The following is a 72089-nucleotide window of genomic DNA, read 5'->3' on the forward strand; positions in this document are numbered from 1 at the left end:
TAACACATTATACCTGGTGCGGTATGCTCCTCCGGAATGTGTGTCTTATGGTTTAAAAGCATTGTACTCTCATTACACTAACGCACTGTACACTAATGCACTGTACACTAACGCACTGTATACTAACACACTGTACACTAACACACTGTACACTAACGCACTGTACACTAACGCATTGTATACTAACGCACTGTACACTAACACACTGTACACTAACGCACTGTACACACACACTGTACACTAACGCACTGTACACACACACTGTACACTAACGCACTGTACACTAACGCACTGTACACTAACGCACTGTACACTAACGCACTGTACGCACTGTACTCTAACGCACTGTACACTAACGCACTGTACTCTATGCACTGTACACTAACGCACTGTACACTATCGCACTGTACACTAACGCACTGTACACTCTAATGCACTGTACACTAACGCATCATACCTGATGAGGTATGCACCTCCGGAATGTGAGTGCATTTCTTATGGTTTAAACGCATTGTACTTGTGACAGAAGTGTAGGCCGGACAGAACACGCAGAGAAGATGGGGAACCCACAAAGCTTTATTGAAACAACAAAATGACACATACTCAATGGGCAAATGGCAGGGAGGGTGATGTGTGCGCAAACTAGGGACAATTCCATGCACGGGGGGGTCTTCTCCAGCAGGGTGGCTTGTGCGGTCTTCCCCCCCTTTGGACTGGGGTCTTCGGCAGCAGGCAAACAATCTTCCCCCTAGGCTTGGGGGGTCCCAGGCAGAGCCTGATCACGAGGGTCCCACCTCAGCTAAGCTCCCTCCGTGACTGCACAGCGGATTGGAGTCTCGGGCAACAGGCGGGCAACCTACCCCTGGGCAGGGGTCTCGGGCAACAGGCAGGCAATCTCCCCCTTAGGCTTGGGGGGACCCAGGCAGAGCCTGGTCATGAGGGTCCCGCCTCAGCTGAGCTCCCTCCATGACTGCATAGCGGATTGGAAACTCAGGCAACAGGGGGGCAACCTTCCCCTGGGCAGGGGTCTCGGGGACTCAACGGGACTCTAGCTGTGGAGTCTGGCCTAGCACAGCTCCCACCCAGCTTTCTAGGGATATCGGGTTCATGGGGACTCAACGGGTAGCGATAGCTCAAGCACTCAGGGGCATCACAGGTAGCTATACTCTAGGCACGCCATGGGGTTGTTCAAGTAAGGGTAATCTAGGCGTGTAGTAGGGCAGTTCATAACCCGGGTGGTCTGTGCGCAGAACAGGGACAGCTCAGGACACGAGTAGTCAGTGCACACAGCAGGGACAGTTCAAAACACGGGTGGTCGGTGCACACAGCAGGGACGGTTCAGGACATGGATAGTCTGTGCGCACACAAGGGACAGTTAAGGACACGGGTAGTCTTTGCGCACAACAGGAACAGTTCAGGACACGGGGAAGTCGGTGCGCACAACAGGGACAGTTCAGGATACGGGTAGTCTGTGCGCACAACAGGACATGGGGGAGGTCGGTGCGCACAACAGGGACAGTCCAGGACACGGGTAGTCTGTGCGCACAACAGGGACAGTTCAGGACACGGGGGAGGTTGGTGCGCACAACAGGGACAGTTCAGGACACGGGTAGTCTGTGCGCACACCACGAGCAGTTCATGGATTCTAGGGACACTCACGGCAGACGCTCAGCAGCAGGCAGCTTCCAGGGAGGTGGGCGACTTGTGGATGCTCGGCAGCAGGCAGCTTCCAGGAACCCTCACAGCAGCCCGCTCCTCCAGGAGCCGGCAATCAGCAGGCAGAGGCCCTCACAGTGGCCAGGAGCAGCAGCGGGAGTAGCAGGGCCGCGGGGTCTGACCTTGGAAGAGGGGCTCATGCAGAGCTGCGGAGACTCCCACCCTGGGACATTCAGCGGAGGGAGCAAGATGATTCCAGCAGTGTGCACAGTAACAAAGAAAGAGGGCTGCTTCCTGTGCCAGTCTTTTTAAAGCCATGTGGGATGCTGCTAGGTTGCCTCGGCAACGGCCGGCCCAGCACTGTTCATGGAAGCTACAGGGACAGAGGAATGTGCAAGGGGGGAGGGAGGGGTGGAGGGATATGGCTGAGTTACAGCAGGCAAAGGGGGGTGGGGGAAGCATGGGCACTCTGTGACGGTACTCTAACTCATTACACTAATGCACTGAATACTCTAGTGCATTGTAACACTAACGCATTGTACACTAACGCACTCTACACTAACGTACTGTACACTAACGCAAACAAACACACTGTACACTAACACAAACACACTGTACACTAACGCACTGTACACTAACGCACTGTACACTAACACATTGTACACTAACACACTGTACACTAACGCATTGTACACTAACGGATTGTACACTAACACACTGTACACTAACGCACTGTACACTAACGCACTGTACACTAACGCACTGTACACTAACGCACTGAATACGCTAATGCACTGTACTCGTGCCCGCCCTAGAGTTTTGGTCTAACTGCACTTTTGGTCCCAAACGTATGGACTCTGAAGAAAAACTTGCTGAATAATATCTCCCAGGATGCCCCTCCAGATAACCACCTAAGGGTCAGCTGTAATTCCTCATAAACAAAATCTCAGCATAGTGCTTTATCCTGTAATTACTTTTATTGCACAATAAACCATAAGAAATGAAGTCACATTCCGGAGGTGCATACCGCACCATGTATGATGAACATCCAGTAATGTACTTCTTTAGGCACTAGATGGCAGTATCATCCCCAGCAGCATAGACCAGTCCAGGCTCCAAAACGTCCCCACACTGTGTAATGCAAGGCGAGGGCCCGTATCATTACTGCCATCTAGTGCCTAAAGAAGGTCATTACTGGATGTTCATCATACATGGTGCGGTATGCTCCTCCGGAATGTCAGTGCATTTCTTATGGTTTAAACGCATTGTACTCTAACTCATTACACTAACACACTGTACACTAACACACTGTACACTAACAACTGTACACTAACGCACTGTACACTAACACACTGCACACTAACACACTGTACACTAACACATTACACTAACACATTACACTAACGCACTGTACACTAACATAATGTACACTCTAAAGCATGGTACTCTAACGCACTGTACACTAACGCACTGAATACTCTAATGCATTGTTTACGAACGCAATGTACACAAATGCACTGAAAAGGGGGACACTGCACCGGCTGGACTTTCATATGGACTCTGCTCCCTGTCGGCTTTAGTCTCCTTATCTGCAGATGGAACAATATCAGAGACAATTCTTATTGTAATCCTGGAAGATGACACTAGATGTGTTCCTTTATACATGGATTGCTTTGTTTTTGTCTGTTACTTGTTGCAGCTCATAAACACACTCTATAGTGTAGCCTCAGCTGGCCTTATATAGCAGTTGTTGTTTTCCCAGAGAGGTCATTTATTATATGGGGGAGGGGAAGCCGGTACAGTAGGGGGTCACCCCACTGTCTAGCTGACCCACCCATTGGATGTGGCCACATCTGGACGTCTTTGAAGTCATGTGGGAAGACAACACTGTCTTGGGTTAATGGGGATAAATGTGTTTTTTATTTCTGTGGTTTTATATTTGAAAATATATTTTTTACACAAAAAAAATAATAAAAATGATTTTTATAACAAAAACATTCAGTATTTTTGCCACTTAGTCTCTGAAGGTAACCTCTGTCCTTGTGGTACGGAATCTCTTGTCCACCCATTGTTCCTTTATATGTTATGTAGAGCGCCCCCCCCACTGTCCGCACCTCACTGTCACCATGTGTTCAGTGTCTTCTTCTTGTGTAGGAGGAATCTTCATGTCATGAACAGGAATTTCCCAGCATGCTGGTCTCACGAATGGTGGCAGTTTTGGTGTGAAGATCTAAAAATCCCATTTTTATTTTGTAGTAATGAATACATTGAGGAGTAACAATACAATATAAAATGGAGGAATGGGAGGAAGGACAGATCCCCGCTCAGATCATTCCGGAATATCTGTCAGCAGATATCACTCAGAAGAATCATCATCATCTGAATGTGAAGAAAAGGAAAATGATGAATAATCAGTGCCATGAACAGGAGAATCTGATATAATTCCATGCTGGATATTCTCTTCATATCAGGATCCGTGTATTACCTGAGGGGGGGAGGACTTCCCACAGACCATTCTCTAATCTTCTTCTGTGTATAGATACAGCCCACTGTACTCCTTCCCACCATTCTCCATCCTCTCTATGAAGAATAAAATGAGAGTGTTAGAGGAGGAAATGTTGCTGTGATGATGGAAAAGGGGGAGCTGGTGCTGAGCTCTGGAAGAAATGATGGACATTTTTATACACACTAATGGGAAGTATTCTTCTGTCTTCCTGGAAATGTGTGCGATGTGTAATGTACAAATCTGCAGCCGTACAATGTACATCAGTGGTCTCCTATGCTGGGAGGAGATCTGACGTAGATTGGATGTAGATGGTGGGATGTGGGATCTCATCTCTTCATAACTGACCCCAGTATGCAAATACACCAAACCATCCCCTCTGTCCTCACACTTTAGGGGTTTGATAAGTGTCCCCCATTTATAGGGCCCCACCACCTTCTAAACTACCCACCTAATACTGAGGGGCCCTCACCATAGCAGGGGCCCACACACACATGGCCATCCAACCATTGGGATATCATACTGTACGCCTGGTGTGCTGGGCTGTCATGTGTACAGGCTGAGAACACATCTGATTGGCTCAGTTATACTGACACATTGGATAGACAGCGGGGGATGGGGGGATTTTTAATGAAAGTTCTTTTTCTTTAAAGGTAAAACCTTGTGGAAGATTGTAGGACCCGACTAAGATTATTAGTGGTGGATCTGATATTCCTCATCCACCCATCTGTAATGATACAACTTGGGATGAGGAAGACATTCTCCATCATCTGGGAAATCTGTGACTGGCACAGGAAATCTCAATCATCTCTCATTATCTGTATAACTCCAGAGACCTCCAATGGGTTCTACAGAAATGTGGGAACTGTTCTGGGCTCACAGAATGAAACAGGAAGGCCTGAACTCATCTCTACATGGACATGCTGGAAGCCATTTTGTTCTGTATATTCTATTTCATGGTTTCTGAACACAGATTCTAAGAACATTCCAAGGTGGTTACAGCTTATGTTCCCAGGTTATAAATCTGGGGGAGGTACGGTGGGATCAGACGGCTACGAGATAAAGACTGGACATGACACCAAGTGTTAAGGTGAATGGATGAGTCCATGTCTAGATTGAACAAAGGACAAAAGAACTGTTCACAATGATTTGTTTACATGAACCTCGGGAAGGAGAGTGAATATTAAACGTTACATTGTGTGTGGTGTTATCAGGGCCACTGTTAGACATCATGGGGCCCCGTGAGACCTACCGGAAGGGGGCCCCCAAGCCCCACCCCTGACCCCACCCACCCATCAGAGCTGCTTTGTTCAAAACCATTACACAGAACAGGTCAGTATAATGTATCTGTTATTTTAATTAACCACTTGCCCTCCTGAGTAATTTTTGTAAAAAAAATAATATTTCTGACTTTTTGCTATTAAACATGTCCAGTAAAAAATAAAAAAAAATCAAATTTTGGCCAAAATCTATTCTTCTCATTGTCTGTGCTAGAAAAAAATCCCAATACCTGTAAATTAATTGGTTTACGTGAACGTTATAGCGTTTACAAATGGCGGTAGAGATATTGGGATTTTTTTACAATTTTTTACTAGTAATGGCGGTGATCAGTGACTTATAGCAGGACTGAAGCAGGTATTCTAACACTTGGGGGGGGACTGACTTGGTGTCACTGACATCCCCAGTGACACCAATACAGTGATCAGTGCTACAAAAAAAAAAAAAAAAAGCCCCAACACTACTAATGGCTCTGCGCAATAAGGGGTTAACATGAGGGGCAATCAAAGGGTTAACTGTGTGCTGGGACTGTTTTACTAGGGGGCGGTGTGTGTTACTAGGGGGCGGTGTGTGTTACTAGGGGGCGGTGTGTGTGCTTCACTGTTCTCACACTGCTCTGGATGGCTGTGCTGTGCAGTGTGCCCGAGCTGACAGAGAGGATGACTGTTAGTAAACAAAACAATCGTCCTCCCTGTTGGAGATTCTTGGGAATCACTGGGCGCTGATGAGTAATTACTGGCTGGGACCCGGTGATTGACAGCCGTGGCCACGAATGACGGTGCGGGTAGGGCGGGCTGGAAGTGGTTAAAAAAAAAAAATCTTTCCAATGACTTTAAGACACTTCTTAGCTGTAAAGTCATTTTCCTTTTCTGTGGTTTTCTTCCCTAGACAAATATGACATTTCCCGGCTCCTGTAGCCTCCTGGGATGTAACCCGTCACATATCCCAGGAGACTGCGGCAGCAGGGACATACAGCGGTGTATCATCAGGTGCTGGCTGCAAAAAAGAGAAAAGAAGGCGGCAACCCAAGACCTGGCAAGTGGCAGTGGGGCAGCCAATCAGAACAATGCTGGAATTGCTGGGCATGTATGGTCATTGTAGATATATTATAAACTCTAGATATCCCTACGAAAAGTATCACTCTCACCCTTGAAAGTGTAAACAAAATACAAATAATATCTTTTCGATACTCCCTCAACCAACCCCACCAGTGCAAAACATATACCAGCAAATGTCCACATAAAAGTCCACAAAATAAAGTGCTTTTCAGTAAGTAGTGCTTTTCAAACGTTGAGGACTACTCCACTTTGCTGAATTTCAATCCAGGACCTCAAATCAGGATACCTCAAAAAAATATAAACTCAATATAGTGTATTATCATTATAACATAAAACACTCGTGAAAACTAAAAGTGATTCCTCCTGGACTCCCACCCGTGATAAAACGGCACTCCAAAATGTGATAAAGTGCAACACTCCACACCAGTGTTACCATCCAAATAAACTAAATACCATTACCCTCTCATAAAACCATGCATCCAAATGAGATAGTGCCATCTCTCTTGTGATATAAATACTATTACCCTCTTCCAATGCAGACCAAGCAAAACTCCTTCAAGGTAGTCCAAAGTTTTCCCCTCTTCAGAAGCCTCTATTTGCTTCCAATCCACCTTCCCCGTTCCTCAAAAAGGGGGCAGATAATACAAGACTCAATGAGGTAAATTTAAAAGGATTTCACAAATTTATTCGTTGCTTACATAGAAAACGCCAACGTCCATCCTCTCCCACAGTCCATATAGCTGAATTCCAGTGTTCAAGATGGCCGTGCCGCTCCTTCCGGTTTGAAATTGTATTGTACGTCCTTACGTCCTTGACGCGTTTCGTCACTTCCGACTTGTTCACAAGGGTTCCGGACGTCTTGTGTGCGGCTCCTCTTATCCTACTCTCAGCACTGGCAAAACGAGCGAGCCTCCATCTTAACTAATGGCAGCAACCACCACTTCCTATGCCTTCCAAATACGGCTTTAATAAACGGAAAGGCGGACTGCAATCACATTTAATACATCTAAAACCCATTCAATAAATAAAACATTCACCTATTAGGAATACTCTTAAAGATAATCATACTTTAGTTACCTAGAACGATATTATAACTACAGGGAACACACCCACCCTCCTGCTCCCCCTATTGTTCAAAATTTTAATAGCAACAAGTTATCACATCCTACTAACCACTCCTAATTTTCATTATGATGACATCAATATTCATATATATATATAAAACTCTCCCTATAATTACTAAAATTGCCACTCACTGGATCATATTAAATTCTATACTAAAATATTAGCGTCTCCTTCCTAAAGTGAACCCCTACATAAACTCTAAAAATTCGAAATAGAATATATATATATATATATATAATAAAATATATGATTCCCTCTCACCATATAAAATATGGACACGAAGCATATACACTAAATATAAAATATTAAATATTAAATATCAAATATTATCTCCTGCAGCTCCAATAAACAGCCAACCCCCCTTTTTTTTAAAGTATCAATATTAAAAATCAGAAATAAAACAATTAAGATCCAATTCAATATTCAAACCTCTAGGTTTTAAAGTGCGCAATTTATAGATCCAAAATGTTTCATTCCGAGAAAGCATCTGAATTCTATTCCCCCCTCTCCAATGAGATTCTACCATGTCAATCCCACAAAACTTTAATCCACTAGGGTCAGAATTAAGAAATTTTTTAAAATGTCTAGCCACATTATGATTACTTTTCCCTTTAGCAATATTTCCTACATGTTCTTTCAATCTTTCAGATAGGGCCCTTTTTGTCCTGCCTATATATTGCAATTTGCAAGGACATTCTAACAGGTAGGTAACATATTTAGTACTGCAAGTAATGAATTTTTCTACTTCATACCTTTCCCCCGTATTACATGACATAAAGTCAACAATCTTTCTGTCTTTAATGTTTGTAGTTTTGCATATCTTGCACTTTTTACATGGGAAAAATCCTGTCAAATTAAACAACCTCATTGTTTTCTTATTAGGAGGTGAGATAACCCCTTTCACTAAGCTATTCCTTAAATTATTATTTTTTCTGTAGATAAAAGGTGGTCTACTTGGAAGAAGGGAACCTAATGTGACATCTTTTTTTAAAATCGGCCAATACCTACTAAAAATCTTTTCTACCTCTCTATACTGGCAATTAAAACGAGAGATAAAAGCATATTCAACTTTTTTATTTTCCTCTTTTGCTTTATTTTCTTTTATAATCTTCCCCTCCCCCAAGTAATTTTTACTAATTTGGAACCTAATTTTCTCTAGTTTTATAGGATCATATCCTTTCTGTATGAAACGTTCTTTAATAATATTTGATTGTGTGATGTAATCCTCCAATCTCGAACAGTTCCTCATGATTCTCGAGAACTGACCTTTGGGGATTCCCTCAATCCATTGAGGGTGATGACAGCTATTAGAAGGGATGAACCCATTCCTATCTGTCTCTTTAAAAAAGGTTTTAAAATATATTCTATTATTATATTTAAAAATATTAAGATCTAAAAAATTGGCCGATTGTGCACAAATATTCTGAGTAAATCCCAATCCAAATTCATTTCTTCCAATAAAATCCAAAAATATTTCCAAATTTTCAACCGTTCCCTCCCAAACCACCAAGATATCGTCAATGAACCTTTTCCAAATCTTTAATCCCTCCCAATGTCTTCCATAAATTTCCTTCCATTCCCACCTAGCCAAAAAGACATTCGCCAGGCTAGGCGCGAACTTCGCGCCCATAGCAACGCCCTTTATCTGTTCATAGAAATCTCCTTGATGCCAAAAATAATTTCTTCCCATACTGAATTCTAAAAGCTGCAAGATCAATTTTCTTTGTTTTCTATGTAGATTCGTATATTTCTGTAGACCCCATTTTATAGCTGTGATTCCGTCATTATGCTTTATACTAGTGTATAATGAGTTTACATCAATAGTAATAAAGATGGTCTCCTCTGAGACCTCCATTCCTTCCAAAAGGTTAATTACATCCTGGCTATCTTTCAGGTATGAGGGCATATTTTTAACTATTGGCTGCAAGAAGAAATCAACATATTGCCCTATCCTTGAATGGATGGAGTCTATACCATTTATAATAGGTCTTCCTGGGGGTTTTTCAAGGCTCTTATGTATTTTAGGTAATATGTACATAAAAGGTGTTTTACAATATGTAGGGATGAGATATCTCGCTTCTTTTTCATTTAAAATCTTATCTTCCTTGGCTTTATTTATTATTTTATGGAGCTGCTTCTTGTATAAATTAATAGGATTTTTTGCTATTTTCTTATATGTTTCTGTATCACTTAAAATTTCCCTCATCTCCTCCTCATAACTGCTTCGATCCAGAATAACAACCCCTCCACCCTTATCCGCTGGTCTAATCACTATATTATTTTTCTTCTTTAGTGACATAAGGCCCTGATGGAACAATTCTTCCTCTCTAAATTTTCGAAAGCTCAATCCATATAGATCCTCAACTACCATCTGTTTGAAAACCTCCAAATTCTGATTTTTAGAATTCACAGGATTGAAGGTGGACTTATTCCTCAGATCACTATGTACAAATAATGATCTACTATTGTGATTAGCGGATAGGGATGGGCCTGGTAGTGACGCAAAATATTTCTTAATATTTAGTTTTCTAATAAATCTATTTACATCAATATATGTTTCAAACTTATTTAAATTTGCCTTTGGGGCGAACTTTAAACCATTATCCAGTACCTTAATTTCATTTTCTGTCAGCGGATGGGAACTTAAATTATAAATCCCTTCTCCTATGTGTCTTTCCTTTTCCTTTTGTTTTCGCTCTCTTTCACCTTTTCCACATTCCCTGGATTCCTCTCTCCCTCTTCCCAATTTTGGGGAGCATGACCCTCCCAATTGTCCCTGTAATTGTTTGGAGGATATCTTGGTCCTCCTTTTCCCCAATAGGGTGGACAGTTGAAAGGTCTCTGAGGGGGTGGAGGTGGGGGCGGGAAGTTGAGTGGTCTCTGAGGAGGTGGACCCCATGGTGGATGACCTCTGTACCCCCCTTGAAAATTTCCATTACCCATGTTCCTATTGTACCTAGGACTATAATACTCCCCATTCCATCCTTCAAAAGGTTGGAATCTATTGGAAACCGGGACATTATACATTTGCCTAGAAGGACTCCCACCTTTCTGGTTACTTCTTCCATAATTTTTCAATGGAGATCTATATTCTCTCTGTTTGCCTTTATACTGAGGGGGGCCTTTTTTGGGGACACCCCCTGATGGGCGGACATCCTTATTCCCTGCTTTATCCCCCATAGGTGAAGAAGCAGGAGAAGATTCAGTTGAGACACACTGTCCCATCTTTACATCCTGCCATTTATATACTTTCTGACATTGGAAATCTCCCATGTCTCTAACAAATTTCTTATGTTTTTTCCTTTTAATCTCACCATCTTTTTTATTTAATTGTTCATGCAGAGTTTTCATTAAATCATTGTATTCCTTTCTTTCTTTATATACTTCCACTTTTTTCTTTAGTTCCCCTAATTTAGATTCTACTGCCCCCAACTTTCTTTTCTTCCTCTCAATTAATAAATATATCAATTGTTTCTCACATGTGTGAAGAAAATCTTTCCACTCTGCCATAGAGGCCTCATCAAATAAACCATCATTAGGTCCTATCTCCCATCTCAACCTTCGGGGAACAATCCCCTCCAAAATATATTTTTCGAAGGTCACCATATCCCACCATAGTTGGAGTTTTTTTTCCATTACATGGCCTACTTTTTTCACCAATAATTCTAAATTTTCATCCGAAACAGATTGTGTAGTAGTAAACACTTCTTCCAAATTTACTTTCCTATTTTCCATAAAATTAAATATCTCCATTTTACTTTATAATTCCTCAAATCAAAATAAATATATCAAACCTTACCCTAGAGTGAACAACACCCCCTGGTGTGTAAAATGTAGATATATTATAAACTCTAGATATCCCTACGAAAAGTATCACTCTCACCCTTGAAAGTGTAAACAAAATACAAATAATATCTTTTCGATACTCCCTCAACCAACCCCACCAGTGCAAAACATATACCAGCAAATGTCCACATAAAAGTCCACAAAATAAAGTGCTTTTCAGTAAGTAGTGCTTTTCAAACGTTGAGGACTACTCCACTTTGCTGAATTTCAATCCAGGACCTCAAATCAGGATACCTCAAAAAAATATAAACTCAATATAGTGTATTATCATTATAACATAAAACACTCGTGAAAACTAAAAGTGATTCCTCCTGGACTCCCACCCGTGATAAAACGGCACTCCAAAATGTGATAAAGTGCAACACTCCACACCAGTGTTACCATCCAAATAAACTAAATACCATTACCCTCTCATAAAACCATGCATCCAAATGAGATAGTGCCATCTCTCTTGTGATATAAATACTATTACCCTCTTCCAATGCAGACCAAGCAAAACTCCTTCAAGGTAGTCCAAAGTTTTCCCCTCTTCAGAAGCCTCTATTTGCTTCCAATCCACCTTCCCCGTTCCTCAAAAAGGGGGCAGATAATACAAGACTCAATGAGGTAAATTTAAAAGGATTTCACAAATTTATTCGTTGCTTACATAGAAAACGCCAACGTCCATCCTCTCCCACAGTCCATATAGCTGAATTCCAGTGTTCAAGATGGCCGTGCCGCTCCTTCCGGTTTGAAATTGTATTGTACGTCCTTACGTCCTTGACGCGTTTCGTCACTTCCGACTTATTCACAAGGGTTCCGGACGTCTTGTGTGCGGCTCCTCTTATCCTACTCTCAGCACTGGCAAAACGAGTGAGCCTCCATCTTAACTAATGGCAGCAACCACCACTTCCTATGCCTTCCAAATACGGCTTTAATAAACGGAAAGGCGGACTGCAATCACATTTAATACATCTAAAACCCATTCAATAAATAAAACATTCACCTATTAGGAATACTCTTAAAGATAATCATACTTTAGTTACCTAGAACGATATTATAGTCTTGTATTATCTGCCCCCTTTTTGAGGAACGGGGAAGGTGGATTGGAAGCAAATAGAGGCTTCTGAAGAGGGGAAAACTTTGGACTACCTTGAAGGAGTTTTGCTTGGTCTGCATTGGAAGAGGGTAATAGTATTTATATCACAAGAGAGATGGCACTATCTCATTTGGATGCATGGTTTTATGAGAGGGTAATGGTATTTAGTTTATTTGGATGGTAACACTGGTGTGGAGTGTTGCACTTTATCACATTTTGGAGTGCCGTTTTATCACGGGTGGGAGTCCAGGAGGAATCACTTTTAGTTTTCACGAGTGTTTTATGTTATAATGATAATACACTATATTGAGTTTATATTTTTTTGAGGTATCCTGATTTGAGGTCCTGGATTGAAATTCAGCAAAGTGGAGTAGTCCTCAACGTTTGAAAAGCACTACTTACTGAAAAGCACTTTATTTTGTGGACTTTTATGTGGACATTTGCTGGTATATGTTTTGCACTGGTGGGGTTGGTTGAGGATGTATGGTCATTGTGGATCCACCAGCACAGTAAGAGGGGGGTGGGGGTTACACAAACATTTCCACGCGGAGGAAGAGGAGAATGGCAAAGCGTTTCTTTAACCACCTAAGCCCCCAGGCCTTTTCTCCATAAATCCCCTTGAGTAGCAGAATTGTATTTTTTCTGGCAATGTGTTGGTTTGAAATATTCTATGTTTAGCATTTGCAGTCTTCCCAGCAATAGTACAGCATATGATGTGTTCAGTAAATAGATACCAAACTTGCCAAGATGAAATATTGTGCACATCTGGTAAATGGTGACAAAGTACCGTACCTAACATTGTCCATAGGGGGCGCTTTAATAGCCTTTACAGGTTACCAGATTACAGTTAGGCAGGAGGTCTGGTGGCAGAATTATTGCTTTTTTACGGGAATTTTTTGTTCCATTTTATTGCTATGACAGGTGATGAATGACATCCCTTGTGATAGATGGGGCAGTGACAGGTCTTCTTTATGGAGAGATATGGGGTCTATTAGACCCCTGACCCCTCCCCTGCCCTCTAAGGCACCTGATCATACACAGATCGGTTTGATTGGCTGCATTCCTGGCCGGTACCAGCCAGGTAAACACATAATTAAACCCAGAAGTAACATAATCCTTGTACCTTCCGGCTTCATTCATCACGGGGGGGGGGGGGGGGGAGACATGGATGTTCCCCTCCCCCCACTCTGTATCCGGCCAACTCATCCGCGTACAGCAGGACAGCCTGGGAAAACAGGAGCGGGCTGAGTGTCAACAGAACAGCGGTGATAATAAATCATCAAGGCCATGGTGTATACTATTCCCCCTCCACTGCTTTGCAGTATATTCAGGAGCATTTGGGGGCGGTAAAAATTCACAGCTGAGCTGCACATTTCTACCATACCCCTAAACACAAGTGTAAATGAGGCCTAAGGCCCCTTTCACACGATCGGTCATATTGGGTCTGCTTGTCAGTTTTTCAGGTGGACCCTCCATTCACCTCTATGGAGTGGCAGATGTAGAGGGACTTGTGTCTGCTTACACCCGCTTACCTCCAATCTGGTCCAGTCAGCGAAAAAAAAAAAAGGAAAGCGGATCCGTCCTCCTCCATCAAATTGGAGGGCAGTCGGGTGTAATGACCAGCGGAGTCCATTTACACCCAACCGCCCATAGAGCAGAGCATGCTCTGTCTGTGTCTACCTGCTTGCCGAGCGACTGTATAACTTACGATGGTAAACATCTCGGGGGGAACCATCCCTGCCTGGACAACACAGTGATTACTGCTGGAGGCCATACTAGCTGCTAGCAATAATCGCATGTAAAATCCCACAGGCTGGAGTACGCAAGCCATTCAACCATTGACTTGGGTACAATCAGCCTGCCCATACATGGTTCAAATCTCAGCTGGTCCCCACTGAACTGGCCGAGATCTGAACCATCTGTGGCCAGCTTACATTTCACTGTCCTTCCTTCAATGATCATCATCATTATCACCATGATCATCATACAGTACAGTTGCTGGGGCTCCTGTGCCTGTCCTATGTGAGTGTGACTGCCATCATGATGATCACACAGTACAGTTGCTGGGGCTCCTGTGCCTGTCCTATGTGAGTGTGACTGCCATCATGATGATCACACAGTACAGTTGCTGGGGCTCCTGTACCTGTCCTGTGTGACTGCCATCATGATGATCATACAGAACAGTTGCTGGGGCTCCTGTTGCTGTCCTGTGTGAGTGTGACTGCCATCATGATGATCACACAGTACAGTTGCTGGGGCTCCTGTACCTGTCCTGTGTGACTGCCATCATGATGATCATACAGAACAGTTGCTGGGGCTCCTGTTGCTGTCCTGTGTGACTGCCATCATGATGATTCTACAGAACAGTTGCTGGGGATCCTGTACCTGTCCTGTGTGGGTGTGACTGCCATCATGATGATCATACAGTACAGTTGCTGGGGCTCCCGTACCTGTCCTGTGTGACTGCCATCATGATGATCATACAGAACAGTTGCTGGGGATCCTGTACCTGTCCTGTGTGGGTGTGACTGCCATCATGATGATCATACAGTACAGTTGCTGGGGCTCCCATACCTGTCCTGTGTGACTGCCATCATAATGATCATACAGAACAGTTGCTGGGGCTCCCGTTGCTGTCCTGTGTGACTGCCATCATGATGATCATACAGAACAGTTGCTGGGGATCCTGTACCTGTCCTGTGTGGGTGTGACTGCCATCATGATGATCATACAGTACAGTTGCTGGGGCTCCTGTACCTGTCCTGTGTGACTGCCATCATGATGATCATACAGTGCAGTTGCTGGGGCTCCTGTACCTGTCCTGTGTGACTGCCATCATGATGATCATACAGTACAGTTGCTGGGGCTCCTGTACCTGTCCTGTGTGACTGCCATCATCAGGCTTAGTGGGGTGTATTTACTAAAGCTGGATCCCTCAGAATCTCGTGCACTTCTGTGAGGGAACCAATCAGCTGACCGCTTTTATTGCTAAAGCTTCATTGGACAAGCTGAGGGGAGAAGCTGATTGGCTGCCATGCACAGCTGCACCAGATTCTGAGGGAACCAGCTTTAGTAAATCCCCCCAGTATGTGTGTTCCCCCCAATAGAACAGATCTTACCTTCTATCCACAGTGAAGCCGGCATTCCGGAGGACCTGACAACGACGATCCACTTCTGAGTCCGACATCTCACCATCCTGACCATCGTCCTCATCCTCCTCCTCCTCATTCTCCAGATCTTCCTCATCCTCCTCCTCATTCTCCAGATCTTGCTCATCCTCCTCATCATCCTCCTCATCATACAATGTCACCTCCAGTCTGGTCAGAGTTCGGTTTGTGGAGATCACGGAGCAGAGATCATCACAGCACCAGAATGTCACTTTACACCATAATATTCTGGTGGGAGAAGCAGGAAAGAGAGGTGAGATGTTCTCCAGTGACGGGCAGAAGTAGACACATTCCAATGGATAATCAGTGGGCGGGGTCTTAGAAGATGAAATGTTGGCCCATTTGGATGGATGATCTCATGGAATATTGGTTGGACCTCCCCTGTGAGATGGAGGGGAGTTGTCACCCACCTGAGAAGTCAAGAGTTGAGGGGAAAAGGCTCTTGTCCCGATCAATATGAGGACAAGCTGCTTTGAGAGGAAGCCCCCCTGTCCAAAAGCACCCCCCCAGTTGAGGTCATGTGGCCTGGTGTGGTTCGGGGGTGCTCACTCTTCCCCCTTCAGTGGGACCCTGCAGGGAATTGAACCCGAGCAGAGTCACTCATCCCTACTAGTCAGTACACATCTGATGTTCTAAGTTCTACAAACAAGAAACATTTGTCTGGTAGATGGATAGATCTGGACGTGTTTATTGGATAAGAAATGTCATCACTCAGTCTCTATGGGCCAAATAAACTTCATTGTGTTTTATATCATCCAAACAACAATCCACCTCGACAGACATGAAGTCTGATCTCTGATAGTCAGTGGAGGGTGGAATGGAGGAAAGACAATAACAGCCAGTGACCTGAAGGACTATGATGGCGTCTCCCAGTGTAACCTGCCAAGACGTCTGTCTTTGTATAACTGTCATCTAGGGAACGTGTCTGGATCCCTCACAAAGGATTTATCCCAAAATCCAGCAGAATATGAGATCATTTATAGTAGAGTTCCCCCCTCATCTCCTGGATCTCGGAGTCCCTCACATAGAAGATATATATCAGAGTCCTGCAGAATATGAGATCATTTATAGTAGAATTCCCTCCTCATCTCCTGGATCTCGGAGTCCCACACATAGAAGATATATATCAGAGTCCTGCAGAATATGAGATCATTTATAGTAGAATTCCCTCCTCATCTCCTGGATCTCGGAGTCCCACACATAGAAGATATAGATCAGAGTCCTGCAGAATATGAGATCATTTATAGTAGAATTCCCCCCTCATCTCCTGGATCTCGGAGTCCCTCACATAGAAGATATATATCAGAGTCCTGCAGAATATGAGATCATTTATAGTAGAATTCTCACCTCAGCTCCTGCAGAGTACAGCCAGGATGTCGGAGTCCCTCACACAGATGTCTCATTCCAGAGTCTTGGAGATTATTATATGATAAATCCAGTCTGGTGAGGGATGGGTTAGTGATAAGAATGGAGCGGAGATCATCACAGCAGGAGGAAGTCAGATCACATATCACCAACCTGCAGAGACAAATACAGACACATGAGAGTATATTAGGGAAAGAACCAACAACTCTTAGGGTATGGTCATCATAAAACTCATAGAAAAGAAGAAGGAAGAAGATAATGGGGTCCCATCATCAAGGTGAGAAAAGTCAGTAAATCCCCTTCTGATGATCCATGGAAGGGGGAGGGGTGTAAATCTCTCCAGCAGTCCATTCACTCTGTAGGAAGCTTGTCTCTGGAGTAGAATGTCTCCCATATCATTACTGAGATCACACAGAGAAATGATGAGCAGATACTGAACAGGAGCAGACAAGGCCTGACATAGGGGGACTCAGGGGGAACTTGGTCAGGAGATGATCCAGAAGTCTTTGGTGAAGTCACACATCTGCAGATAAAATTCATAGCACAGACAGACATGACACACAAAGTCCACTTTCTTGTTGATTTCACCCAGAAAAACGAATTCAAAAACCCTCCAGATGGAGAATATAAGGAGGACGATCCTCACCAGAGGAGAGCTCTACTCATTTTATGGAGACATAATTTGTAATGAGGAAACCAAACAGAAAGGAACAAAATACAAGAAGATGAAGCCGACTGCCCAGCTCTACATAGTATAATATGTGGTTGTGGAGGGACTCCGGAGGGGTTATGTCCATAGGATACCACCTTCATACCTGAACACAACCCCCACCAGGAGCAGAGGGGGGATGGGCACTCACTGCCCAGAGCCAGGACAGAGGAAGCCTGGGGACTTTGTATGGCAGACAAGGACTCATAAAGGGGATGGGAGTTAGGGATGTTCATCATTTCTTGTAGTGATGGGGGATGGGTAACTTTCCAGGATTGAACAATTACTATCCTGCAGAAGGGAGACAATGACAGATGATATTTCGGGAGTATGAGTTGTATTGGTGATGGGACGGCCTTTTGTACAGAAGTGAGAACTGTCTGATGTCTTTGCCTTCAGAGGAATGTATAGAGTTTTCTGTCTTTAGTATGGTCAGGACAAAACATTACATTCATAGATTTTTAAATACGAATATTGTATATAAATAATTTGTATTTACATTTCAAGCCAGCAGGTGGAGCTGAAATCACATTTCCACATGTTTGCCAGCTTGTCCCTCCTGGATCACTGTACAAACCATGTTATTTCCAGAGCTCAGTAGCTCAAGCTGTAATTTCCACTCACAACTGATTGACTCAGAGAAGTGAGAGGTGAGGAGGGAGCAGATTACTGAACCCACCTGAGGGATCTCACTGGATATTCTGTGAAAATTGATGATGAATTGATCCATGGTGCCTGTAGGTAGAGTTCAGCAAAGTCTCGGTCACATGTGTTTCAATACCCTGTGTTTATGCTGCATCTGTTGTATCACCTCAACACACCTCCATGAAGGTTATTGTTGTGGCTGGGGGGGGGGGGGGGGAGAGGGATTACACTTAAGACTCAATTGAGTTGGGGGGATGGGAGGCAACTGGAATTTCCTGTTTTTCTTTTAACTGAACTGGCCATTGCTCTGAAGCCCACCCATTTGAGGTGTGAATTTACTTGGGTGGGTGGATCTAGGGATGGTCTTTTGTAAAGTGTATAAAAGAGCAAATACAAAAGAGGAATTCCCTTTTTGTGCCATGTGCCTTCTGGAGCGAGACCTCACAACATCAGGATGGCTGTAATGTGTGTGTTTTATTTCTTCACAGGATGGAGGGTGTGGGTCCTCGGGCCTACCCTGACGTCTAGGGGGAGGATGTGTGGCCTTTTGGTTCCTTCCTCCCCTGTCCCTAGGGGGTTTTCTCTTCGGGAGAGCCCCCTGACCAAGTACTGTGCGGCTGGCTTCGGCTGGCCACAAGGAGCGGTGGTCCGCCAGGCCTTTTGGCTAGGTGGACCAACTGGGAACCTTGTCCCTGTCAGGAGCTCCGTGCCCCGGGGGATCAGGGTAGAGGTCCATCCCCTTCGGGGGAAGGACAAAGCACACACTTAAGTGCACTTTTTCGTGTGGTGTTTTGCACTTGCACTTTTTTGTGATTCACTTACGGGTTTTTAGTTTTTCGCACGTTTGCAGACTTTAAAAGAAAAGAAATCAGGATGGCTGTAATGTATCACCATTGCTCTGTCTTTTTCTTGTAACTATCTCTTTCTTGTAGTCTTTGTATTGGTAACAATCTGTATATCATAGTAATATTACTACTTTTTACGTTATACTGGCTACATTATATTTTGTTGTAATTGATTAACAGCCACTTTCTTTTTCTGTGTAAATAAATGAGATCTTTATTTGTGCACAGTTGTTATCCTTTAATATTAACACCATTGGCTAAATTCAGGTATAGACAAAAGGTTATAATCACTTATTGCATTTGTAATCTGTATAGAACCAAGTGAATAAGTGGGGTAAGGAAAACCGCCAAAACAGAACACACTCACCGAACGAATCTCAGGCTTTGTAGAAAATGTTTTAAAACTGTTAGTCAAGAATACTGCTAGTTTCCTGCAAGACACAACTGACTTTCTGAACAAGATCAGCAACATCCAGCAATTACCATCTAATACACTTCTAGTGACTATGGATGTAGTATCCCTGTATAGTAATATCCCTCACATGGATGGATGAGCTGCATGTCACAGATCCTTATCATCCTCACCAAACCACAAATACACTGCTGAGGATGTTACACAGCTCATTGAATTCATACTTACACACAACTACTGTGCTTTCAATAAAGACATCTATCTTCAATGTATGGGTACTGCGATGGGAAGTAAAATGGCCCCCAATATGCCAATTTATTTATGGCTGACCTGGAGGAACAATTCCTGACCAGCATGGAACAAAAACCATACAGATACTATCACTATATTGATGATATTTTCATCATATGGACAGAAGGTGAAGAAAACCTAAAACAATTTTACTCATTGATCAACACTTTTCATCCATCAATCTAAAAATGGAATACTCAAACACACACGTCACCTTCCTAGACACCACAGTATACATCAGGGATGATACGCTTCACACCTCAATATACAGGAAACCCACCGACAGATGCAACTACCTCCACAGTTCCAGCTTCCACCCCCAACACACGAAACGTGCCATCATACACAGTCAGGCCATTAGATACTGTAACAGAAGCGTAGGCAGGACAGAACACATGAAGAAGATTATTATTTTATTATACAGTATTTATAAAGCGCCAATAGTTCGCTCAGCGCTGTACATTACAGAGGGGGACAGAACATGTGACAGAACAATACCAATACAATGCAAAACATGAGGGGATTGAGGGCCCTGCTCTTTCGAGCTTACAATCTAGAAGATGGGGAACACACAAAGCTTTATTGAACTCTGAAAGACACTCAATCAGAACAGTTCACGGCACTCCGTGACATGCGGCTCGTAGGGACACCCACAGTAAGTGGTCTCACGGGGACTCAACGGGACTCCAGCTGTGGAGTCTGGTCTAGCACAGCTCCCACCCAGCTTCCCAGGGACATCAGTGTCACGGGGACAGTTCAGGACACGGGTAGTCTGTGCGCACAACAGCGCCAGCTCAGGACACAGGTGGTCAGTGCACAGAGCAGGGACAGTTCAAAACACAGGTGGTCGGTGCACACAGCGGGGACAGTTCAGAACACGGGTGGTCGGTGCACACAGTGGGGCAGTTCAGAACACGGGTGGTCGGTGCATACAGCATGGACAGTTCAGAACACGGGGGGGGGGGGTCGGTGCACACAGTGGGGACAGTTCAGAACACGGGGGGGTCGGTGCACACAGCGGGGACAGTTCAGAACACGGGTAGTCTGTGCGCACAACAGCGCCAGCTCAGGACACGGGTGGTCAGTGCACAGAGCAGGGACAGTTCAAAACACAGGTGGTCGGTGCACACAGCGGGGACAGTTCAGAACACGGGTGATCGGTGCACACAGTGGGGTGCAGTTCAGAACACGGGTGGTTGGTGCATACAGCATGGACAGTTCAGAACACGGGGGGGGGGGTCGGTGCACACAGTGGGGACAGTTCAGAACACGGGGGGGGGGGGGGTCGGTGCACACAGTGGGGACAGTTCAGAACATGGGGGGGGGGTCGGTGCACACAGCGGGGACAGTTCAGAACATGGGGGGTCAGTGCACACAGCGTGGACAGTTCAGGAAACTCACTGTAAGCAGCTTGCAGACCCTCAGCGGCAGGCGGCTCCAGACAGGGACGACCAGCGGTCAGCGTTCCAGGGACAACCAGCAATCAGCAGCAGCTCCCCGGGCACTCAGCAGTGGACGGCTTCCAGGGACACGCAGCCACGGACAGTGTGCAGGGTCCCTCAGCAGCAGCTCCCCGGCAACTCAGCAGCAGACAGCCTCCAGGGAACGCAGCCACAGACAGTGTGCAGAGTCCCTCAGCGGCAGCTCCCAGGGCACTCAGCAGCAGACAGCCTCTAGGGACACGCAGCCACGCACAGTGTGCAGGGTCCCTCAGCGGTAGCTCCCCGGGCACTCAGCAGTGGACGGCTTCTAGGGACACGCAGCCACGGACAGTGTGCAGGGTCCCTCAGCAGCAGCTCCCCGGGAACTCAGCAGCAGACAGCCTCCAGGGACATGCAGCCACAGACAGTGTGCAGGGTCCCTCAGCGGCAGCTCCCAGGGCACTCAGCAGCAGACAGCTTCCAGGGACACGCAGCCACGGACAACGTGCAGGGTCCCTCAGCAGCAGCTTTCAGGGTACTCAGCAGCGGACAGGGTGCAAGGGTGCTCAGTAGACAGGCTTGCAGGGTCTGGCAGGGTCTCAGCTGTGGGGTCTGAGCTTTGAGGAGAAGGCTCATGCAGAGCTGTGCAGACTCCCAACCCTGGGGTATTGAAGAGGGCTACAGTCCTGACCTTTTGGGGGTCTGCAGAGTGCACAGCGCGGATGGCTGGGGAGGCTCGGTCCCCCTCACCCGAGCCTCCCAGCGTCTTTCTGGGAGCAAGACGATTGCAGCAGCATGGACAGGAACAAAGAGGAGGGCTGCTTCCTGTGCAAGTCTATTTAAAAAACCATGTGGGATGCTGCCGGGTTGCCTCGGCAACGGACGGCCCACCACCATTCATGGAAGCTACATGGACATCGGAATGTGCAAGGGGAGAGGGAGGGGTGGAGGGATATGGCGGGGGATGGGAGAGGCACTGGCACTCCAAGACAGATACCACCAAATATGTTCTGACCCAAGAGACAGAGATACACATCTCGGGACACTAGCAGACTCCTTCCATAAGAAAGGTTACAAGGACAAAACTATCAACACCGGCATAAACACAGCCTTGAGAACCCGAAGAGAAAACCTACTTCAGTACAAAGAGAAAAAGAAAAAACAACCGTGTACCTCTAGTAACCACATACAGCCCAGCACTAGAAGGAAGAAGAAAAATAATCAAAGATTTACAACCCATCATAACAGAGGATGGAACTCTGAAAGAAATATTTCAGACAACCCCCCAATACTGGCTTTCAGACAACCCCCCAACCTCAGAAATAAACTAATCAGTAGGAAACTTCCTTCTGATTATGAGGTCACAAATAATGGAAGCAAACCCTGCAATAGAAAATGCTGCAAACTGTGCAATCAAATCAATCCCTCAAAAAGTGTCAGACACTCAAAAGGGATCTTCAGTATCTCCGGATCATACAGCTGCACCTCCAGTAATGTTGTGTACCTTATCCAGTGCAGAAAATGTGACAAAGGATCTTATGTTGGTGAAACAGGACAGAAGTTACAAACAAGGATGAATCTGCACAGACATACCATCAAGGAACATAAAGAAGATGACTTCTGCACACCTTTGGGACACCACTTCACCCAACCAGACCACACAATGGGAGACCTCAATGTTTTAGTTCTTAAAGGAAATTTAATTCAGGAAAGAAAAACTTTTGAACTAAGAATGATAATTCTATTTGACACAAGAGATAACGGCCTGAATTTGGACCTGGGATTCCTCAATCATTATCCAACAGTTTTATGACTATCAGCTCTAACTTAACTTCCTCTGTGTGAGTGCCCCCCCCCCTCCCTTTTGCTGTATCTTATCTTTAGCCTTTTTTTTTCTCATCTCTTCTAACATTCTGCTAAAACTTTGTGATTTGTATAGTACTACTCGGACCTTGAAGAAGGGGACATTCCCCGAAAGATTGTCCTCAAAATTGTATGTTAGTGCAAATAAAAAAAGTATCATGGACAGGACTCAATTGTTTCTGAGATAACTGCTTGAATGGTTAAGGAGATATCATTTTCTGCTCTCCTGTGTATGTCAGATTGGGGGTGTAATATACCAGGAGGCTGGGCTCAAAGTGAGCCGTCCGAATATGTGCTCCATGTTTGTGTAAGTCTTTCATAATCCAAGATATGTAATCATAGGGGAAAATGGATGTTGAATGTGGTGTCTGGTGTATGACTGATCGTGAATGTCTTTGAACTCAGTGAAGGACTTGGTTTATGGCTCTAAAAGCCCTCCTCCAGCAAGAGTTTCGTAGACAGGGGGGGGCACCTAGCTAGTGAGGTCTATAGCCATGATGCCCCCCCAATGAGTCTGTTGCCTGTGATCTCTGCACACACACACCGACCACATTCCTGAGGGAGTGGGGGAAATTGGAGGAGGAAGCCTGTTTTGGGAGAGAGATGTTATAACATGGAAGATTCTTAACAAGATGGATGACCGTGTCCATCGCGGTGTGCATGATTGCTACAGGCAGTAGTCTTTTTAATCATGTGGGACCAAATTGATATTTTTATTTAATTGTGAAAAAAACCTCTATTAGTATTCCTGTGTCTGTAGGTGATTGTAGGAATAAATCCTTTTCAGAGCCAGTTAAGAAAAAAACAGTGTGACTTTATTTGATCACACACAAAAGATACAAAGTCACTACAAAAGTAACAATTTCAAATACAAAAAGAAATGTAGCTTAAAATAAAAATAATGAATATAAGTTGTACAGGTGAGTGTCCTTTGTGTGCAGGTGAGTGTCCTTTGTGTGCAGGCGAGTGTCCTTTGTGGAAGTGTGAGTGTCCTTTGTGTGCAGGTGAGTGTCCTTTGTGGAAGTGTGAGTGTCCTTTGTGGAAGTGTGAGGGTCCTTTGTGTGCAGGTGAGTGTCCTTTGTGTGCAGGTAAGGGTCCTTTGTGTGCAGGTGAGTGTCCTTTGTGTGCAGGTGAGAGTCCTTTGTGTGCAGGTGAGAGTCCTTTGTGTGCAGGTGAGTGTCCTTTGTGTGCAGGTGAGAGTCCTTTGTGTGCAGGTGAGAGTCCTTTGTGTGCAGGTGAGTGTCCTTTGTGTGCAGGTGAGTGTCCTTTGTGGAAGTGGGAGTGTCCTTTGTGGAAGTGGGAGTGTCCTATGTGTAAGCATGTGCTAAAATGGCTCCAGAAGCCACGCCCTCACACAGACTTTTGTTTCAAATTTGGGGGCTCATTAACTCCTCCCCTTTTCACCTCCCACTGTAACTTAAGCTCCTGTAATGTGTTCTTGGTAGCTTCAACTAGACTAATTAACATGATTGACAAGTAACTCGGTAGGCAGTAAAACTGGAGTCATATGTTACATAGTAGAATACAGCTGTCTGAACAACTGTGACTTCTGGATTACAATGTAAACTCTCAGACTCATTAGATGAAATCATAACAAAGTATACATCACATAGGTCTGCTTTAAGAAAATGTAAACTTCAGTAAGCTAGACTTTGCCTTCTGTAATTACCCGACTCCAGACACAAATAATTCCCATCTGTTACTACTCAGCTCAAAACCTTCTCCCATTCACATCCAAGTAGAGGGAACACATATCCTGGCCAGACATATATCAGAACTTACTGGAGACTGAATTAAAATTTAGATATCAAAAATTAATATTACAGTATTATTACTCTGAACCCCATACTCAATCACATGGAGGGCGGGACCTGGGAGCCCCTTTGTTAAAGGACGTCAAGATTTCTATAGGCCCCCCACCTGCAGATCCCCACAACCAATGGGCAAGAGTTGTGGGGAAGAGGCCCTTGTCTCCATCAACATGAAGACAATGGCCTTTGGAGGGAAGCCCCCTTGCCAAAAAGCATCCCCTGGTTGAAGGCATGTGGCCTAGTATGGTTTGGGGGTGCTCACTCTTCCCCCTTCAATTGGACTTATCACGACCCTGCAGGGTATTGAACCCGAGCAGAGTCACTCATCCCTACTAGTCAGTACACATCTGATGTTCTAGGGAACGTGTCTGGATCCCCCACAAAAGGTTTTATCCCAAAATCCAGCAGAATATGAGATCATTTATAGTAGAATTCTCCCCTCATCTCCTGGATCTCGGAGTCCCTCACATAGAAGATATATATCAGAGTCCTGCAGAATATGAGATCATTTATAGTAGAATTCCCCCCTCATCTCCTGGATCTCGGAGTCCCTCACATAGAAGATTTATATCAGAGTCCTGCAGAATATTAGATCATTTATAGTAGAATTCTCACCTCATCTCCTGGATCTTGGAGTCCCTCACATAGAAGATATATATCAGAGTCCTGCAGAATATGAGATCATTTATAGTAGAATTCCCCCTTCATCTCCTGAATCTCGGAGTCCCTCACATGGAAGATATATATCAGAGTCCTGCAAAGTATGAGATCATTTATAGTAGAATTCTCACCTCAGGTACTGCAGAGTACAGCCAGGATGTCGGAGTCCCTCACACAGATGTCTCATTCCAGAGTCTTGGAGAAAATTATCTGATAAATCCAGGGTGGTGAGGGATGGGTTAGTGATAAGAATGGAGCGGAGATCATCACAGCAGGAGGAAGTCAGACGACATCTCTCCAACCTGCAGAGACAAATACAGACACATGAGAGTATATTAGGGAAAGAACCAACAACTCTTAGGGTATGGTCATCATAAAACTCATAGAAAAGAAAGAAGGAAGAAGATAATGGGGTCCCATCATCAAGGTGAGAAAAGTCAGTAAATCCCCTTCTGATGATCCATGGAAGGGGGAGGGGTGTAAATCTCTCCAGCAGTCCATTCACTCTGTAGGAAGCTTGTCTCTGGAGTAGAATGTCTCCCATATCATTACTGAGATCACACAGAGAAATGATGAGCAGATACTGAACAGGAGCAGACAAGGCCTGACATAGGGGGACTCAGGGGGAACTTGGTCAGGAGATGATCCAGAAGTCTTTGGTGAAGTCACACATCTGCAGATAGAATTCATAGCACAGACACACATGACACACATAGTCCACTTTCTTGTTGATATCACCCAGAAAACCTGGAATTCAAAAATCGTCCAAACCCTCCAGATGGAGAATATAAGGAGGACGATCCTCACCAGAGGAGAGCTCTACTCATTTTATGGAGAAATCATTTGTAATGAGGAAACCAAACAGAAAGGAACAAAATACTAGAAGATGAAGCCGACTGCCCAGCTCTACATAGTATAATATGTGGTTGTGGAGGGACTCCGGAGGGGTTATGTCCATAGGATACCACCTTCATACCTGAACAGAACCCCCACCAGGAGCAGAGAGGGGGGATGGGCACTCACTGCCCAGAGCCAGGACAGAGGAAGCCTGGGGACTTTGTATGGCAGACAAGGACTCATAAAGGGGATGGGAGTTAGGGATGTTCATCATTTCTTGTAGTGATGGGGGATGGGTAACTTTCCAGGATTGAACAATTACTATCCTGCAGAAGGGAGACAATGACAGATGATATTTCTGGAGTATGAGTTGTATTGGTGATGGGACGGCCTTTTGTAAATATGAAATATTGTATATTAATAATTTGTATTTACATTTCAAGCCAGCAGGTGGAGCTGAAATCACATTTCCACATGTTTGCCCGCCTGTCCTTCCTGGATCACTGTGCAAACCATGTTATTTCCAGAGCTCAGTAGCTCAAGCTGTAATTTCCACTCACAACTGATAGACTCAGAGGAGTGAGAGGTGAGGGGGGAGCAGATTACTGAAACCCACCTGAGGGACCTCACTGGATATTCTGTGAAAAATGAGGATGGATTGATCCATGGTGTCTGTAGCTACAGGGGTCAGCAAGGTCTCGTTCACATGTGTGTCAATACCCTGTGTTTATGTGCCATTTATTCAGAATTTCTAAATCCTCATAACTGCCCATCATTGCCTTCCATGAATATTACAATGGTACCACACAGAGCTGTTCACACAGGAGCAGTAGCATTGGGGCTTCACCCTCCCGTGGCACTTTCCTCCTCCCCATCCCCCCTCTGCATCGATATCAGATTTTGCTTGTTTGGTTACATATGGTCGGCCACCCCCCTCCCTGACTTCTGGAATAAGTCTAGGTGAATGGCGGTCTGCCCCGGTGCCTCCTGGGATATATGATGTGCAGTCCCATTCAGTAAGGGGGAGGGGCGGCCTAGCAGCACCTGGAAGAGCCGGGAGCTGTTAGAGGCAACATGGCGGTGCTGAACCCGTGCAGCGGCTGCAGAGAGGAGGATCCCAGCAGCTCAATGCTGGATCCACTGGCTAGGTGAGTATGGTTACTGGGCAGAACACAGTAACAGGTAAGCAGGGGGAATGGGGGGGAGGGGAAAGGGCAAAGTTCTTCTTTATCAGCCCCGAGGGCATTTATGGTGTGTTAGTAAAGCATTTATTACGTGTTACCCGGGTATTGGGTGAGACACAGCGGAGGCTCCAGTATCCCAGAATACACTGGGAAATCATAGAGAACGAGGACAGAGCAGCTCCAGACACTTCTACTTGTACAGAACAGCCGTGTGGGAACTCCATTCACTTCTGTGTGCCGGCAAAATCATCGAGCAGCCAGCAATACTGACAGTGCCAGGCAGGAAATGGCAACATTATAATGGCACTGAGCAGCCAAAAAAGAGTTCAAATGACATATATTAAGCAGCTGAACATAAAAGAATTAATCCACAAAAATCCTAACACCAAATAGATAGAAAGATAACTGTGCAGCGCTAGAAGTGAGACTCCTTATACCTAAAATATAAATGTTTTATGTTGTTATTCACTTGGTGACCGCCTCCTGTAGCTTTACTGCCCACCCGGCACAAAATCACATGTATACACGTGATCCGCGCTCCCTGCGTGTTCCCAGGCCGGCGGTGCTGTGATTAGGTACAGCATTGATCAGTCACCAGATCCAGGACAATGAGGTTTGGCCAATCAGATCTCATCCTGTGCCGGTGTCTACAGAACACAGACACAGGAACTAACCCAATCGTCTCTGCTGGAGACCTTTTCTGTTCCAGAGAGAGAAGAGAGCAGATCTGAGTCACAGCAGCACACTTTACACTCAGACACATAGTTAGGCACATTTTATCCCCATTATTCCCCCCCCCCCCCCAGGTAACCCTTTTACTGCTCTGTCACCGGAGTCATTATTACAGTGTACAGATTTTTCCTAATCACTGTATTAGTGTCACGGGTGACTACAGATAGCGTTAGCTCATGTCCTTCCCAGATAGCATCAGATTGCCCTCCACACTATCACTATCACATTTAACCTGTTGTTTACCTGGAGCACACAGACGCACTGTCACTTACATTACAAAAAACTGCAGCGTTAGCAAGATCAGGCCTGATCTCTACTAGCACTAGCAGGTAAATATTATTTGTAGTGGTTCAAGCAGTCCCTGACAGCCAGGTGCTCTTTTTCCCATGAGTCACACTAGGTACCTATAAGTTTAGTGGCCAAAATGTCCAAAGAAAGGTACTCTAGTGAATAGGCATACAGGATTCTGAGGATGTCAGGTGAGAGCGAAGGGGAAGTCTCACTGCCAGAATCCACCTCAGAATATGAACCTGTAGAAAGCAGCAGCACCCTGACAGCTCAGATGATGGAGTAGAGGTCCCTGCTAAGGTCAGGCATACCCGACCCGTTCCGAGGTTGCTGAGGTGTTAGAGTTGCACTCTCATATGCAGAAGAGAACAGGTACTAGTGCCACTCTACCTTTTGGTGGACTGGCGAGCACCAGCGGCCTAGTACATCCTGGTCTTTTACATACCAGCACTGCAGTATGACTTGGTGACGTGGCGTGTCCCATAAGTGCAGTACAAGCTGGTACGGTGACAAGTGCAAGTATTGTCCCGCAGACACCAAGAATTTGCACACAGGCCCGTAGAGCCCCTAGTGTCCTTCCAGATGTGCTTGCAAATCCTGACTAACAGCCCACAAATTCTGCAGCCCCCGTACTTCCCCCATTCACTGCCCAACCTGGAATTCAGGTAGAAACAGCAACTGTAACTTCTCCCCTTGATTTTTGGTGTTTTATTCCCAGAAGATCTGTATGGATGAATTGTGCACCAAAGAAATTTATATGCTGACCAGTACATCGCTGCCGACTCAGATTCAAACCTTGCCAGATGATTTGCATGAAAACTTATTACGGTTTCCAAGCTTACATTTATTTAGGCCTAACCCTCAAGATGGACATTACTAAAATAAATAAATAGCAGTCATGTTGGTCCACAGACCCGATTCATCATATGGCCGTGTTTGCTGCTTCCATGGCCAGGCATAGATATGAGAATATAATGTGATTTAGGCTTTTCAACAACAATACAGTCTGCCGTCCTCAGGGTGATCCTGAATATGATCACAAAATGTGGCCCCTCATGTAAGGAGATATGTCTTTAAACTGGCCTCCATGTTGTATAATGCCTCCATTTCAGATATGTAACAGCTTACATGTAGGCAGTAAGTCTCATTTCTCAGGAATGACTCTCATTTCTCTGTAAGCGGATGAACTTTATATGGAACCTCTCAGCCATTTGCAGTTTCTGTTCTTCACGTAACTATACTGAGAAGAGTAGAATGTTTCATTGGTTATCCTGATTTAGAAACGCCTGTTGAGTTTCTGTAGATCTTCTCTTGCTTTGTATTAATCTTTTAGAAATACTTATTTTACACTTCTGTGTGGAGAGCTTTATTTCCCCAGATCTGGTGGTAGGAGATAAACGAGGACAGGTTGGGCTACAGACAGACAGAAATTGATCGTATCCCCTCGTAAATCACCTTATGATGTCTATACTCCCCAACAAAACTTCTGTCTGGATGATTCCCTCATTAATTTTTTTGGCCTCCTTGCATTCAAACAGTATCTCCCCAGCAAGCGTGCCAGATCTGGGGTCAATATTAGAGATGAGCGAAGAAATGAAAAATTCGATTCGGCTGATTCGGCGAATTCCAGTGTGAAATTCGATTCGATGCGAATTTCTCCGCTACGAAGATGGCTTATTTAAAGGGTTTCTAGGCTTCAGAGAGCCTTTAAAATTAGTGCAGAACACTGTACCTTTAATTTAAATGCCCTTGGAGATGAGGAAGGAGAAGGAGAAGGAGAAGGATGAGAAGAAGGAGAAGGATGAGAAGAAGGAGAAGGATGAGAAGAAGAAGGATGAGAAGAAGGAGAAGAAGGAGAAGGATGAGAAGAAGGAGAAGGATGAGAAGAAGGAGAAGGATGAGAAGAAGGAGAAGGATGAGAAGAAGGAGAAGCAGAAGGAGAAGGATGAGAAGAAGAAGGATGAGAAGGAGAAGGATGAGAAGAAGAAGGATGAGAAGAAGGAGAAGGATGAGAAGAAGAAGGATGAGAAGAAGGAGAAGGATGAGAAGAAGGAGAATGATGAGAAGAAGGAGAAGGATGATAAGAAGGAGAAGGAAGAGAAGAAGGAGAAGGAGAAGGATGAGAAGAAGGAGAAGGATGAGAAGAAGGAGAAGGATGAGAAGAAGGAGAAGGAGAAGGATGAGAAGAAGGAGAAGGAGAAGGATGAGAAGAAGGAGAAGGAGAAGGATGAGAAGAAGGAGAAGGAGAAGGATGAGAAGAAGGAGAAGGAGAAGGATGAGAAGAAGGAGAAGGATGAGAAGAAGAAGGATGAGAAGAAGGAGAAGGAGAAGGATGAGAAGGAGAAGGATGAGAAGAAGAAGGATGAGAAGAAGGAGAAGGATGAGAAGAAGAAGAATGATGAGAAGAAGGAGAAGGATGAGAAGAAGGAGAAGGAGAAGGATGAGAAGAAGAAGAATGAGAAGAAGGAGAAGGAGAAGGATGAGAAGAAGAAGGATGAGAAGAAGGAGAAGGATGAGAAGAAGGAGAATGATGAGAAGAAGGAGAAGGATGAGAAGAAGGAGAATGATGAGAAGAAGGAGAAGGATGAGAAGAAGGAGAAGGATGAGAAGAAGGAGAAGGATGAGAAGAAGAAGGATGAGAAGAAGGAGAAGGAGAAGGATGAGAAGAAAAAGGATGAGAAGAAGGAGAAGGATGAGAAGAAGGAGAAGGATGAGAAGGAGAAGGAGAAGGATGAGAAGAAGGAGAAGGAGAAGGATGAGAAGAAGGAGAAGGATGAGAAGAAGGAGAAGGATGAGAAGAAGGAGAAGGAGAAGCAGAAGAAGAAGGATGAGAAGAAGGAGAAGGAGAAGGATGAGAAGAAGGAGAAGGATGAGAAGAAGGAGAAGGATGAGAAGAAGGATGAGCAGAAGGAGAAGGATGAGAAGAAGGAGAAGGATGAGAAGAAGGAGAAGGATGAGAAGAAGGATGAGAAGAAGGAGAAGGATGAGAAGAAGGACAGTTCTGTGACAGTTTCTGTCTATTTCTGACAGTTCTGGGACATTCACTCCATACAGCGGTTTCAACCGCTGTATGGAGGGAATGTCATAGAACTGTCAGAAATAGACTATTAATGACAGTTCAGGGACTGTCCTTCCATACAGCGGTTGAAACATTGTATGTATTTGTTTCCATAAATTGATCCATTTATGGAAACAAATACATACAATGTTTCAACCGCTGTATGGAAGGACAGTCCCTGAACTGTCATTAATAGTCTATTTCTGACAGTTCCATGACATTCCCTCCATACAGCGGTTAAAACAGCTGTATGGAGTGAATGTCCCAGATCTATCAGAAATAGACTATTTATGACAGTTCTGGGACATTCACTGCATACAGCTGTTTTAACCGCTGTATGGAGGGAATGTCATAGAACTGTCAGAAATAGACTATTAATGACAGTTCAGGGACTGTCCTTCCATACAGCGGTTGAAACATTGTATGTATTTGTTTCCATAAATGGATCCATTTATGGAAACAAATACATACAATGTTTCAACCGCTGTATGGAAGGACAGTCCCTGAACTGTCATTAATAGTCTATTTCTGACAGTTCCATGACATTCCCTCCATACAGCGGTTAAAACAGCTGTATGGAGTGAATGTCCCAGATCTGTCAGAAATAGACTATTTATGACAGTTCTGGGACATTCACTCCATACAGCTGTTTTAACCGCTGTATGGAGGGAATGTCATGGAACTGTCAGAAATAGACTATTAATGACAGTTCTGGGACTGTCCTTCAATGCAGCGGTTGAAACATTGTATGTATTTGTTTCCATAAATGGATCCATTTATGGAAACAAATACATACAATGTTTCAACCGCTGCATTGAAGGACAGTCCCAGAACTGTCATTAATAGTCTATTTCTGACAGTTCCATGACATTCCCTCCATACAGCGGTTAAAACAGCTGTATGGAGTGAATGTCCCAGAACTGTCATAAATAGTCTATTTCTGACAGTTCTGGGACATTCACTCCATACAGCGGTTTCCGGCAAGAAGTGTATGTGCAGAGTTCCTCTATTCTGCAGATACACTTAGAGGAGCTCTGCAGATACACTTAGAGGAGCTCTGCACATACACTTTTTTCCAGTTTGGAATTATTCTTATTTTCATCCTACTTCTTCTTCTTCATCCTCATCCTCATCCTCTTCTTCTTCTGAGGATGAGGATGAGGATGAAGAAGAAGAAGAAGAAGAAGAAGTAGGATGAAAATAAGATTAATTCCAAGCCGGCAAAAAGTGTATGTGCAGAGCTCCTCTAAGTGTATCTGCAGAGCTCCTCTAAGTGTATCTGCAGAATAGAGGAACTCTGCACATACACTTTTTGCCGGCTTGGAATTATTCTTCTTTTCATCCTTCTTCTTCTTCTTCTTCTTCTTCTTCTTCATCCTTATCCTCATCCTCTTCTTCTGAGGATGAGGATGAAGAAGAAGAAGAAGTAGGATGAAAAGAAGAATAATTCCAAGCCGGCAAAAAGTGTATGTGCAGAGTTCCTCTATTTCTGACAGTTCTCTCACAACTTCTTCACATGTACAGTGGTTGAAACATCTGTATCCTAAATGTAAACTAATAGATACAATGTTTCAACCGCTAAACATGTGTTCCTTCTGTCAGAAATAGCGGAGCTCACTGCAGGGACACTTTTGCCGGCTGACCGGGAAATGTTCGATTCGCGCACCCGAAGTAGGCAAAATTTCGGTTTCGACACGAATCGAATATTTCCTGAAATTCGACTCGAATTCTGGTTCGCCTAGTTCGATTCGCTCATCTCTAGTCAATATGTAGAAGACCTGTGAGATGGCAACAGGCTATACATGTCATTTGCAGAATTACGAGGGAAAAGATTGTCACATAGAGACCCCAGGATGCCCAGACTACATGGGGAGCAGTGGCAAGATAGTTTGTGACTTGGTGTCCAGGCAGCAGGCAGGAACATAGTCCAAAAAAAGTCCTGGGCCATTACAGGCAGCAGGCAGAGATATGGTCAGCACAGCCAAGTTACTGGTTCAGGTAGCAGGCAGGAACATGGTCTATAAAAAGTCCTGGGTCCATACAGGCAGCACAGTATTGGTCCAGGCAGCAGGAAGGAACATCATTCTTAAGGCCTCAGTCAGGTAAGACCTGGCCCCAGAGGTAGAGGCTTTATCACAACCAATCACTTCGAAGCCTCAGGACTAACAGACCCTGATGGGAATTACAAAGCCCGGTTATAAGGAGATGTATATTTAAACTGGCATCCATTCTATATAATGCCTCCATGTTAGATATGGAACAGCTTAAGTTTTGTTTCTCAGGAATTTGCTTTCATTTCTGTGTAAACGGAAATATCTTATATGAGGCCCCTCAGCTTCTGTAGTTTGTTTTCACGTAACTATACTGATAAGAGTGTAATGCTTTGTTGGTTATCCTGACTAAGAGACGTCTATTTTGTTTCTGTATATTACCCCGAACACATCGGATTACACTTCAGAAATACGGCTTACAACACTTCTGTGTCAATGGCTTTATCTCCCCGGATCCGGTGCTAAAGAGGAGCGAGGACAGGTTGGCTACAGACAGACATCAGTCCTATCACCGGTGACAACCAAAAACTGGTTCTCCCTACTCTGAAGCCCCTCACATATGTGAGACCCCGGTGTTATCTTGTACCCACTACTACAGTAGCAGGGCAAAAGATCAGTTCAAGTGGCAGGCAAAAAACATGGCCGATTAACAGGCCAAGGTCAGTGCAGGTGGAAGGCAGAAACGTGGTTTACAAACAATCCAGATGGCAGGCAGAGGCATAGTCAGTAAACAGGCCAGGGTCAGTCAACGTGGAAGGCAGAGGCATGGTCCATCAAGGCTGCAGACAAATGATCAGCATGGATTTTAGGAACTGGGCAATGGCAGGATGGTAAAAATAAGGGGAACTAATATTTTAGTGACGTGTGATAATGTCGGAAGCAATCTCCGATGTATAGGCCCGGATGGGAGGGACATTGGGGACAATGAACACTGGTGTCTACTAAATCCTCTTCTGTTGCATACCCAACTTTTGTTTGGCATCTTCTTCCTGATTCTGCGGCTGGAATGTTTTCTGGTAAATGTTGCTGGTGAAGTCTGCTCACACAATCAGAGCGAATGTTGTCTGGGGGGATCCTTGCTGGTAGATCAGGGCAGTGATCATTTCTTCTATATATATCTGAGGAAGGTGGTGGGTCTTTCCATTGACTTTTGGTAGATGACAAACGCATTGCAAATGGCCGAATGGGAAAAATAAACTGCAACTTTGTTATACCAGAAGAGGGACTTTCTTGCTGAAAAATAGGGCTGTAGAATCTGATCATTTAAATCCCCCCCCATGAACCCATTATAATCGTGGATGCATTCAGATTATTGGATGGGACCACATCTTTCCATGAATTTCCACCGAGGTGTCATTGTGGATGGTGGACAGGATGTAAACATTTCTCTTGTCCCTCCACTTCATGGCCAACACTTCCTCGTTTATTATAGCTCGGCCGGGTGTTTATTATAGCTTGGCCAAGTGTTTATTATAGCTCGGCCGGGTGTTTGTTATGTTTCACGTATCATTTGGGTTTAGTAGCTCAGACAGTTTTCTTATTTACTATTGACTGATTTGTTTCACAGATTCATTCATTTACACATTGGGTTTGATGCTCAGGGGGGTGTTTATTATTAGTTTATTTTTTGGTCACTAGGGGCAGCACAGCACAATTCTTATCTAGTAATATAATGTTCTTAATATATCAGTTAAGTGACAACTTTGTGTAAAAAGGAGAAAAAATGTAATTTTCCAAAAACCTGTGGAAAAAATGATATCTTCCAAGGACTCAACATGCCTCTCAGCAAATATCTTGGGGTGTCTACTTTCTGAAAAGGGGTCATTTGGGGGTGTTTGTACTGCCCGGCATTTTAGCACCTCAATAAATGTGATGGGCAGTCAGTAAGTAAAAGCTGTGTAAATTCCAGTATGTATACCACAGTCTGTAGACGCTATAACTTCACACAAACCAATTAATATACACTTACTGGGAGTTATTGTATCAAAGTCATGTAGCAGAGTATATTCTGGCCAAAATGTATGACAAATTTTAGTTTATTGGATTTTTTTAATAACATAAATTAGAAATTATATATATTTTTTAATTATCAGAATTTTTAAATCTATATCACAAAAAAATAAAAAACCCAGTGGAGATGAAATACCACCAAAAGAATGATCTATTTGTCTCAAAAAATGATATAAATTTCATTTGGGTACAGCATTACATGACCGTGGAATTACCAGGTAAAGTAGCACAGTGATGAATAGCAAAATATGGCCTGGTCAGGAAGGGGGTAAAAGCTTCCGGAGGTGGAGCGGTTAAACTATCAATGTGTGTTTAACACAAATATACAGGAATATTACAATGTTATAAAAACAATATAGACAAGATATCTTCAAAGTGATTGATATTGCTGCATGATGAGTGAGACCACCCAAACTTTAGCAACCTAGACACATGCAAAAAAACCTACCTTGTGGTCGGCTAGTTATGATTGGTGATGTGCAGTGACACCTTCCTTACAGGAAAGATGTAAAGATAGCTGTGCAGCGCTAGAAGTGAGACTCTCTAAACCTAAAGTGGTAATATTTACACATTTCAAACAAACAACATGTGTTTCATCACAAATAGACATGATGAAGCCCCGCCTAGGACGTAACGTGTAAGGTGGAGACGTCATCACGCCTGTCAGATACACAAGGAGAGCCGAGGGACGACGCGGCAATGGTGAGAGCAACGACACGGCAATGGTGAGAGCGTCGACGCGGCGATAGTGAGAGCGACGACGCGGCCATAGTGAGAGCGACGACGCGGCCATAGTGAGAGCGACGACGCGGCCATAGTGAGAGCGACGACGCGGCCATAGTGAGAGCGACGACACGGCAACGGTGAGAGCACGACACGGCAATGGTGAGAGCGACGACACGGCAATGGTGAGAGCGACGACACGGCAATGGTGAGAGCGACGACACGGCAATGGTGAGAGCGACGACACGGCAATGGTGAGAGCGACACCACGGCTATGGTGAGAGCGACGACACGGCAATGGTGAGAGCGACGATGCGGCGATAAAGAGAGTGAGCCCGGAGTATAGCTACCTGTGATGCCCCTAAGTGCTTGAGCCATCGCTACCCGTTGAGTCCCCGTGAGCCTGATGTTGTCCCAAGCACGATGTTGAGGCCAGACTCCACAGCCCAAGTTCCGTTGAGTCCCTGTGAGCCCGCTTACCGTGGGTATCCCTACAAGCCGCATGTCGCAGAGTGCCTTGAACTGTCCTGGTTGAGTATCTTTCATGGTTCAATAAAGCTTTGTGTGTTCCCCATGTTCTTTGCGTGTTCTGTCCTGCCTACGCTTCCGTCACAGGAGTGTTAGTGAGCATTGCTTCCTCCTTCAGAATCACACGTGAGAACGAGCCCTAAGGGTTTGTATTGGATCCCATTTCCTGCTTGTTATGGATAGGGATGTTCATTCCATATGTACAAAGCCTGCTCACAGGTCTACTTCAAGGAGAAGCCCAAATCCCATGGATGAGATCACAGAGAGAAAGATTCCCTCAGAGAGGAGAAGACATGAGAAGAGGAAGGTGATGGAAGATTCTACATCGGTGAGGATGGAGGACACCCAGAGATATCAGGAAACACCGAGAGACGGGAACAATCACAAGACGTCACATTTCCCGATCACTGCAGGATCACAGATCTCACTTACCGTAATGTCTGAATGTTACTCTCTGGCTTCATCAGAAAGGAAAGATCAGCAGGACCCGATTCATCTTCTTCTGCTCTGTCCTCTCCCGGACAATCTTTACTGGGAATATTACAACCCCAAAACCTAAACCCAACAATGAGACAATAATTACCACCAGGAATGTATGACCTCTGACAACACGACAACAATGTAACACCCAACATTTCCCTCCCACATGGCTGCCTTCCCTCCGGCTCTACACTCTCATGCTGGTCCTGATGTCATTGGTGGCTATGACCGGTCTTTGAAGTCACACTCTAGACATAACGTTCGATGCCCCTGATATATATATATATGTACTGTATATACAGGATCTCCGGACTACCTACACAAGAGGTTCCATTCATCAACACATTCTGGGAAATCCTGGAACACCACTTTGGTTAACATATACAATGCAGTCCAGACATTCCCATCTCCGCCCACTTCTGCAGACAATTGGTCCCTCCAATGTTGGGGTGATGATGTCACACCCCTGGAATCATTTCCCTCCCCCAGATCTCTGAACACTAAGCTTTCTCTCCATTGGCTGGACACACCCATTCCTGTCCACCAATGAAGGACTGGCAGCTCACACCTGACCCGGCAGGAGGAGGGCGATAGGTCAGTCGGCACCACTGCTGAACACTGGACAACCTCTAGGAGGTGCAGACACACTGGGGAGGTCATAGAATCTATTGATGGGACATAATATCCCAATACTGGGGGCTATGAAGTGAGATGGGAGGGATTGCAGTCATCATTCCCCTCCCCCACTCATCTCCCCCCATACAGGTTTAGGGGAACCCTCTATATGTGTCCTGATAATAACAAGACCCCCGCTATCATCCTTTCATGTTGGGGGGGTCTGTGCTGTATGATGGAAGATAGGAAAAGGGGGAATGAAGAGGGAACCTTCCGGCCGAGTTTCTCACCATTTCACAAGAGATCGATCTTTGGACAGATTTGTGATTTATTATCTCCACACAGCCTCGTCCTTTATACTGGATTTAATGGAGAGATTGGAGATTGGATGGTGTGTGTGCCCTAGAAATCATTGTCGGGGCGATTTATAGAAGTGCCCTGTGAATGGCTCAATATTCACACAAAAGTCACAAATCATCTCTGTGATGTGTGGAATCTGTGTGAAATGTTGCCTTTTATAGGGTGAATGTGACATTCCCTAACATTCGATCAGAAGAGAAAATCGTCCAAATTACATTCAACCTGAAGAGTTAGAGAAGATCTTATCTCCAGTCATAAGAAGAGAGTGAATCCGGAAAATACTGCATTATGGCCACTAGATGGAGCTGATGGTCAGAAGACATAAATATTAAGTGTACTGAATCGTCTACTACAGAGATCGATCTCCTATACAGAACATACAATGTACAGAGATCGATCTCCTATACAGGACATACAACGTACAGAGATCGATCTCCTATACAGAACATACAATGTACAGAGATCGATCTCCTATACAGGACATACAACGTACAGAGATCGATCTCCTATACAGAACATACAATGTACAGAGATCGATCTCCTATACAGGACATACAATGTACAGAGATCGATCTCCTATACAGGACATACAATGTACAGAGATCGATCTCCTATACAGAACATACAATGTACAGAGCTCGATCTCCTATACAGGACATACAATGTACAGAGATCGATCTCCTATACAGGACATACAATGTACAGAGATCGATCTCCTATACAGAACATACAATGTGCAGAGATCGATCTCCTATACAGAACATACATTGTACAGAGATCGATCTCCTATACAGAACATACATTGTACAGAGATCGATCTCCTACACAGAACATACAATGTGCAGAGATCGATCTCCTACACAGGACATACAATGTACAGAGAGCGATCTCCTATACAGAACATACAATTTACAGAGATCATTCTCCTATATAGAAAATACAATGTACAGAGATCGATCTCCTATTTAGAACGTACAATGTACAGAAATCGATCTATACAGAACATACATTGTACAGAGATAGATCTCCTATACAGGACATACAATTTACAGAGATCGATCTCCTATACAGGACGTACAATGTACAGAGATCGATCTCCTATACAGGACGTACAATGTACAGAGATCGATCTCCTATACAGGACGTACAATGTACAGAGATCGATCTCCTATACAGAACATACAACGTACAGAGATCGATCTCCTCTACAGAACATACAATGTACAGAGATCGATCTCCTATACAGAACATACAATGTACAGAGATCGATCTCCTATACGGAACATACAATGTACAGAGATCAATCTCCTATACAGAACATACAATGTACAGAGATCGATCTAATATACGGAACATACAATGTACAGAGATCGATCTCCTATACAGAACATACAATGTACAGAGATCGATCTCTTATACAGGACGTACAATGTACAGAGGTCAATCTACTATACAGAACATACATTGTACAGAGATCGATCTCCTATACAGAACATACAATGTACAGAGCTCGATCTCCTATACGGAACATACAATGTACAGAGATCGATCTCCTATACAGAACATACAATGTACAGAGCTCGATCTCTTATACAGGAAGTACAATGTACAGAGATCGATCTCCTATACAGAACATACAATGTACAGAGATCGATCTGCTATACAGGACATACAATGTACAGAGATCGATCTCCTATACAGGACATACAATGTACAGAGATCGATCTCCTATACAGGACATACAATGTACAGAGATCGATCTCCTATACAGGACATACAATGTACAGAGATTGATCTCCTATACAGAACATACAATGCACGGAGATCGATCTCCTATACAGGACACACAATGTACAGAGATCAATCTCCTATACAGAACATACAACGTACAGAGATCGATCTCCTATACAGGACATGCAATGTACAGAGATCGATCTCCTATACAGAACATACAATGTACAGAGATCGATCTCCTATACAGGACATACAATGTACAGAGATTGATCTCCTATACAGAACATGCAATATACAGAGATCGATCTCCTATACAGAACACACAATGTACAGAGATCGATCTCCTATACAGAACATACAATGTACAGAGATCGATCTCCTGGATTCGGTATGGCGGTCCCCTCTGCAGTATGGGATCCATGACACTGCCAGTGGGGAGCTCAGGAATCTCCATACACGGAGCTCAGCTCTTCCACACATTATTCGCTCTTCTGGTCGAATGTTCTTAGGGCGATGTTCTCTTAGGATGGAATGTCAGGGAATGTTACATTCACCCTGTGAAAGGCCACAGATGGAAGCTGACATCTCACACATATTACAAACATTGCCGGGAATTTTGGTGACTTCGGCACAAATTGTAAATCCTTCACACAAAGACCATCTTTGTATCCTCCAGATCCTCTGCTACAAGTACATGTAGAGTTTTGGGGGATGGGGTACATGTGGGTGACATGTGATCATGTGTGTGATGAATGGTATAATTGGGGGGGAGGGGCAGGGAAAGGGTTAATCCGATGTAAATGGTGGGATTCTCCCAGAAGTCCTGTATCAGGTGATATCTGTGGATCCACCATTTAGCTCTGGTTCTCACTCTCCTGACATGAAAGTCGCAGCGACTTCCAGCTCCTCTTTGCTCTCCAACTTCCCGGTGACCAGGGGCCACTTCAGGGCCACTTGACTGAGAAGAAGCCTTCCCAAGTGACTTTGATGGGTCAGGGTTGTTGTTGTTTATCCCTCACCTCTCCTCCCTGGTCATGCCGAATAACTTCCTCCCAAGCACATTCCATTCACAGCTGAGCATAGCAGACACACGTGTTCTCACTTGTATGTTTGTCATGTTTTCAAAAATAAACACGCATGGCCTTCACCTGAATGGGCCACCCTGTGTGCAACAAACGCCCCAAAGTCACTCTAGAACATTTCAGTCATGGGGTGTGGCATGTTTTTTCAGAATGTGAGTGTCCAATCCAAATGCACACGTTCCTGCGTTACAAATGATGTAACCCCCTAGTTACATCCCCCACCCCATAGCAATACACCCCACCCCCTAGTAACACCCCCAACTCCTAGTAAAACCCCACCCCCTAGTAACACACTTCCAGCACAGTTAGCCCTTTGATTGCCCCTCATGTTAACCCCTTCCTGCCCAGTGCCATTAGTACAGTGTTGGTGCTTTTTATTAGCACTGATCACTGTATTGGTGTCACTGGGGATGTCAGTGACACCAAGTCAGTCCCCCCCCAGTGTCAGAATGTCCTCCGCAGTCCCGCTATAAGTCGCTGATTGCCGCCATTACCAGTAAAAATATAATCTCCCCGTATCTATCCCGCCATTTGTAGGCGCTATAACTTTCACATAAACCAGTTAATTTACACATATCGGGATTTCTCAGCAAAGACACGGAGCGGGAGACACGGAGCGGGGGACACGGAGCGGGGAGACACGGAGCCGGGGGACACGGAGCAGGGAGACACGGAGCGGGGGACATTTTGGTGTAAATTTATGACACAATTTGATTTTTAAAATTTTTTTACTGGACATGTTTTATACCAAAATGTAAAAAATTATGTTTTTTTCTCTTAATGTTAATTTTTTTTGCTTATAGTGCAAAAAATAAAAACTGCACAGGGGATCAAATACCACCGAAATAAAGCTCAAATTGTGGGGAAAAAAGGAGAGAAATTTCATCTGGGTGCAGCGCTGCATGACCGCGCAATTGTCAGTTAAATTAAAGCAACACAAAAAATGGCCTGGTCAGGAAGGGGGGGGGGGATCCCCTGAAGGAGGTGGGGGGAATCCTCTAAAGAAGGAGATGGGGAATCATCTTGAGGTGGAGGGGGGATCCTCTGGAGGGGGGGGGAATCCTCTGGAGAGGGAGGGGGGATCCTCTGGTGGGGGAGGGGAATCCTCTGGAGGGGAGATCCTCTGGAGGGGGAGGGGTTAATCTGTGAAAATCAATCATGCATACAGCAATAATCAGATGACATCACCTGCATTCCCGGGATATAGACATTGTGGTCACATGATATCAGAGTCCTCCCTGGATTGGAGCAAAGTGTCAGCTGAAAGCAGCGCTGGATTATGGAAACAACGACCAGCAGCAGAAATGTTACCGACAGAAGCTGAAAGCTGTTGCTGAGAGATGTGGGGGGCGGGGTCTCCTATTGTCACGTGACCTGCGAGGAGGACACACCTACAGTGGTCCTATTGGTGCAGCCGCCGACAGTGTCATGGCAACGCATGTCACCTGCGCATGCACCATGCCAGTTTACTGCTCACGCATGCGCTCAAAGTCATTCCTACACCAGCCGCGATTACCATGGAAATGCATGATGTCAGCGCCGGGCAGGTTGAGGCAGAGGCAGGTCACCATTGTCATGGAAACGCATGACGTCAGCACCAGGCAGAACGAGGTGGAGGCAGGTCACCAGTGTCATGGAAACGCATGACACCGACGTCACACAGGCCAATGGGCAGGCAGGGTTGCAGAGATGAGCTGTGAAGAAAGAAGAACAGAAAGGAAGCAGATTGAGGGCCGGTTCACACTCCATGCGTTTCAGTTACTTTTCATCTCCATCCAAAACGCACAGAAAGTAGGTTACATGGTGGTCAATGTCATAGTTCACATCAGCGCTTGCAGTTCCAGTGCGTTCCAGCCACAGAAAAAAGCAGAACACGCTGCATCTCCTCCACACAGAACTGCACTAGAATGTGCAAAACGCATCAAAAATGCACAGGAACGCAACAAAAATGCATACTTTTTGATGTGTTCTGATGCTTTTTTTATACATTCCAGTTGGTTTTCCCTTCTCTCTTTTTCGTCAATTTAGAAGGGGACATGTGTGTTCCGGTGCGTTTTTGATGTGTTTTGCCACAATCGGCAGAAAAATGTGAGCGGGCACATGCGTTTCTGCTACGCTCAGGTGTGAATGGGATGTGCTTGGGAGGAAGTTTTTAGGCAACAAGGATGACCAGGGAGGAGAGGTGAGGGGTAAATAAAGCACTGCCTCTGAAGTCGCAGCAAAGTCACAAAGATGAAGACAAATGTATGACTTGCTGGTGATTTTACATTGAAGTCTATGGGAGGCGTGCAGCTCAAGAATCACCCAAAAGTAGAACAAGAAGTATTTTTGTTGTTGCAGCGACTCGAGGTGCAGCAATTAAGAGAGAACCCCATAAAATCTGCGTGTTTTCATTTCACCTGCGACTTTACATGTCACCAGAATGTCGCTGGAAAGATCCCACCAGTGTGACCCAGGGCAGAGGACTGAGGAAAGAATGAGTTCCCAGGACTTCTAACACGTGTGGTAGATGGAGAACATGTCTGATAATCCCCGTTATACTGTATGCAGGTTCCTGCCCATTCTCTACATTCAGTTAGGATATCCTCACACTCACTTACCCGACCTCCTGACACCTGTGTAGGAATGGAGACAGGAGTCTCTGCCCCTCCGGATCCACAATGAGCATTTCAAAAGATAAAGACTGAAAAGTTTCTCTCTTCAAAGCCTTCAAGCAATAGCTCAGCTGCTTGGAATAATTACTTTTCATCAACAAGTGATCAGTAAATGAGTCCTGCAGATTCAGACGTGAACAACCAGACATGACGCTCCTAATGAAGTCCTCATCCTGAGTCTCATACAGACAGAAGATGGTCCGAGGACAGAGATCCCGATCAATGTACTTCTTGGCCCATTCCATCATGGCAGGTCTGGCTCGGAGTGAGATGTTGATTCCTGTGATCCCTGAGAATATCTTCACCGGATCTTCATTTAGGAGACCAAACAGGAATTGTACAGCTAATGCTAAATGTGAGTAATATAAACTGAAGTAACGGAGTGATTCCCCTTTACAGATCTCCGGGAGGAAAGTACCTTCCATAGACCCAGACCCATCATCCAGCCCATAATACAGAGCAGCAAGGAACTCCTGTACACTCAGGTGGATGAAGCTGTAGCAGGTCTGGGTGCGGATGTCCCAATGAAAGATGTTCTCATTCAGAAATACAGACTCCACCTCAGACAGAGAAAGTCCATGTCTTTCTAGATCTTTCTTCTCAAATAAGATTTGTTTCTGCAGAACTCCCTGATTGGCCAGAGCACACAGCTTCTTCAGACAGGTTTGTTTCCTGCGTACAGACTGCTCCTTGCTGTGATGGGTTATTAGAACCTCCAGGTAGAGAAGGTAAATTGAAGTTGTCGTTTTACACTGAATTAAACCCAAATCTTTTCCTATTTCTTGTTTCATTACAGTGCAGACAATCCAGCATGTGATGGGGACGGCACACATGGTGTACAGAACTTCATTGTCTTTTATTATACTGAGAACCTTGTCTGCATCTTCCTTATTTCCAAAGAATTGATGGACATATTCCTCTCGATCGTCCCTTGTAAATCCCTGGATTTCCACATTGCAAGGATCATCAATGAATGTGTTAAGTTTCTCCATGGCCAGTGACCTCGTGGTGATGATCAGAGAAGAATGTGGGAGAACCTGTCTCCTGAGCAATCCTTGGAGAATTATTTCCTTGTGGTTTTCTTTTAAAACGTCATGACAAACCTCAGATTTCTCCTCCAGAGTCCAACTCAGCTCATCAAACCCATCAACTAGAAAGAGAAGTTTTCTTTGACTTTCAGGATCCTCTAGAAGAGACGCCAGGTCATATGAACTCTCTAGTCCGCAGGCTCTGGATAAAAGTCCCACAAGGCTTATGTTTCCAGGGATGGTGTTGATTTCTCTACAGCTCAGATAGAACAGAAAGTCAAACTTGTCTTGGTAGAGATTCCCAGAGGCCCAGTCCAGCATGATCTTCTTGGAGGTCATTGTTTTACCAATCCCAGCAGGTCCTTCTAACACCACAATCTTAGGGATACAACCAGCTTCATCAGGGTCAAAGAGGGCCTGGATTGTGGTTGGGGAGGATCCATCAGAAGGTCTTTTCTCCATGGTCTGTAGATGTCTTCTGCCTGAACTCCTTAGTTCTTGTTCTTTTCCCTCTTTTTTCTGGGGTCCTTTTCTCATTGGTAACTTGATGTATCTTTTCTGTAGATGAACAGTCTCCCCCCTACAGGAATTATATTCTTTAATCTTCTGGAATTCCTCTTTCATAGACACTTTGTGTTTCTTTTTGAAGTCTTTATGAGAGAAAGGAAAATATTTTATTCCTCATACACACATGAAATAGTATTTATAAGACAGAGTTGGAAATATTATATTCTAACTATAAACCCGAAGAATGGAACCCTAAAAGAAGATATCTCATGAAATACTGGAGGATTGTGGAAGCATCCAAACTATGGACTCACCATCCAGAGCAGAGGAGCAAAGAGAAACCATGAAGGGTCCCCCTGACCACTGGGGCCCTTTCCAAGGGTCCTGGGACCCTTTCCACTGGTCCTGGGGCCCTTCCCACTTACTTCCATTACGGGGCCTTTTATAAGCCCTGGTTCACACTACTTCCACTTATGTGATGTACGACACAAAGTCACATGACAAATCATAACACATTTATTTCAGGGGGTGCCATCCTAATCAATGCGGCTCAAGCGTCATGTACAATCTATGACCCTGGTAGTTCCACCACTGATCCAGACTACAACAGAACAAAATGTTCATCCAGAAGAGATTCCATATGAAAAGTTGATGTCCTACTAACCTGATAATCTGTTGTGTGTCATCTTCTTCAGTTTGGCTGGAAATAAGATGAGGGAAGTGATTAGTCCTGACAAACCTCTGAAAGTATAAAATAATAACTAAGAGAGTTATTAGTGTAGCAGATCCTCCCCGACACCATCATCCCACCAACCCTCTGTAGATTGGAGTCTCTCCTCCATGCAGGTGATGGTGAGTGTCTATGTCTGCCTGGTAACATCTCAGCACATTGCAGTGACATGTGACCATGGTGCGGGGACCAGAACCCCCCAATTCTCTATGCAGGGTTTACAGGCACACGCCTGGAATCTGAAGCTGTGACTCCTCTTTCTGATGGAGGTTCAGGTGGATGCCTTGGGCACAAGGCTCAGAACACCAAACAGTCATGAGGGTCTCCCCGTAATACAGCTATAAATATGGAGGGTCTGTATAATAGGCAAGTGGCTGCAATTGTATTGCTCTGCTCGGCAAGCTGAGTGATGTCATTGTGTTATGGGGACTGACTGCCAGCATCCTGGAGAATTGTTACACTGTGTCCCTTTCAGAATGTTCCTGAACTCCATACTCTTTCTTCATCCACAATTTTAATACCCAAATTTATTTTATTCTGTAAACCCCCTCAGTAAAGATCAGTTAACCCCTTAATGACTGAGGGTAAAACAAATGTTAACCTCCCTAGCGGTCTTATTATGTCAGTATTTCTGTGCTCAATTCGGTAATTTTTTTAGCATGGAAATATGTTATTTTATTGTAGGCCTGTAATTCTTAGGAATAACTCACTGAAATCTGTCCGAACAAGAGTCTAGTGTCAACACCTATGGTAGAACTCTATGGATCCATATCTTGGGGTTCCCCAGGGCATGGAGTCTAAGCCCCAGCCTGCTTGTTCACCAGGGCCCCTGGTGGTGGGGATGGACTTGCAGCAGGCTGGGACCAGGTCGCAGCTTCCAGGTACACCCAGCTGAGGTGGAGGAGACCGCTAGTGGGAGCAGAGTACAACGGGAGAAGACACAGGGAATCCAATGGGCAAGCCGAGATCAGGACAGGCGGAAAACAAGCAAGGAAGGAATGAAGCCGGGGTCGGTACACAGCTAGCCAATATAGGATTCACAGCAGAACCACAAGGGAACTCCAACAACACGAAGTTGCTCAGGCAGAGTGGTCTAGTCAGAGCACATCTTATATAGACAGGCAGACAAGGAGGCGGGACAGGAAGTGATGAAAGGGAAGGAAATAAAACCCAGGGAATAGCAGACAACGCCCATAGAAGCACAGACAAACACACATGAGAAGGGATCAGGAGCAGCAAGGAGGTAAGAATAAACAAGAGGCTGCAGGCTAACTTGTGACATCTAGTATACATCCCGGGTAGGATACAATTTGAAACACAAAATCATAAATTATAATAGAATAAATATTCATAAAAAATAATAATAATACATTTAATTCAATAATGTAATCAAACCAAAAACACTGAAATGTGAAATAGAGCGCCAAGTTCGCACATCGCTGAGCTCAGTCGCAGAATCGTTTTCAGTGTCTGATGAGGAATTTCCCCCACGAATCATTATCACTCAATTCTGCAAGTGGTTCTGATTTACTATCGCTGTTCTCTAGCCGTTCTAAAACCGCGTCTGACCTAAAGGGACGCTTTTTGGACGCCATGGACGTTTCTCAGTTTCCAGGCAGAAAGAACAGTAAAAATGCAGGCAGGGCGCAGGACAAAGCACTCGGGACACAATGTATGTGAAATGGTTTGATACAGGAATGTTATACGATGTGATTTTAGGGTATTTAGTGAATGTCACTTTTTAACATTTTTGAATTTCCCGCCAGTTCCGTCCCCCGTGCGTCCCGTATGTCCTGACGTCGCAGGGAACAGAACACAGAAGACGGATGCCGGCATCGGCCGGAGGACATTACAGGGGACACTGCAGGGGGGACATCACAGGTGTGCAGGACAAGGTACGTTTTGCAGGGATTGCTGGAGAAGCGCTGCAGGGTATTCCCGAGTGTAGCTCGAGGCTACTGCTTCTGGTACTGAAAGTTAACCCCGAGCTACACTCGGGAATACCACCAGGGGGGTAATGTCTGAACACAATTTTGCAACTCTGACCCGTGTTAGTAAATCTGTACAAATCATCTCAACTACATTGTGTATCCAGGTGGATTACACTGGATTGTTTTCAGGACACTGGGCTTCATTTAATGGGAAATGGTGACAATCTACTGATTTTTTTTATTGTCAAAGGAACACTGACCCCCGACCTTTCACCCTTAACTTCACCCTAACACTAACCTTGGAACAAATCTTCATTCACATATTATTATTTTAAACGTTTTTACATTTTGTTTTTTTACAAAATTTTGTTTTTTTCCAGCTTTCTCGCCTGCAAGGACACAAAGATACAATGTATGATATAATGGATCCTGTATGTATACACTGTGTTATATAATGGATCCTGTATGTATACAATGTGTGATATAAATGGATCCTGTATGTATACAATGTATTATATAATGTGTCCTGTATGTATACAATGTATGATATAATGTGTCCTGTATGTATACAATGTATTATATAATGGATCCTGTATGTATACAATGTATGATATAATGGATCCTGTATGTATAAAATGTGTGATATAATGTGTCCTGTATGTATACAATGTATGATATAATGTGTCCTGTATGTATACAATGTATGATATAATGGATCCTGTATGTATACAATGTATGATATAATGGATCCTGTATGTATACAATGTATGATATAATGGATCCTGTATGTATACAATGTATGATATAATGGATCCTGTATGTATACAATGTATGATATTGTCAGGGATCCTGTCGCCGTGTGACGGTGAAGGATCCCCTTGGGCCGTGGCGGTGTGCATGCATGGGAGTGTGCAGGCATTCATGCGCAGAAGTGCGCGCATGCGCAGTAGCATACACGTCACCGCAAGGCGGGCTATTTAAATCTGAAATACGGTGAAATCAATGCCTTCTGGTCTATATGTCCCTGCACTCTATTACCTGATCCTGTTGCCTGTATTCTGATCTGACCTGACTAAGAAAGAACTCCGTCTGCACCGACCCCGACTATCCCTGACTATCTGCCTGCCTGCTCCCTTGTACTTGATTTGCTCATTTAATACTGACCCGGCTTGTCTGACTCTGCTGCACCTACTTACCTGTACCTGGCTTGCATCCTAACGGCTGCCATAGTTACCTGCTGCTTCACCCACGGTCCTGCACCTGGCCTGCATCCTGGTCACCACCATACATACCTGCTCCTGTGTCCAGTCCAGTCTGCATCCTGATTGTCACCATATCTGCCTGCTGCTGCACCTACATTCCTGCATCTGCACCTGGCCTGCACCTGGATCTCCTGGGTCTTCACTTTCCTGCCGCCAGCTCGAGACCTACCCGGCACTCGTGCCACTCCTGGCTCTCCGTCCTCTGTTCCCACTATCAGGGGCTCCGAGCGGGAGTAGAAAGAGGATGCCTCCTCTCCACGTCAGGCTCCCCAACCAGGTACGTGATAGATATAATGGATCCTGTATGTATACAATGTATTATATAATGGATCCCGTATGTATACAATGTATGATATAATGGATCCCGTATGTATACAATGTATGATATAATGGATCCTGTATGTATACAATGTATGATATAATGTGTCCTGTATGTATACAATGTATGATATAATGGATCCTGTATGTATACAATGTATGATATAATGTGTCCTGTATGTATACAATGTATTATATAATGGGTCCTGTATGTATACAATGTATTATATAATGTATCCCGTATGAATACAATGTATGATATAATGGATCCTGTATGTATACAATGTATGATATAATGGATCCCGTATGTATACAATGTATGATATATGGGATCCCGTATGTATACAATGTATTACATAATGTGTCCCGTATGTATACAATGTATGATATAATGTGTCCCGTGTGTATACAATGTATGATATAATGGATCCTGTATGTATACAATGTATGATATAATGGATCCTGTATGTATACAATGTATGATATAATGTGTCCTGTATGTATACAATGTATTATATAATGGGTCCTGTATGTATACAATGTATGATATAATGGGTCCTGTATGTATACAATGTATGATATAATGTGTCCTGTATGTATACAATGTATGATATAATGTGTCCCGTATGTATACAATGTATGATATAATGTGTCCCGTATGTATACAATGTATGATATAATGGATCCTGTATGTATACAATGTATGATATAATGGATCCTGTATGTATACAATGTATTATATAATGGATCCTGTATGTATACAATGTATTATATAATGGATCCTGTATGTATACAATGTATGACATAATGTGTCCCGTATGTATACAATGTATTATATAATGGATCCTGTATGTATACAATGTATGATATAATGGATCCTGTATGTATACAATGTATTATATAATGTGTCCTGTATGTATACAATGTATGATATAATGGATCCCGTATGTATACAATGTATGATATAATGGATCCCGTATGTATACAATGTATGATATAATGGATCCTGTATGTATACAATGTATTATATAATGTGTCCCGTATGTATACAATATATGATATAATGGATCCTGTATGTATACAATGTGTTATATAATATTTCCTGTATGTATACAATGTATGATATAATGGATCCCGTATGTATACAATGTATGATATAATGGATCCCGTATGTATACAATGTATTATATGATGGATCCTGTATGTATACAATGTATCTTTCTCTCCATTCATAAAGAAATAACATGGGGCGGGCTGCAAATGACTGATCACTGTGGCTGCCAATCAGAAGCTTTCACAGTGATCAGGTGACTGGGAAGTGGGAGTCCCGGGCCCCGATCATTAGTACGATACCTGGGGCTCTTGGCGAGATCCTAGTCTCTGTGCAGCGCTCCCAGCACAAAGACAGGTACACAGATATAAGGCCCCCAGGATAAAGACCCACTTCTGTGAGGCCCCATATGTGCGCACTGTCAGCGGGAAGGGGTTCATCCAGTTGGAAGCTCCTGACTGGTCGCTGGCTTTCCCTGGATGACTTTCCTAGTTCTTCCTCACACAGATATTGATCAGAAATTGGTAGGAAATGGTCATTATAGATGGGAACTCACCATTCTGGGCTCTCCTCTCCTGGAGGTCATTTGCGGGTCCCATCAGACCGATCAGTGTAAAGACTTCAAAGGTGACATCCAGAGCCCCTTCTTCTCCATATGTGTCTATCAGGATGTTCTTGGTGGAGATGCAGTCGGCATTTTCTAGTTTTCCTCGGGGGATGGGAAGTTTACCTCCATAGTAGAAATCAGACAATTTGTCCCTAAATCTCTTGAAGTCACATCCTTTCAGATCCTCCAGAGAATATATGAGAAGATCCCCGGGGGTTTGTTTCCTCTTTTCTCCAACACCAGGAGCCGACCCTGCAGAGAGGACAATCAGCAACCATAAACATTCATCCTGATTGGATGATTTCTGACACATGACAGCTGATAAGTCTATACTGGCAGGTGGTAATGTTATAAAGAGCATATAGAAGAGGAAGGAAATCCCCCCCAATATGTATATACAGTATGTACATTATCCTATGGAGGGATTGGCTGTGATAATGTCACATGACCTCTTCCAGGATGGTGTGTTACCTCTCTGATGGATGAATATTGAACACAAATCCTAGGGGTCTATTTATAAAAAAGAAATCACCTCCATGAATAATCCCCATAATGTCAAATATGTTTATTTCCTTTTGTCGCAGGAAAGATGAATCCTATCTCATGGCTGTGATCTGCTGACTGGCCTCTCCTGTGTAACCTGACACTTGCCCTGACACAGACGAAGCAGTGAGGGATTTCAGCCCCCCTCCTCCTCTCAGACTGTAATAGAGAGAGCCAATCATAAGAGCCATTAAAGGAGCCAATGACAGGGACTTTCTCAAACAGGAAGTGCCGCTGCAAAGGATTGTGGAAGATGCAGTCTTGAACAGAAAGGGCCTTATAGGCTGATATGGAGATAGAATTACAAAAGAACTACGAAAGCCATCATGCTTGGAGAGAGCAGAGTGAAGTGGTCCATCTTGGGGTTCTCCTGAGGAGAGGAGATTGCATGTGGCAGGAGAGAGATGGGACCTGGCAAAGAAGTGCTTATGGGCAGTGCACTGCGTGCTTGGTGATCTGCATCAGCCAAGGGAACATCCAAACTGAGAGAAGTGGCCTACAGTACAATGCCCACCCTTGCAGTGTGAAGTGCTTATTGTGAGGTGACCACAGGAGCCGGTCATCTCCAGGACCATGGTTTGGACCTTAGCCACAGGATCTGGTGAGAGGGATTTTGCCCACTGGCAGATGACAGGAACACTGCACACATACAGAGATATTACACTTCTCCCATATGCACCAGGCACTGGGTTGTGTAGATGGACCTGCTGAGCAGACACAGTATTCGCTTTGCTATACAAATCCTGCCGCGGGATTACAATTATACTTTAAGTGTGTAAGGAGTTTAAGTGCACCAATGAAAGTGTCTCGCTGAAGATCCCAAGATTCATCCTGTTACCAAGAGACTGAAGTTACTGGTGCCATACGGGCACACGCATGCGTAGTCAGGCCTCTATATTGCATGGTGTGGGAGGGAATAGTTTACCTTGGAAAGTAGCTATTAAGCATCAGTTGGGCGCAGTGTTTGCCTATTGGGCTTGTGGTGTCGGGGGTTAGAAGGGAGAAGTCTGACACAACAGAGAGTCATTCTGCTCTCCTCCTGCTTGGACATCATAGAGCTGAGTTTATGTAGAGGAGGTAAATCCACTTTGAGGGCGCCATTTAAGTGTTGTCTCTGCTCTTGGGGTTATTCACGGTTGGAATCCCCTGAAAGCAGCCTGAGTGTAAAAGGTGAGTTATATTGCTTTTGGTCTCAGGATTTGCTGTTCTCTTGATTCACCGAACGTATACCTGTTGTTAATGTTTATTACTTCCCATAGAGGTCTTACAGTAAAGCTGATCTCTGTGTTTTATTATAAAGTGTGTGCTTTTCATTGGTCCTTGTACTTCACTATTGCCAGGTGTGTCAGTTGGGGCTGAGACAGTTCTTGGGGTTGGGAGGCAGAGTGGCCGAGTGAACAAACTTAAGCAGCCCCTTCGGGGGTATCGCTACACTTTCATCATCAGCTCCATCGAGTGGCCAAAATGTCATATCTTACTAGTTAAGGCATTTCTAGCAAATACTGTAATATGGCCACTAGATGGAGCTGATGATCATAGGAAGTAAACCTATTAGACACATTATGGGGATTATTAGTGATGGCTGTGCAAATGACACAAACTCAGTATACATATTTTATATATAGACCACCTAATGTACAGTATATGTAGGGGTGACCATTTAAAACATCACGTTTATTGATTTTTCTATAGTAAACAAAAAGAATGCATACATCCTTTAAAAAAATGCTACCACCATAAAAATGTTTCTGATCAGTGTGAACTAAGAACTCCGATTACCCCAAATCTCCCAGCATTATGTGCCATGAAACACGGGGCTGTGTCCTCCTTAGGATTATAGACAAAGAATTCCTCTTTGGGGAAAAACATTTGGGGTCATCCAGTCATTATGGATCACTGGGCCATCTCAGAAGATCATTTCCATCAATGATAAATAAAATCTGAAGACACAGGAATGTGATTGTGGAATTGATGAAAGTTTCTGAACTCTTCTAATGGGAGGACTGACCAGATGTCTACAGGAAATGTCCAGACTACAGAGACAGAACACATCCTATCATCTAATTCCAATCTCTGGAGATATGAGATGGAGGAAACCATTGGAAAGGATTGTCAGGATCAGCAGTCATACCTTGTGAGGAGGAGGAGGAGGAGGAGGAAGAGGTCGCCATGACATCAGGAGATGACCCGAGATGATATCACCTGGAAGGAGCATAAACAATCAAACTCATTTGTGGTGCGATGAACAGAACCAATAAGAAGGATTTTGTTCTCTTATGTGAGTAACGATTGGCTACCTGGTTGTCCAATCAGAGAAGATCCGAACTGGATGGACTTCTGTCATTTACAACCCATAACTCTGAAGGTCAATCAGAACCTCCATCCTAACATTATTATTATTATTATACAGTATTTATATAGCTCCAGAAAGGTTTGCTGAGCGCTGTACATTATAGTGGTGACAGAACATGAGACAATACAGTAACAATACAATACACGAGGGGTGCGAGGGCCCTGTTCTTTCGAGCTTACAATCTAGGAGGGAGGGGATAGTGGTACAGGAGGAAGTGGCTGTGGGGGATGGAGTGGAGGAGATCAGTTGTTAGGTGAGGGTGGGGTAGGCTTTCCTGAAGAGGTGGGTTTTCCGGGTGCGCCTAAAGGTGAGGAGGGTAGGTGACAGACTGATGGATTGGGGTAGTGAGTTCCAGTGGATGGAGGAAGTCCTGGAGAAGTCCTGCAGTCGGGCGTGGTAGGTGGAGACCAGGGAGCTAGAAAGTAGGAGGTCTTGTAAGGAGCGAAGATTACGGGTAGGGTGGTATTTGGGTATCAGGTCAGTGAGGTAGTTTGGGACAGCGTCATGAATGGCTTTGTATGTCAGTGTTAGTAGTTTGAATTTAATGCATTGGGCAATCGGGAGCCAGTGGAGGGAATGACAGAGGGGGGTGGAGGCCAGTGGAGGGAATGACAGAGGGGGGTGGAGGCCAGTGGAGGCATTGACAGAGGGGGGTGGCAGAAGCGGAGCGGTTGGTAAGGTGGATGAGTCTGGCCACTGAGTTCAGGATAGACTGAAGCGGGGATAGTCTGCGATGAGATAGGCCGGTGAGAAGGGAGTTGCAGTAGTCCAGATGTGAGATAAAAAGGGAGTGAAGGAGTTGTTGAGTAGTGTCTGGGGTTAGGAGCGAACGTATCTTGGAGATGTTGCGGAGGTGGAGCCTGCATGAGTTTGCCAGTGATTGGACATGGGGTTGGAAGGACAGGTCTGAGTCTAGAGTGACACCTAGGACTTTGGCTTGCGGGGTGGGACTGATGGTGGCATTGTTGGTCGTGATGGAGAGGGTGGGGGGAAAACTAGGAGCTCAGTAGGCATTCATCTGATTGGTATATCAGGGTCACAGAATTTTACCCTGTTTAAGGCCACAATTTATACAGACTCGTACTTTTAGGTGTCACAAATCTGTACCATTTATAACCAAGTGGATTCTTCAGGAAGGTCGGTATTTATTGATCGTAAAAACAGGTTAAGACATCATCATCATCATCATGTCTCTTGGCACTTCAGTGGCCACTTTTTCAGGAAAAGGTGTACAGTGCACTTTAGTGGGTGGGATCTGTGTGTATACCTGCAGCCCAGAGTATACGGTACAGTATACGGATATGTCAGGTTTTTCTGATATTAAATTATAATTATTCATATGAATTCTGAAGGAGATATACAGAATAACCTTCTGATGACACATGTTACACATATTAAATCTAAACAGACCCTGAGAGTCGGCTGTGAAAGGAAAGCAATTAGTTACAAGGACACATTGACTCCAGCACACAATGGCTTAGAATGGTCCTCCCATAACACCGGAGGTACAGTAACTGACACTGACATCACTAGTGACACTGAAACAGTGATCAGATACAGTACTGTACACTATCACTGTACTAATGTCACTGACTGGGAAGGGGTTAACAGCAAGGGCCAATCAAAGGGGTTTCCTGTGTGCCTACCAGGTGTAATGTGTGTCCTATGTGCTGCTTTCACTTACAGATCTGCCTGTAACAGCCACACTGCTGATCTGTACAGAGAGTTCTGTGCGTTTGTAACCACAGGACTCTGTGCTGTGATTGGCTACAGCCAGACCTGCTGACAGAATCCCATTGTAGCCACTGACAACCCAGAACAGGCTGGATGACATACATGTATGAAATCCAGCCTGCTGGTGCGGAGCTCCCCCAGTAAATGTACTGTAGGTAGGCAGAAACCAGTGAAGATGATAATACACGAGGGTTACCACCTCATCCCTGCACCCAACCCGGACACACCATTATTACACGGGATCTGAGGATCATTTCATTCAGATAAGGAGACAGGTGAGATTACCACCTTAATCAGCCACAGAACCCGTGTAATTCATATGTGTTCAGTACCACTTCCCCCCACCCTATAGCACAAATACTGCTACAGGGCGGCAGGGCTGTGCAAAATTCCATATATTTTGCATTTATGGGTAGGGGACACGTGCACTGCCCTACATGTGCTGCCATTGGTGGCTACGGCTGTCTATCACCGGATCCCAGCCAGAGATTCCCCACCGGCACCCAGTGATTGCCGGGGAACAGTGACAGGGGAGAGGGCTGTATGTAAACAACACAGATCTCTCCCCTGTCAGGTCCAGCATGCTGCTTTGTTTTGCTCTGCATAGAATGTCTCCCTAGTAAAACACTCCCAGCACACAGTTAACCCTTTGATGGCCCCAGATGTTAATCCCATCCTGCCCAGAGCTAATAGTACAGTGTTGGGGCTTTTTTTTTTAGCATTGATCACTGTATTGGTGTCACTGCGGATGTCAGCGACAGTCTGTTCCCCCCCAGTGTCAAAATGCTTACCGCAGTCCCGCTGTAAGTTGTTGATTGCCGTTATTACTAGTATAAAATTAAAAAGAAAATTCCAGTATATATACCGCCATTTGCAAACGCTATAACTTTCACGTAAACCAATTCATTTACATGTTCTGGGATTTTTCTTTAGCAAAGACACGGAGCAGAATACATTTTGGCCTAAATTTATGACATAATTTGATTTATAATTTTTTTTTACTGGACATGTTTTATAGCAAAAAGAAAAAAATATTGTGTTTTTTTTTAAATTGTCGGGTTTTTTTGTTTTGAGCGCAAAAAGTAAAAATGCACAGGCAATGGAATACCAACAAAAGAAAGCTCTATTTTTGGGAAAAAGGACATACCGTATTTTTCGCACCATAAGACGCACTTTTTTTCTCCCAAAAAAGGGGGGAAAATGTCAGTGCGTCTTATGGAGCGAATATAGAGCGGCCGGTCCGGTATTTTCACCGCCGCCGTGTCAGAATACCGGGCCGGCCGCTCAGCTCTGCAGTGGGACCTTACCTGTTCCTCTATCCAGCGGCGCGGTCTTCCCGGCTTCTGTAGTGTGCGTGACAGCCGGGTCCCAAGTGCGCATGCGCAAGAAGCGGTTCTCTTTGTGAATGGTAAGGCGGTACCTGAGACACATGACAGATCCCAGAAGCCGCCTGACCAATCACAAAGCGCAGCGCTTCTCGCGCATGCGCACTGGGCATCCGGCTGTCCGCCGAGCGCCATTACAGAAGCCGGGTAGACAGCGCGCGGCTGGATCGTGGAACAGGTAAGATGAAAGAACAACTCTGCAGAAGTAAGAGCGGGTACATGTCAAATTCAGGTACCCGCTCCCCACCTCCCCAAAGGTCAGCAGTCATCTCCTGTACTGTCCACAGTCTCTGGTCATCCTTGTGCTGTCCGCAGTCTCTGGTCATCCCTGTGCTGTCCGCAGTCTCTGGTCATCCCTGTGCTGTCCGCAGTCTCTGGTCATCCATGTGCTGTCCGCAGTCTCTGGTCATCCATGTGCTGTCCGCAGTCTCTGGTCATCCATGTGCTGTCCGCAGTCTCTGGTCATCCATGTGCTGTCCGCAGTCTCTGGTCATCCATGTGCTGTCCGCAGTCTCTGGTCATCCATGTGATGTCCGCAGTCTCTGGTCATCCCTGTGCTGTCCGCAGTCTCTGGTCATCCCTGTGCTGTCCGCAGTCTCTGGTCATCTCCTGTACTGTGTCCGCAGTCTCTGGTCATCCCCTGTACTGTCCGCAGTCTCTGGTCATCCCTGTACTGTGTCCGCAGTCTCTGGTCATCCCTGTGCTGTCCGCAGTCTCTGGTCATCCCCTGTACTGTGTCCGCAGTCTCTGGTCATCCCCTGTACTGTCCGCAGTCTCTGGTCATCTCCTGTGCTGTCCGCAGTCTCTGGTCATCCCCTGTACTGTCCGCAGTCTCTGGTCATCCCCTGTACTGTCCGCAGTCTCTGGTCACCCTGTGCTGTCCGCAGTCTCTGGTCATCTCCTGTACTATGTCTGCAGTCCATTAGTTCAGAATTTTTTTTTTCCTGTTTTCTGCCTCTAAAACCTAGGGTGCGTCTTATGGTCAGGTGCGTCTTATGGAGCGAAAAATACGGTACATTTTATTTGGGTGCAGCGTTCCATGACCGCGCAATTGTCAGTTAAAATAATGCAGCGCCGTATTGCAAAAAATGGCCTGGTCAGAAAGGGGGGGATCCTCTGGAGGGGGAGGGATTAAAGGGATGAGGTGACAACCCTATAATACACCAAAGATTAATATCATAAATAATGGCACACACACCCCAGGAATATAACTACTGTATATACCCTCTGGAAGGGCGAGGACATGCTGCTGTGTAAGATGGGAGTCTAGGCCGGGTTTTGCAGAAATCGGGCACACTGATGGCACCGGTGTGAGCTGGCTTCTTAGAGTCAGAATCAGAGGTCAGTGCTCCACCCAAGAGAGACAGGAGGTCTCCCGTCCAATCCTGATCCAATCCCTCTGCAGGAGTCAGAGAGGCTGCATGGGACAGCCGGAGCATGATGGTCTGCCAGAGACAAAGACCTGAAGACGAAGGCCCGAGGAGCCGTGTGCTGTAGAGTGAAGCCGTTTGCATTGGAGAACCTGCCGTCTGGGTCACCAGCTTCACCCTGTCTGTGCCAGAGCTGTTTTTGCCAATTTTGCACACGTTTCAAAAATCATGCTAGGCCTGAAGTCTAGATATAATCCCAAATATTATATATTTTCTGAAAGCAGACACCCTGGAGAATAAAATAGTGGTAGCTACAATTTTTTATGCCACACGATATTATCAGAAAGGTCTAGGAAACCAAAATTTCAGTAAAAAACACATTAAAGTGAATTTTAGGGCAAACGCAATAAATGACCCTGCATGTCTCCTCTGTGCCCCACATCATATTGTAATACATTCCTTCCCGGCTACGTAACTGGGGAAAGGGACAGGGGGAACCGGAAGTGACGTCATACACGCTGCTTTCCGGGTCAGCAACAAGGAGTTAAGGAGAGTGGATATGTTTACACTGCCCTCCCCTCTACCTGGCGACACCCTCTATGTGGGTCCAGGGTCCACAGATGGACAGAGCCTGGGACACATGGTGGGGGCCTGAGTGGGGGAAGCGCCATTACCAGAGATGTGTGGAAGCAATTGGATGGCAGTGCAGCCCCTGAATGCTTCCACATGAAAGGCAGGAGTCTGCTGGTCAGTTTTATACACAAGGTGGACTAGCATTTCTATTTGTATTGTTGCTGGAGAATAACCCTAGGATGGACTCTAGGTTGGACTGTAGGTTGGACTCTGGGTTGGACTCTGGGTTGGACTCTGGGTTGGACTTCTGTAATAAAAGTGTGCTGCCAGCCCCTCAACTATAGTTACTGTCTGCTGTGGACTCACTGTACAAGCGCATCTACCACGGGAGCTAACTACCCCCATGTCACAATCCTAAAAGGAAAATAACATTTAAGTTAATCTCAGGATAAAACTGAGGTATCTCCTATAGGATTGCATTGAATAAAATTTTTTTTTTTTTTTAATTTACACTTTTATTTATTTTCCATATATAATACATATTTCATCATTATTCTCATACAAAAAAAAACATTTTCATATCATTAATAACATTTCTGACTATCTTTATTCCCATTTACCACCCCCCCTCTATCTAATTTCCCCCCCTCCCTAATTAAAACCTCCCTCCCCCCATGTAAACCCACCCACTCTGCATTGTTCTATTAACTCTTTTCCATACGAGAATATAGGGTATGTAAATCCTTTCATCTTTCTCACATAGTTACTTCATATATTTCACCATAAATTCTTCCCATTTTCTCCACCTCTTAGAGAACAACCTCATCCTGTCTTCCTGCATATAACACAATCTCTCCATCTTACAAATTTGATTTGTTCTTTCTACCCAGTCCTCTATCTTCGGAACCTCTGGTCTATGCCAGAACTTAGGTATCAAACCCTTCGCCGCATTCAGGTAGCACCATATACCCAAATCCTTGTATTTATTTACTGATAACTCTGTACTATGTAGTAGACATACTGCTGGGTCCAGTCCTAGCTTTATCCCAGAGATATTCTCAATTAGTTGGACAGTTATTTCCCAGAAACCTTGGATCTTCGGGCACTCCCACCATATATGATATAACGTGCCTATTTTTCCACAACCCCTCCAGCACTCTTGTGAATTTTCCCCACATATCTTATACTCAACCTTCGGTGTAATGTGCCATCTCGCTAAACACTTATAATTTACCTCCACCTCTCTCATACTTATATTCTCGTGTATTAATCTATATATTTTCCTTTGTTTATCCTCATCTATCTCTATTCCCAAATCTCTTTCCCATTTAACTATATACATTGGCTTTGTGTAAGTGTCTAACTCAGTGAGGGTCTTATAAACTTTTGCCGTACCTCGCCTCCCATCCCCTTGTGTTTCTAACAACCTCTCAAACAGATTCCAATCCTTTCTCGATCTCAACAGTTTTGGAATGTTTCTGACAAAGTGTTTTAATTGGTGATATCTCCACTCATCTATTTCAATGAAGAGTTCCCTTTTGTCTTTTTTCAAATCCTTAAGTGTTCTCAGTTCCTGTCCTTCCATTATATCTCTCAATTGAATATCTTCTTTTTTAAACCATTTTCCTGTGCTCTCCTCCTTGCCTGGAGGAAAATAATCCGTATTCCTCAGTGATATTAATTGTGAATTAAAATCCCATTTCATAAGTTTATGCAATTTATCCCAAACCTTAAAAACATTTAATGTAAAAACACTCGTGGTATCTTTTAGCCCTCTATATTGTGCTGGTGCCCATATAATTCTACTCAAGGTAACTCCACTTAGTTCATTCTCAATCTGAACCCACCTTTTCCCCTCTGGGTTATGTGTCCAATCATAAATTCTCGCTAAGACTGCTGCTCTATAGTACCTCTTAATATCTGGCACTCCCAAACCTCCCTTCTCTTTTTTTCTATTTAACAAGTCATATGATATTGTAGGTTTTTTATTTTTCCATATGTATTTTGTTAACATCCTTTTTATTACTTTAAAAAAGACCTCCGGAATTTTGACTGGAATCATCTGGAATTTATAGAGGATTTTTGGTACAATTATCATTTTTATCAAATTTATACGGCCTATCCAAGACGGGTTACCTCCTTCCAATCTCCTTAATTCCTCCTTGATCTCATTTAAGAGTGGGATATAGTTTAATTTATACAGGTTTGTACATGAAGCAGAAAGTTTAACCCCCAAATACTTTATCTCTCTATTTTTCCATAAAAAGGGGAATTCTTTTTGTATTTTTTCTTTTTCACTATTTGGAAGGTTTACATTTAAGATCTCAGTTTTTGTTGGGTTGATTTTCAAGTTTGATAGCTCCCCATAATCTTTTAAGCTCTTCATTAGATTTGGGAGTGTTATCCTAGGATTTCCCACATAAAACAATAGGTCATCCGCATAGGCAGCTACTTTATGTTCGACTTCCCCTATCTGCACACCTTTTATATCTATATTCTTCCTAATAGTTGCCAATAAAGGTTCCAATGCCAATACATACAACAATGGGAATAATGGACATCCCTGTCTAGTTCCATTTGACATTCTAATAGGTTCCTACCTCTCTCCATTAACCATGACAATCGCTGAGGGCCCTCTATACAGCTTTCCTATCCACTCTCTCATTCTTACTCCTATTCCTAGAGTTTCCAGGGTATCCATCATAAAGCTCCAATCTACTCTATCGAATGCCTTTTCAGCATCGATCGAAAGTACTATTACCGGGGTTTTCCCCTTCCTAGCTTTTTGGATAAGCAACAGTGTTCTCAGGCCATTATCTCTACCCTCCCTCCCTGGGACAAATCCTACCTGGTCCCCCTGGATCCATTCTGACATAAGATCTTTTAGTCTATTTGCTAGGACCTTTGCATATAGCTTGGTGTCTATGTTCAAAAGTGATATCGGTCTATAGCTAGAGCACTGAGAGGCATCCTTCTCTTCCTTTTGTATCAGCACCACGTGGGCCTGTAAAGATTCCCGTCTCACCTCCATCTCTCCTCCCAGGGAATTCATATATTTCTTCAATTTGGGTATTAACAGGTCACTGTATTTTTTATAGTATCTCACTGTATAGCCATCTGGGCCCAGGCTTTTCCCCGTCGTAGTACTCTTTAATGCTCTTATTATTTCTTCCTGTGTAATTTCCAAATCAAGGGAATTCAGTTGGTCATAACTTAGCTTCGGTAGTCCTGCATTTTTTAGGTATTCCCTTCTTTTCTCTCTTCTCTCATTTCCGTTTATATTTACTGGGTCTTGGGAGGCAATATTATACAGCTTACTATAATATTCTTTAAACACCTTAATGATCTCTTTAGTAGAATAAACCATTTCCCCCTTGGGGTTTTTTATTTTCTCTATATAATTCCTATTTTTTTTTTTTCCTCAAGGCTCTCATTAAATATTTTCCTGGTTTATCTCCCCATCTATATCTCTCACTTGCAACTTTATTAAAGACTCTTCTCTTCCTCCATCAGTAGCTCTAGCTCTTCTTTCTTTTTTATTACCTTCTGTCTTATCTCTTCTGATCTTTTACTTTTATGTATCTGCTCCAAGTCAGCTATTTCTTTTAACAGCCCAGTAAATTTTTCTCTTCTTTCCCTTTTCTTTTTTTGTCCCGGACGCAATCAGTATACCTCCTATATAGGCCTTATGGGACTCCCACACTGTAGCCACCGACACCTCCCCTGTCTCATTCTCTTGAAAAAATCTTTCAATCTCTTCTCTGATTTTCTGATCCACCTCCTGATCCAGGAGAAGAGCCTCGTTCAACTTCCAACCTATCCCACCTGTCAATCGTCTTCTCCACCTCACTTTCAGTGTAACAGGGGCACGGGCTCGTTGCACAGAAGAGATCGTATCCATTTGTGGGTCCATACAAAAATTCAAATCCCCTGCCACTATCAAGCGTCCCTTCTTAAAGGCCATCAGTTTTCTCAAGACTCCCTTCAGATAAACTTCTGGTCTTTTATTTGGGCAGTAGATATTTACACTTGTACATTCCTGCTCTTGTAATTAGAGATGAGCGAATTTCTCAAAAATTCGATTCGGCTGATTCGGCGAATTCCAGTGTGAAATTCGATTCGATGCGAATTTCTTCGCTACGAAGATGACTTATAAAAAGGGTTTCTAGGCTTCAGAGAGCCTTTAAATTAGTGCAGAACACTGTACCTTTAATTTAAATGCCCTTGGAGATGAGGAAAGAGAAGGAGAAGGAGAAGGAGAAGGATGAGAAGAAGGAGAAGGATGAGAAGAAGGAGAAGGATGAGAAGAAGGAGAAGGAGAAGGATGAGAAGAAGGAGAAGGAGAAGGATGAGAAGAAGGAGAAGGAGAAGGATGAGAAGAAGGAGAAGGATGAGAAGAAGGAGAAGGAGAAGGATGAGAAGAAGGAGAAGGATGAGAAGAAGGAGAAGGAGAAGGATGAGAAGATGGAGAAGGAGAAGGATGAGAAGAAGGAGAAGGAGAAGGATGAGAAAAAGGAGAAGGAGAAGGATGAGAAGAAGGAGAAGGATGAGGAGAAGGAGAAGGATGAGAAGAAGGAGAAGGATGAGAAGAAGGAGAAGGATGAGAAGAAGGAGAAGGATGAGAAGAAGGAGAAGGAGAAGGATGAGAAGAAGGAGAAGGATGAGAAGAAGGAGAAGGATGAGAAGAAGGAGAAGGAGAAGGAGAAGCAGAAGGAGAAGGATGAGAAGAAGGAAAAGGAGAAGGATGAGAAGATGGAGAAGGAGAAGGATGAGAAGAAGGAGAAGGAGAAGGATGAGAAGAAGGAGAAGGAGAAGGATGAGGAGAAGGAGAAGGATGAGAAGAAGGAGAAGGAGAAGGATGAGAAGAAGGAGAAGGAGAAGGATGAGAAGAAGGAGAAGGAGAAGGATGAGAAGAAGGAGAAGGAGAAGGATGAGAAGAAGGAGAAGGAGAAGGATGAGAAGAAGGAGAAGGAGAAGGATGAGAAGAAGGAGAAGGATGAGAAGAAGGAGAAGGAGAAGGATGAGAAGAAGGAGAAGGAGAAGGATGAGAAGAAGGAGAAGGATGAGAAGAAGGAGAAGGATGAGAAGAAGGATGAGAAGAAGAAGGATGAGAAGAAGGACAGTTCTGTGACAGTTTCTGTCTATTTCTGACAGTTCTGGGACATTCACTCCATACAGCTGTTTCAACCGCTGTATGGAGGGAATGTCATGGAACTGTCAGAAATAGACTATTAATGACAGTTCTGGGACTGTCCTTCCATGCAGTGGTTGAAACATTGTATGTATTTGTTTCCATAAATGGATCCATTTATGGAAACAAATACATACAATGTTTCAACCGCTGTATGGAAGGACAGTCCCAGAACTGTCATTAATAGTCTATTTCTGACAGTTCTATGACATTCCCTCCATACAGCGGTTGAAACAGCTGTATGGAGTGAATGTCCCAGAACTGTCAGAAATAGACTATTTATGACAGTTCTGGGACTGTCCTTCCATACAGCGGTTGAAACATTGTATCTATTTTTTTCCATAAATGACATTCTGCAAATACACTTAGAGGAGCGCTGCAGATACACTTTTTGCCGGCTTGGAATTAATCTTATTTTCATCCTACTTCTTCTTCTTCATCCTCATCCTCATAAGAAGAAAAAGAAGAAGTAGGATGAAAATAAGAATAATTCCAAGCCGGCAAAAAGTGTATCTGCAGCGCTCCTCTAAGTGTATCTGCAGAATGTCATTTATGGAAAAAAATAGATACAATGTTTCAACCGCTGTATGGAGTGAATGTCCCAGAACTGTCATAAATAGTCTATTTCTGACAGTTCTGGGACATTCACTCCATACAGCTGTTTCAACCGCTGTATGGAGGGAATGTCATGGAACTGTCAGAAATAGACTATTAATGACAGTTCTGGGACTGTCCTTCCATACAGCGGTTGAAACATTGTATGTATTTGTTTCCATAAATGGATCCATTTATGGAAACAAATAGATACAATGTTTCAACCGCTCTATGGAAGGACAGTCCCAGAACTGTCATTAATAGTCTATTTCTGACAGTTCTATGACATTCCCTCCATACAGCGGTTGAAACAGCTGTATGGAGTGAATGTCCCAGAACTGTCAGAAATAGACTATTTCTGACAGTTCTGGGACTGTCCTTCCATACAGCGGTTGAAACATTGTATGTATTTGTTTCCATAAATGGATCCATTTATGGAAACAAATACATACAATGTTTCAACCGCTGTATGGAAGGACAGTCCCAGAACTGTCATTAATAGTCTATTTCTGACAGTTCCATGACATTCCCTCCATACAGCGGTTGAAACAGCTGTATGGAGTGATTGTCCCAGAACTGTCAGAAATAGTCTATTTCTGACAGTTCTGGGACATTCACTCCATACAGCTGTTTTAACCGCTGTATGGAGGGAATGTCATGGAACTGTCAGAAATAGACTATTAATAGTCTATTTCTGACAGTTCTATGACATTCCCTCCATACAGCGGTTGAAACAGCTGTATGGAGTGAATGTCCCAGAACTGTCGGAAATAGACTATTTATGACAGTTCTGGGACTGTCCTTCCATACAGCGGTTGAAACATTGTATCTATTTTTTTCCATAAATGACATTCTGCAAATACACTTAGAGGAGCGCTGCAGATACACTTTTTGCCGGCTTGGAATTAATCTTATTTTCATCCTACTTCTTCTTCTTCATCCTCATCCTCATAAGAAGAAAAAGAAGAAGTAGGATGAAAATAAGAATAATTCCAAGCCGGCAAAAAGTGTATCTGCAGCGCTCCTCTAAGTGTATCTGCAGAATGTCATTTATGGAAAAAAATAGATACAATGTTTCAACCGCTGTATGGAGTGAATGTCCCAGAACTGTCATAAATAGTCTATTTCTGACAGTTCTGGGACATTCACTCCATACAGCTGTTTCAACCGCTGTATGGAGGGAATGTCATGGAACTGTCAGAAATAGACTATTAATGACAGTTCTGGGACTGTCCTTCCATACAGCGGTTGAAACATTGTATGTATTTGTTTCCATAAATGGATCCATTTATGGAAACAAATACATACAATGTTTCAACCGCTGTATGGAAGGACAGTCCCAGAACTGTCAGAAATAGTCTATTTCTGACAGTTCTATGACATTCCCTCCATACAGCGGTTGAAACAGCTGTATGGAGTGAATGTCCCAGAACTGTCGGAAATAGACTATTTATGACATTTCTGGGACTGTCCTTCCATACAGCGGTTGAAACATTGTATCTATTTTTTTCCATAAATGACATTCTGCAAATACACTTAGAGGAGCGCTGCAGATACACTTTTTGCCGGCTTGGAATTAATCTTATTTTCATCCTACTTCTTCTTCTTCATCCTCATCCTCATAAGAAGAAAAAGAAGAAGTAGGATGAAAATAAGAATAATTCCAAGCCGGCAAAAAGTGTATCTGCAGCGCTCCTCTAAGTGTATCTGCAGAATGTCATTTATGGAAAAAAATAGATACAATGTTTCAACCGCTGTATGGAGTGAATGTCCCAGAACTGTCATAAATAGTCTATTTCTGACAGTTCTGGGACATTCACTCCATACAGCTGTTTCAACCGCTGTATGGAGGGAATGTCATAGAACTGTCAGAAATAGACTATTTATGACAGTTCTGGGACTGTCCTTCCATACAGCGGTTGAAACATTGTATGTATTTGTTTCCATAAATGGATCCATTTATGGAAACAAATACATACAATGTTTCAACCGCTGTATGGAAGGACAGTCCCAGAACTGTCATTAATAGTCTATTTCTGACAGTTCCATGACATTCCCTCCATACAGCGGTTTCCGGCAAAAAGTGTATGTGCAGAGTTCCTCTATTCTGCAGATACACTTAGAGGAGCTCTGCAGATACACTTAGAGGAGCTCTGCACATACACTTTTTGCCGGCTTGGAATTATTCTTATTTTCATCCTACTTCTTCTTCTTCTTCTTCTTCATCCTCATCCTCATCCTCTTCTTCTTCTTCTGAGGATGAGGATGAGGATGAAGAAGAAGAAGAAGAAGTAGGATGAAAATAAAATTAATTCCAAGCCGGCAAAAAGTGTATGTGCAGAGCTCCTCTAAGTGTATCTGCAAAATAGAGGAACTCTGCACATACACTTTTTGCCGGCTTGCAATTATTCTTATTTTCATCCTACTTCTTCTTCTTCTTCTTCATCCTCTTCTTCTTCTTCTGAGGATGAGGATAAAGAAGAAGAAGAAGAAGTAGGATGAAAATAAGATTAATTCCAAACAGGCAAAAAGTGTATGTGCAGAGCTCCTCTAAGTGTATCTGCAGAATAGAGGAACTCTGCACATACACTTTTTGCCGGCTTGGAATTATTCTTATTTTCATCCTACTGCTTCTTCTTCTTCTTCATCCTCATCCTCATCCTCAGAAGAAGAGGATGAGGATGAGGATGAAGAAGAAGAAGAAGAAGAAGTAGGATGAAAAGAAGAATAATTCCAAGCCGGCAAAAAGTGTATGTGCAGAGTTCCTCTATTTCTGACAGTTCTCTCACAGCTTCTTCACATGTACAGCGGTTGAAACATCTGTATCCTAAATGGAAACTAATAGATACAATGTTTCAACCGCTAAACATGTGTTCCTTCTGTCAGAGAACTGTCAGAAATAGCGGAGCTCACTGCAGGGACACTTTTGCCGGCTGATCGGGAAATGTTCGATTCGCGCACCCGAAGTAGGCAAAATTTCGGTTTCGCCGCAAATCGAATATTTCCTGAAATTCGACTCGAATTCCGGTTCGCCTGGTTCGATTCGCTCATCTCTACTTGTAATCTACCCTTCAAGAACACAAATCTCCCCTCAGGATCTATCTCTCTCTCTTCTATCTCCAACATTACATTTTTTGCAAACCCTATTGCTACTCCCTTAGCTCTCTTGATTGGGGAATCCGCATAAAACCATGTTGGGTAATTTTTAGAGTACAACTTTATATTTGACTTGATCTCTAGGTGTGTCTCCTGCAAAAATACCACTGAAGCCTCTCTATGCTGTAGCTCCTTGAATAATTTAAATCTCTTCCCAGGACAGTTCAATCCCTTTACGTTATATGTTATAAATCGGAGATCTTCCATCTGTCTTATCTCTCTGTTTTCCTTTTTTTTATTTATTTCTCTTCCATCATGCAGAGTGTTGTCCCTAAAGCTCCACCCTCCCTAGCCCTCCCCCCCTGACATCTCCCCCCCCCCCACCCTCCCACCTCCCTACCCCCCCCAGGCCTCCTATGCCTTCGGATCATATTCCACCTCTGATCCCTCTATAGGGGTTCGACTCTGCCCATGACCGCTCACCTTCCCCCCCTCCTCCCCGATGACCCCTTATCTATTGATTCTCTATTTCCTCTTTTAACCAGCTGCCACTTTCCTGACCCACAGATGTCCAGCTCTCCCTCCTCCACTTCCCAGCCAGGTATCACTTGTCTCTGCAGTCCAAGTTTATCACAAAAATCTTCCATATCTTCCGGAAATCTTAAGATAGCTGTAATTCCATCCCTCCACCCAATTAAGCTTGTGGCACGACCCCATCTGTATTTCACATTATGTTTTTTCATCACTTCTAGTAGGGGTTTCAGTGATCTCTTCCTTCTCAGAGTCTCTGCTGTCAAATCTGCAAAAATTTGAATACTTTTCCCTCCATATGTAATATTTGTTCTTCCTTTAATCTTTTTACATATCTCTTCTCTATCTCCGTAGTTATGGAATTTAACAATTATATCTCTTGGTTTTTCTACCCCTTTTTCTTGTTGATACTTCCTAATCCTGTATACTTCGTCCAATTTAAACATCTCCTCATCCGATTTATCCATTATGGAGTTCAAAATTTTGCCAGTTAGTTCTTTTAAATCTTCCCCCTGTGTCAGTTCTGGAACTCCTCTTATTCTGAGATTATTTCTCCTTTCTCTATTTTCTTGTTCTTCCATCATATAAAGCAATCTCTTTTCTTCTTTTCTATCTTCTATTATCCATTTCTCTAATTTTGGGATGGTTTGGGTATGAGTATGAACTTTTTCCTCCATTTCCTCCACCCTAGTTAACCTTTCTCCCAGATCTTCCCGGATCATCCCCATCTCTTGCTTTATTGATTTTTCCAAGCCTTTAAACATCTCCGCCATTTCTTTTTTATTATGTATTTGCATATCTCTTTCAAGATCTCTCGGTTCAATGCCTTCCATTTGACTATTATATACTGGGCCCAGGGAAAGTCTCGGGCTGTTATCCAAACTTATTTCCAATTCACTTTTTTCACTTATTCCCTGAGTTCTTTCTGGGGTAACATTTCCTTGTGACACATACTTCTTAATCGTACCAGTTTGGGTGTTCTTAGGCCCACTCCCTTTGATATTTTTACCTTTCATGTTGTTTTTGAAACTTTTACTCTTATTTCAAGAAACTCCTGTTCTCTTACTCCTCCCGATCTTCAGACCCGCCCTAGGAATCCCCCATTTCTTTTATTTTCAGATTGAATATTTAATGCAATGTCTTATTATAGGCACCTGGAGATCTAATACGAGAACTCGATGTATATAAAAGTCTAATATACAAATCCAATGTATATAGAGTGTAAAAGAGGACCTGCAGGAAAACCCACGGTCATCACTCACCCTCCACGTTGGAACCTCACTCCAGAAGCAGTCCTCCTCTGTAGTTGTATCCTCTTGTATCCTCTTAATGGGATTCCTGGGGGTCTCATATAGCTCATATAGCTTGTCTTCCCATCACATGCCTCCTTAGATTGGAGGTAGTATACAGGTTAATAGTAGAATAGAGATCGGGAGTAATGTGGAAGTTGGGGGGTTAGCTGTATTGTGGGAGTGGTAATGTAAGGCTGTAAAGCTGTAAATATTGTATGATATGGAGATGGTGTGGAGGTAGGGTGGTTAGAGGAAACAGGGAGATGGTATGAAGATGGAATATTGTGGTATATTGTGGGGGCAGTATGTCGTTTACTCTCCACCACTTCACCCACTTGCTCAGATGCCGGGCAGTCTCTCCCACACCCAGAGCTCCCAGAGCTCCTCCGCGGCTGCCCATGTGTCGGCGCCGCTTCAATGCCTCAACCGTCTCACTGGCGTCTCCCTGGCAACCCTACTCCTCCTCCGAAGCCGCCACAAGACACCAGAGGAAACCATGAGGCGTCCTTCTCCTGGCTCTCTCCTGGCTCCAGGCAGTTCGACCGTCTCCCTGGCAACCCCACTCCTCCTCCGTAGCTGCCACAGGGCGTCAGGGGAAACCCCGAGGCGTCCTTCTCCCGGCTCTCTCCTAGCTCTCTCCTGGATCCAGGCAGTCCGACCGTCTCCGAGATTCCGAGAGCCCTCTGCGGCTGGGTGAGTTTCCGGTACAGCCGGTCTCTCTAATGGGACCTCATGGGGAGGATAGACGAGGGGAGGCTAACGGAGAGTGCTTACCACACACTCTTCCGTGCCGCCATATTCAGGCTCCACCCTTCGAATAAAAGTATTTTATTCCCAGAAGACCTAACATAAGGACATCTAGTCTTAGAGTAACATCTGGTGGGCCGGTTGGTCCATTGGCTGTGCAAACAGTTTCAGTTGTGCTCAAAAGTTTACATACCTTGACAGAAATTGTGAAATTTTGGCATTGATATTGAAAATATGACTGATCATGCCAAAAAATGTTCTTTTACTGAAGGATGATAATCATATAAAGCCATTTATTATCAAATAGTTTGGCTCCTTTTTAAATCATAATGATAACAGAGATCACCGAAATGGCCCAGATCAGAAGTCCCCGCCCCGGATCAGAAGTTTCCCTCCCCTGTAATGTTCGGCCTTGGTACAAACACACAAGGTGACACACACGGGTTAAAATGCCAATTAGAGGTTAATGTCCCACATTTGTGGCTTTTTAAATTGCAATTAGTGTCAGTGTATAAATAGTCAATGAGTGTGTTAGCTCTTACGTGGAAGCACTGACTAGGCTAGATACTGAGCCATGGGGAGCAGAAAATAACTGTCAAAAGTCCTGTGTAACAAGGTAATAGAACTTTATAAAAATGGGAAAGGACATATAAAGATGTCCAAAGCCTTGAATATGCCAATCAGTACTGTTCAATCGCCTATTAAGAAGTGAAATGTTCGGGGATCTCTTGATACCAAGCCAAGGTCAAGTAGACCAAGAAAGATTGTACCCATAAATGACAGAAGAATTGCCTGGGATTCAAAGAAAAACCCACAGGAAACCTCAAAAGAAATACAGGCTGCTTTGGAAAAAGATGGTGTGGTTGTTTTTAAGGAGTACAATACGGTGATACTTGAACAAAAATGAACTGTTTGGTCAAAGTGCCAGAAAGAAGCTTTTACTGCACCAATGCAGGTCTTCTGTCATTTTTATACTACACTTTTTTTCTTGTAAATGAGTAGCGGTACCATGTACCCCATACTCATTCCCATAGGGAGGGTCGGGATCTGGGGGCCCCCTTTTTTGAGGGGGTTCCCCTCAAAATCCATACCAGACCTAAAGGGCTTGGTATGAATGGGGAAGGGGCATGCATTTCTCTTTTTATTTTGAATTGCTTCGCAATGCCTGCAGTTCTTT

At 44.0% G+C, this 72089-nt stretch overlaps 2 protein-coding genes across 2 annotated transcripts; both read right to left on the reverse strand.

Moving 5' to 3' along the window:
* Positions 1-3553: 3553 nt before the first annotated feature.
* Positions 3554-17223, reverse strand: LOC149456149 (uncharacterized). Its single transcript, XM_089685400.1, has 4 exons — positions 17059-17223; positions 15664-15939; positions 4142-4236; positions 3554-4035 (listed from the first exon to the last, which is right to left on the reverse strand). Exons 1-4 carry the CDS (start codon positions 17112-17114, stop codon positions 4013-4015), a joined length of 450 nt encoding a protein of 149 aa, XP_089541526.1. The 5' UTR covers positions 17115-17223; the 3' UTR covers positions 3554-4012.
* Positions 17222-51750, reverse strand: LOC149456150 (NACHT, LRR and PYD domains-containing protein 3-like). Its single transcript, XM_089685369.1, has 7 exons — positions 51453-51750; positions 46269-46304; positions 44016-45747; positions 37577-37699; positions 25865-26035; positions 17937-18076; positions 17222-17229 (listed from the first exon to the last, which is right to left on the reverse strand). The coding sequence occupies exons 1-7, from the start codon at positions 51493-51495 to the stop codon at positions 17222-17224; spliced, it is 2253 nt and encodes a 750-aa protein (XP_089541495.1). The 5' UTR covers positions 51496-51750.
* Between the last annotated feature and the right edge of the window lie 20339 nt (positions 51751-72089).

The sequence above is a fragment of the Staurois parvus genome, unplaced genomic scaffold (genome assembly GCF_062004578.1).
Source record: "Staurois parvus isolate SC_StPar_1 unplaced genomic scaffold, SC_StPar_1.0 ptg000374l, whole genome shotgun sequence".
Classification (NCBI taxonomy): domain Eukaryota; kingdom Metazoa; phylum Chordata; class Amphibia; order Anura; family Ranidae; genus Staurois; species Staurois parvus.

Excerpts from the sequence above, each read along its gene's own strand:
- LOC149456150 (XM_089685369.1), bottom strand. The coding sequence starts at position 51,495 with ATGGGACCCGCAAATGACCTCCAGGAGAGGAGAGCCCAGAATG. Across the intron at positions 46,305-51,452 it reads GGAGAGGAGAGCCCAGAATG|CCAAACTGAAGAAGATGACA; the intron begins GTGAGTTCCCAT and ends TCTTATTTCCAG. Across the intron at positions 26,036-37,576 it reads AGTAACATTCAGACATTACG|GTTGGAGAGATGTCGTCTGA; the intron begins GTAAGTGAGATC and ends TTGTCTCTGCAG.
- LOC149456149 (XM_089685400.1), bottom strand. The coding sequence starts at position 17,114 with ATGAGACATCTGTGTGAGGGACTCCGACATCCTGGCTGTACTCTGCAG. Across the intron at positions 15,940-17,058 it reads TGTACTCTGCAGGAGCTGAG|AATATTATGGTGTAAAGTGA; the intron begins GTGAGAATTCTA and ends TTCTCCCACCAG. Across the intron at positions 4,237-15,663 it reads GGCTTCACTGTGGATAGAAG|AGAGGATGGAGAATGGTGGG; the intron begins GTAAGATCTGTT and ends TATTCTTCATAG.